Source organism: Mustela putorius, unplaced genomic scaffold, assembly GCF_011764305.1.
Source record: "Mustela putorius furo isolate JIRA1106 unplaced genomic scaffold, ASM1176430v1.1 tig00003834_pilon_pilon_pilon, whole genome shotgun sequence".
In the NCBI taxonomy this organism is placed as follows: domain Eukaryota; kingdom Metazoa; phylum Chordata; class Mammalia; order Carnivora; family Mustelidae; genus Mustela; species Mustela putorius.
Window position 1 is genome coordinate 22,998,148 of NW_025421987.1, and position 72,089 is coordinate 23,070,236.

A 72,089-nucleotide genomic window follows, 5' to 3' on the forward strand; every position below is an offset into this window, starting at 1 on the left:
CACTTGTAAGTGATGTCATACAGCATTTGTCTTTCTCTGTCTTTTAAACTCTTAAAATTTCCTTGAATTAGTGTTGCCAAGGAACACTTTTCTTCCAATTATATACACTGCTTTTAAGATCACTATTTGTTATATAAGTACAAAGAAAAGCTAGTTTCATATAACTCAATTGAAACATGAAAATTCATAAAAATAAAATACCACTAAAAGCTCTATTTTAGACCTTAATTTTAGTTAATTCAAAACCTACTATATAATATCGGTAATTTAATAATTCTTTTCTATTACTAAAATACTCATAGCAACATGCTGTGAATGCTATTAATACTAAAGCCTTGAAGAAAAAAAAAAAAAAGCTGTGTATTTTAACTGTTGGAAGAGGAAAATGAGAAAAAAAGAACAGCTTGAGACTCTAAATGGTCATATTTTGAAATTTTCATGTAAACAAAAAAGCTTATTATCCCCTTAAGGCTCAAAAGTCCTGTCTATTAGTTATGGTTCTAAAGTAAATATTCCCTAGTTGAACTTGATTTATCTTATTTGCATTCTCTTCCCTACTCATCAGTCAGCCTTTAGAGTCTGCTCTAGTCTTTCAGACCACCAAGTATCACTTAGTGCGCTGAAGCAGTAATACTATCCTGGTGACCTGTAACAGCTGAAGCAGTTTCCAAAGGTAGTTAGCTTCCAAATAGGCAGTATTTTACTATTTAATAAGCACTGCTTCAATAGACTAAATAATACCTTGATGGCCAAAAAGAGCTAATGCTTCTTCCAGAATTTTGGGGGTTGATAGAAATAGAGCAATAGTGTTTGTCTACCAAGGCATAATAGTATTAAGACTATACACTTCTACCCTGACTACAGAAACAACAATAGAAAATACTTTGAAATACAATTTAAACTCATTTATATGAAGTAGGAGTATGATAATATCAAAACTCTACCTTAGCTTTAGAAATAAATGTATATTTCTTTTTTTTTTAATTTTTTATTTTTTATAAACATATATTTTTATCCCCAGGGGTACAGGTCTGTGAATCACCAGGTTTACAGACTTCACAGCACTCATCAAAGCACATACCCTCCCCAATGTCCATAATCCCAACCCCTTCTCCCAAACCCCCTCCCCCCAGCAACCCTCAGTTTGTTTTGTGAGATTAAGAGTCACTTACACCACACACGAAAATAAATGTATATTTCTTGGTTAATTAAAAATGTAATGAAACCCACATCCTACCATAAAGATGAAGTTATGGAATTTCACATTTTTTTCCCAAGGAATTTATGATTTCTAAATTCTTTCTGTTTCTCATTTCTGCATTACCTAATATGTGCTTTTTAGTTTTTACTAAATGAATTTGAAGTAATAGCCTTGAAAAAGATTTTTCTCTAGTTTTGTATATTCAAACTACGGACTAATAATATAACTCAGTCAACCATGATTGACAGTAATACTTGAAGTAATTTTATAATATTTAATAAAATAACTATAGTTTCTATAACTCAAATGTAGTTAAGCTTAAGGTTAAGGGATATGCTCAAATTATTCTGGTATTCCTTGTTAATTCCTGCAACAAGATCTCATATACACAAACAGACCACCACTAGTTCCCCAGATCACCCTACTATACCTAGACCTTCAGTTTGTCTGTAAATATAGTATGAGTTGTGAAGCCCTATTATTACCAATATATTTAATATGCTTCCATTCTTCTATCTCTTATGAGTCTGCATAGGACTTTCAATCATATTTATTCAAATTAAATTAAATTCTAAAAAAATTATAAGGATTAAGTGCATAGGTATAATAAGTCTGTGGTTATTATCAAACTTTGGGGGAATATATATTTTGTATGTATGTATGACTGTCTTAGAAGCTGCCCATGAAGTGATTCAGGCCCCAAAGCAAGACATTTTGTTAATAGTTATTCTTTCAAAATTATCTCTCACGAGTTTTTCAAAGGGTCTTTATTTCTCACCACTAACTCACTCCTGTGGATTAATATTACCAATGGTTCAAAGACAATGACTAAAGTGACAGGCTAGAGAAAGATTCTGAAATAGATTTTTTTTTTTAACACCAGTGATTTTACATTAGAGGTAGACAAAAGGAAGGGTATGTTTTTGGCATTCAATTAGAAGCTGTAGACTGCCTGCCAAAATACCACACACACACACACACACACACACATTTATAAACTCTGATTAATAGACTTGTTCAAGTGATTTGTCATAGCCAAAACCCAGATATGGATTTTATAGGGGCTCTCCAAGCACAGTTTAACAAATCTGCTCTACCCTGGCCATACTCTTCAGTCTAACAAATTAAATTTGTTTGAGAGAAATGTTGATGAAATATTTCAAGTATTTCTAAAGAAGAGATCAATTTCCACTCTTTACATACATTAACAGCAGTTTACAACTGCATGCCTTGCAGCTTTTAACAATGTCTTGAAAAAAATATGAATTCAGCCACTATTTTCTGGGTGAATAAAAAATGATTAAATGAATGAACTAATTATAACATCAAATTTCTTAAGGGATTAAAGAAATATTATATTTTATATTTACCTTATTTCTTTTGCACGGTTAAATAAAAGCAGGTAAATTATAATAAAGAAAACTTTCCGGCTTGGAAGGAGTGGGAGTAACATAAAATAAATTAGTAAAACTTGATTCAGTTGGCCACCTATTAGTAACAATACTATAAAAAAATCAGGTTCTTTGGTTAAATTTTTCCCAAACTAACCATATCAAAGTCTATTAATAATAGACACAATCTTTGTTATTTAAAGTAGCATGAAATAAAAGCCATATTGCCAGAATTAAATGTATCTTAATTTATGTATTTTTAATGTGAACATTACTGATGCCCTTCCAAAATGCTATCAATAGTCTGAGGCTAAGCCATATTTTTCATATTATGCAATCAGACAGCATAAGAAATCTTGAGAATGAAGGATGGGGTTTCTGTGTGTATGTGTGTATGTGTATATATGACTATGCAATTCAATTCTGCATCTAAAATGCTGCCTCAAGTATGTAGATAGTATATACTTCAGAGCTTATCATTTAAGGATATTTTTTGTAGTATTAGAAGTTGTAGCATATCTTCTGCATATGAACTTTCAAAATAAATGGTCTGGTTTATCAACCTTAACACAGAAGCGCAACAGTTTCCGGTTATTCACTCAGGTAATGAATCTACACAATAGGTAGTCCTCCCCTGGGTAGAGCTGTGTTTGCATCTTGGCCTTTTACTTCCTTAAATTTTAAAATACATTATATCAGCTTCCATGCAGCAATATGAGCTTCTTGTATATCCATAAATGAAACCTCCAGCTCAGGCTCTCAATTGCAAATAAGGAGCCATAACATTTTGTAAATTCTCCCTCTGAAATCACAGAGAAGAAACTCAATATACTCACCAATGACCCTTATCAAATAGCAACTTTATGGAATGCTCTTTGCCTTCATAGTCTCTCTGAAGGTTCCTATCTCTAATGGGAAGGCAATGTACCATTGGCTATTATTCTTACCAGCAGTCTAAGTTGAAGAAAGATGCAAACATTACTTCTGTGTTCTCATTGCAGAGAATGAGATCCCAGTAACGCTATCTTTACTTCTCTTTGAGAATTAATTGTAGATTTGGGTATTTATTTATAGCACTGTGTTACATTCCTGCTCCTTGACCTCTTATGAATCTTAAACCATCAATATGAATGATATTTCATTGTAGTTTTTCCACAGTTAATTTCACAGTGTTCTTTGTATACCAATTTTGTGAAAAACCAAGGCCTTATCTATTTTTGCTGAAATGACAAGCTGGATTTCACGCTGTTTCTGAAATCACCATGTCTAGTAAAACAGACAATATTCTATTAAGATACAGGAAAAGAAGAATTTTACTAAAAAGTGTTTTTAGTAGTTGCAGATGATAAATATGTTAAGCTTCTTTTGCCTCCCTCATGGCAAATTAATTAATGAGGCATTATATGCAATTGTAAGTACCAAGAGACATGACTACATTGGACCAAACACAAAAGGTCTAGTTTTCTTATGTAATAAGGGGTCTGAGGTAGGCAATTGGTGATAGTGGTTTAGATGCTCAAAATTGTCAGCATGGGATCTTAGAAGTTCTTGTGATCTTTTGTTTTCATAGTGTCAAAATAACTACTACAGTTCTGCTATCACATCCTATTCTAGGCAAGCAGAAAATAGAATGATAAAGAGCAAAAGGACAAGCTGGATCTCTTTTAGGAACTTTTCCTTAATCCCCATGTAAGAACCTCTCTTTGTACTTCATTAGATATCTTAACCTGGAATGGATTTGTCACTATTAAACTGAGCACATTAATAAACCACAAAATGTACATTTGTTAAAAAGGAAATAAAATAGAATGGATAGTGGGTAGGCAATAGCAAGTTTCTTCAAAGGTATTTTTTTTAATTGGCTAGATTGCAAGACATGAAATTTAATGATTTTATTTATTTATTTGACAGAGAAAGCAAGCAGCAGGCAGAGGAAGAAGCAAGCTCCCCACTGAGCCTGAGTCCAGTGGGGTACTCGATCCCAGGACCTTGAGATCATGACCTGAGCCACACACGTGCCCAAGACATGAGATTTAAATAAATTTAGTTTTGACTATTTATAATAATGGGGATCATAGCTGGGTGGCTGGGTGGTTCAGTGGGTTGAGCCCCTGCCTTCAGCTCAGGTCATGACCTCAGGGTCCTGGAATCCAGCCCCACAGGGAGCTCTCTGCTCAGCATGGAGCCTCCTTCCCCTCTCCCTCTGTCTGCCTCTCTGCCTTCTTGTGATCTCTCTCTCTTTCTGTCATATAAATAAATAAATAAATAAATAAATAAATAAATCTTTAAAAAAATAATAAGGATCATAGTTAAAATTTATTAAACATTATCCACATGCAAGTAGATAATAATCAGGTCATAGAAACTTTCTCATTTACTGTTCATAACAGCCCTGGAGATTAGGTATTTGGCAGATACAGAACTTAGTATCTCAGATTCATAGTCCTGTAAGATAAACTTTGCCTTATTTGACAAAAAAATCTTTAACTACTAACTAAAGATTTCTGTAAGTTTCACCATTGAAAGTCCCATGCTTTAAGGACAAAATGTCATCTTATTGCTTTCACTCTATGACAATGAATAAAGGTCATAAGCCCAGTCACACCTTATCTTTGAACCAAAGCCACCACTGTTACTCCAGTGGATTTCCAGAATCACCTTTTTGGTTGAAGGAATGTTTCTCTATTCTTTAGATAATCAAGAATTTTTCTCACTCTCATTCATATTGCTTGGTATGTTTCTAAAATTGTCATGCTGAAATTGTTTCATACAAAAACTCTTCCCTATTGGTAGAGACTTACATTGTTTATCAGCTACTCAAATGTGTTCCATTATAATTGAATTGTTTTACAAGTTTCTATATAAATAGTTTATATCTTTTTATTTAATGTAACATTACATATTTACTTGTTTATAATGTACCTCTCAAACACTTCTTAATATTAAGGGGTTTAGGGGTACCTGGGTGGCTCAGTCGGTTAAGATTCTGCCTTTGGCTCAGGTCATGGTACCAGGGTTCTGGGATCCTTGCTCAAGCAGGGAGTCTGCTTCTCCCTCTCCCTCTGCCTGCTACTACCTCTGCTTGTGCATGTGCTCTTTCTCCCTCCCTATCAAATAAATAAATACTTTTTTCATAAAAGGGGTTTAACTTATAGTAAAATTTGTATACTAAAAATATACTATTTGAAATCTGGAGTTGGAATTAAAAGTTAAATTAAATGAAAACAAACTAAAAACTTCAGTTAATATTGCCACAACAAAAATTGAACTAAATGAGTCTCAAATAAAAGAAATATGATTTGTCTTGAAGAAGATTTTTTTTTAATTTTCTTAAAACAAATTTTTAAAGATGTTTTTCTTACCTATTTTTAAAGATACAGATAGAAAAATATTAGTTTTCAACAATGTTGAACAATGTTTCAACAATGAAAACAAGTTTTCAACAATGATTTGGTTGGAAATACAGATATAGATTCAAGCAAACTGTATTGTTTTCTAAAATGTTCCATTTGTCATCAACATGAATTGTGTACCTTTATTTGAATAGTGCATGACATTAAAGATGTAACTTAAAGATGAAACTTAATCAAGATTAAAAACCTTACATATGAGTTAATATATTGATTTATAATGTTAACTTATATTTATAATTTTAATGTTTTAAAGTTGTATTACTTTTTTAAATAAATAGTCCTTTTTTCAGAACTCATAATGGTAAAGAAATGCCAATTAAACTATATATTGATATGGACATTGCACAAGATTAACTATTGTTATCTTTATTGAAAGAAAGAAAGACTATGTCACAAACTACTCAAGAGTTAATTTCTAGGGCACCTGGGTAGCTCAGTGGGTTAAGCCGCTGCCTTCGGCTCAGGTCATGATCTCAGGGTCCTGGGATCGAGTCCCGCATCAGGATCTCCGCTCATCGGGGAGCCTGCTTCCTCCTCTCTCTCTCTGCCTGCCTCTCTGCCTACTTGTGATCTCTGTGTCAAATAAATAAATAAAATCTTAAAAAAAAAAAAGAGTTAATTTCCTACAAGACATCATTCTCTTATGTTGTTATTCCTTTCTAAAGTGTGTGATTTAAATCCTAGGACAGAAAAAAATAATATTCTATTATGATGGGGAAGAGGAAATTCATATCAGTTTGAATGTTGTTATTTCATTTATGTATAAGCATGTTGATATACAAATGTTATAATATCTTCAAGCATAATTTTAACTGAAAAGGATTTGTAGCTAAAATATAGATTATTTATTACTATTCTGTATCTATATCCAAAGTTATGTTTATATGTGCTGTGCTTTCTCAGAATTTATATATTCTTCCTAAAAGAATGATTTAAGAGAATGATTTATAAACTGACATATATACACTTCAGGAAAGGATTTTTTCTAATACACTGAATATACAGTAAAATGATATTTTCCAAAACACTTTGAAAATAAATCATAAGCAGAAAATATTGTTAAATAAGAAAAGATGCATACTTATGCATTACACAAGGTCTATTATCTTTCATTTTAGAAACTTATAAACAGATTTCATATTGTATCAGTACATAATGAATTATGCAGGTTGAACACTTTGTGACAGGTATTCTTAAAGTTAAATATCTTATAAAAATTGCCTAAGCTTTCTGCTATTATCCTCCATATATGGCTTCCTGAATAATTTTTTCCCATTTGTATTTATTTTTTCCAGTGTTATGAAAATAATTGATATACATCACTTTGTAAGTTTAAGGTATACAGTGTGATGGTTTGATTTACATACACTGTGAAATGATTACCACAGTAGGTTTAGCTAACATCCATCTTCTCATGTAGATACAATAAAAAGTAAAGAAAGAAGAAAAGAATAAAGGGGAGAAAATTTGCCTTGTGATGAGAATTCTTAGGATTTACTCTATTAACTCTCCTATATATCATATAACAGTATTAGCTACAGTTATTTGGGTTATTACATCCCTAGTACATACTTATAACTGGAAGATTGTACCTTTTGACCACCTTCCTCCAATTCCCATCATCCCACTTCCGATAACCACAATTCTGATCTCTTTTTCTGAGTTTGATTTTGTTTGTTTTAAACAAACAAATATGATCATATAATATTTGTCTTACTCTGACTTTTTTCACTTAGGAAAATGTCTTCAAGTTCCATCCATGTTACAAATGATAGGATTTTCTCGCTTTTCATGGCTGAATAAGATATCATTGTGTGTGTGATATATATTTTACAACTTCTTTATCCATTCATCCTTCAGTGGAAACTCAGGCTGTTTCCATGTCTTGGCTACCATAAATAATGTAATTATGAATATGGAGTGCAGATATCTTTTTGAGCTAGCATTTTCATCACCTTTGGATATATTCCCAGAAGTGGAATTACTGGATCATTTGGTGATTCTATTTTTAATATTTTTCAGGGTCCTCCATATTGTTTTCCACAGTGGCTGTACCAACTTAAAATCCCACCAACAGTGCCATGTCAGCATTTGTGAACTCCTGTCTTTTTATTATGGTCATTCTAATGGGATTGGTGTGATATCTTACTGTAGTTTAAATCCACATTTCCCTAATGGCTAGTGATCTCGAGGATATTTTCACATACCTGTTGGACTTTTGTATATCTTCTTTGGAGAAATGCTTGGTCTTTGTCCATTTTACAACTGTGTTATATGTTATTTTGCTACTAAGTGGTGTGAATTCCTTATGTATTTTGAATATTAACCCCTTTTCAGATATATGGTTAAAATATTTTCCCCATTCCATAGGTTTGCTTTATGATTAAAATATTTTCCCCATTCTATAAGTTTGCTTTTAGATTTGCTAATGGTTTCTTTTGCTGTGCAGAAGCTTTTTACTTTGATGTAGCCCCACTTCTGTATTTTTTATTTTGTTGCTTGTGCTTTAGATGTCATATTCAAAAAAATCATGAACAAGACTTGTGTCAAGGACTTCCGTTCTTATGTTTGTTTTTGTTTTTGTTTTTAGGAGTTTCATAGTTTCAGGTCCTACACTTAAATCTTTAACCTATTTTGAGTTAATTTTTGTAGGCGGTGTGACATATGGATATAGTTTTATTCTTTTACATGTCACTATCCAGTTATCCCCATCACCATTTATTGAACACATTGTCTTTTCTCTATGGAGTATTCTTGGCTCCCTTATTAAATAATAGCTGAGCATATATGCTCAGGTTTATTTCTAAGCTCTCAATTCTGTTCCTTTTTTCTATTGTCTGTTTTTATGCCAATACCATATTATTTTGATGACTATGTCTTTATAGTATGGCTTGAAATCAGGAAATGTGACACTTCCTGCTTTGTTCTTTCTCAGGATTTCTTTGGCTGTTTGGGGTTTTTTGTGATTCCGTATAAATTTTAGGAGTGTTTTTCTACTTCCATAAAAAAATACCATTGGAATCTTAACAGAGATTATGCCAAAACTATACATGGCTTTCAGGAGTTTTCACATTTTCATAATATTAATTCTTTCAATCTGTGAACATGGGATACTTTTCCATTTATTTGTGTCTTCTTTGGTTTCTTTCAGCAATATCTTATCACTTTCAGTAAAGAGATCTTTCACCTCCTTAGCTAAGCTTATTCTTAAATATTTATTGTTTTTGAGGTTATTAAAAATGGGATCAGATTCTTTATTTCTTTTTTTCATAAATGTACTGATTTTTGTGTGTTAATTTTGAAATGTGTGATTTAATGAATTCATTGATGAGATCTGACAATTTTTTGGTTGAATCTATAGGGTTTTCATGTCATATCTGCAAATAGAGACAATTTTACCTCTTCCTGCTCCAATTCTGATAAATTACATTTCTTTTTCTTTCCTAATTACTCTAGCTAGGACTTCCAATACTATGTTGAATAGGAATGATAAGAGTGAGCCTCCTTGTCTTATCCTGATCTTAGAAAAAAAGGTTTTCATCCTTTCACTATTGTTAGCTGTGAGCTTGTCATAGATAATATTTATTATGTTAAGATATGTTTCTTCTATGGCTAAATTGTTAAGAATATATTATCATGAATTAATTTGAAATTTGTCAGATTTTTTTTCTGCATCTTTTGGGATAATCAAATCATATGATTCTTTCATTCTATCAACATGATGCTTCCCATTGATTTATTTGCATATGTTCAACCATCTTTGTATCCCAGCAGTAAATCCCTCTTGCTCATGGTGAATGATTTTTTTTGAATGTGCTGCTCAATTAGATTTGCTAGTATTTTACTGAGAATTTCCACATCTTTATGTATCTGGGATATTGGCCATAGTTTTCTTTTCTAGCAGTGTCCCTCTTTCTGGTTTTGGTATCAGAATAATCCTGGCCTTAAAAAATGAGTTTGGAAGTGACTCAGATTTTTGGAAAAGTTGGAGAAGGAGTTAATTCTTTATATAATTTGTAAGCCATCTGCTCTTGGACTTTACTTTGTTGGGAGATTTTTGGTTATTGATTCAATTTCTTACTAATAATTAGTCTATCCAGATTTTGTATTTCTTCCTAATTTGGTCTTGGTAAGTTGCATGTTTCTAAGAATTTGTCCATTTATTCCAGGTTGTATAATTTTTTGCTGTACAGTTTTCATAATAACCTCATGGATCTTTTGAATTTCTGTGGTGTTAATTGCAATATCTCCTTTTTTCATTTATGATTTTTAAAATTTCACTCCTTTCTCTTTTATTTTTCCTTTTTTTTTTAATCTAGCTAAGCATTTGTCAATTTTGTTCATCTTTTTAAAGAACTGACTGTAAGCTTGGTTAATATTTTCTATTGTTTTTCTGTTCTCTGTTTCGTTTATTTCTACTCTAATCTTTATTATTTTCTTTCTTCTGCTAATTTTGGGCTTCTTTTGTTCTTTTTCTTGTTCCTTAAAGCATAGAATTAGGTTGTTTATTTGGGAACTTTACCTTCTTTATATAGGCATTTATTGCTATGAAATTCATTCTTAGAATTTCTTTAGCTGCATCCCCTAAGTTCTGGTATATTGTGTTTCCATTTTCATTTGTATCCAAGAAACTTATTGATTTTCCATTTAATTTCTTATTTGACCCAGGAGTTGTTCAGGAAAGTGTTCTGTGTGTGTGTGTGAATTTTCCCATTTACCTCCTGTTAATGACTTCTAATTCTATGTCATTGTGGTCAGAGAAGATACTTAGTGTTGGGTCCATGGTCAAAGGAATGAGACCGATACAAAGCGAAGGTCAAGCAAAGCTTTATTTCATGCCAAGCATTGAGAATCAAACCGACCATTCAGGGTAAACTCTTACAGAGAGGGTGATCCCTCCCTGCCTCACAGACTAACTTTTATAGAGCAAAGGCCATGTGGTTGACCCTGGCCACACTCGGGTGGCCAATGATATTGTTAACACACAGAGAAAGCTGCACAGTCATGCTAGGTCATACACGGGTAGCCAATTGAACTACAGTTCACCCCATAGTAACTATTTGAACTAGCCTATCACCTTAGAATTGGCACCCAAAAGGTGGGGCCCACACTCCTTGGAAGCTAGGGACAGTATGCATGCTCTACTGATTGGAAGTCTCCACCTGACCCGACTCATCCCTGCATTCAGGCTGTTATCTCCACCTGACCTGACCTGTCCTTGTATTTGGGCTCTGTTATCAAGGACTGGTTGACCATATTTTACTGGTTTCCCGGACTTGCTTTTAAGTAAGTTCCCCTGGGGCAGGACGGAGTGGGGGGCAGGGTCAGTTTAAGCTTTACTTCATAAACAACAAAATCACTGTTGAACTGGGTGGAATCGCTCTGGCTAAATAAGCCCTTACACTTAGCATGATTTTAATATTCTTAAATTTACTAAGACTTGTTTTGTGGCTTCACATATGGATTATCCTAAAATAATGTTCCATATGTACTTGAGAAGATAGTATATTCTGCTATTTTTAGATAAAATGTTCTGTATATGTCTGTTAGGTCCATTTGGTCTATTGTGTTGTTAGAACCCTTTGATTTATTCTTGGTTAAGATTGGGTATTAATGTCTCCAACCATTATTATATCATGGTCTATTCCTGTTTTTTATTTCTATTAGTTTTGCTTTATTTATTTAGGTGCTTTAAGTTGGGCACATATACTTTTATAGCTGTTGCATCTTCTTGAAGTATTGACTCTTTTATCATTCTATAATGATTTTTTCATCTTTTTTTGAACCATTTTTTAGTTGGTCTGTTTTACCTGATATAAATATAGCTACCCCAGCTGTTTTATCATTATGATTATCATTTGCTTGAACCATCTATTTCTATCTCTTCAATCTCATATATGTATGCTATCAAGACTAAAGTAAGTCTTTTGTTAACACATAGTGTTGGATCTTATCTTTTTATTCATTCAGCCACTCTATATCTTTTGATTAGAAATTATAATCTGTGTATGTTTAAAATAATTATTAGTAAGTTTGGACTTTCTGTTAATACTTTGTTAATTTAGGCATTATTTTATAGATCCATTGTTCCTTGTTTCTTCCTAGGAAGAAGTTGCTGCAGCTGAGGTTGAAGAAGTTGCTGACTGTGTTCTCCTCAAGGATTTTGAAGGATTCCTTTCTCACAATGGGGCCCTTCATCCATTTTGAGTCTGTTTTTGAGTGTGGTGCAAGGAAATGGTCCATTTTCATTTTTTTGCATGTGGCTGTCCAATTTTCCCAACACCATTTGTTGAAGAGACTCTTTTTTCCATTGGACATTCTTTCCTGCTTTGTCGAAGATTAGTTGACCATAGAGTTGAGGGTCTATTTCTGGGCTTTCTATTCTGTTCCATTAATCTATGTGTCTGTTTTTGTGTCAGTACCATACTGTCTTGATGATGACAACTTTGTAATAGAGCTTGAAGTCTGGAACTGTGATGCCACCAATGTTGGCTTTCTTTTTCAACATTCCTCTGGCTATTCGAGGTCTTTTCTGGTTCCATATAAATTTTAGGATTATTTTTTCCATTTCCTTGAAAAAAATGGATGGTATTTTGATAGGGATTGCATTAAATGTGTAGATTGCTTTAGGTAACAGACATTTTTACAATATTTCTTCTTCCAATCCATGAGCATGAAACTTTTTTCTGTTTGTTTTTGTCTTCCTCAATTTCTTTGATGAGCACTTTTTAGTTTTCTGAGTATATATCCTTTGCCTCTTTGGTTAGGTTTATCAGGAGGGAAACCAGAGCAGATTACTTAGCTGGGCCCCTGGCAAGGGTGGTGCAATTCTGCCTCAGGCAAAGACATTTGAGAATCACTACAACAGTCCCCACCCCCAGAAGATCAGCAAGAAATCCAGCTAAGAGCAAGCTCACAGATCAAGGAGAATGGCGGAATTCCAGAGGAGGAAAAAGCAAAGCATGGAATTCATGGTTTTCTCCCCATGATTCTTTAGTTTTTCAAAGTTAATTAATTTTTTTAATTTTTTTTCTTATTCTAATTTTTTAACCTTTAGTCTTTCCTCTTTAACATTTTTTAACTAGTTTATCTTAATACCTTTCATAAAAAAAACCTTTTCGAACCTTCTTTATTATAGCCATATTTTATCCTTCATTGTATCTAACTTTCTTTATTAGATACATATTACCTAGTTAGATAGATTAGAAAAACATAGGGTTTTTCTTCTAAAAACTTTTGGGATACAACTTCTTCTAATAGATCAAAATATACCCTTAATCTAGCACAGAGCTTTGTTCTAGTCTTCAGCTGGAGCAAATTCTCTCCACTTTCTTTTTCTTTATTTTCCCAAGCAACTTATCAACTCTTTTTTTAGAATTTTTTTTTTTAATTTTCATCTTTATAGTCATATTCCATTCCTTCATCATGTTTACCTTTATTTTGTGTGTGTGTGTGTATGTGTGTGTATACATGTGTGTGTGTGTATATATATATATATATACATATATATATGTATATATATATAGATATTTCTCTTTCTTTAAAATTTTGGGAGGTAGTTTCTTCTAAGTGACCAAATTACTCCAAAATTAAGTGGGTGGCTCTGTTCTATTCATCAGTCTAATATCTATATCTTCTTTTTTCTTTTCTTTTTTTTTTTTAATTTTTACCCCCTTTCTTCCCCCCACAATTTGGGGTCTCTTCTGATTTTGTTAACACACCTTTTTCTGGGATCTTTGACACCCTTTTTTAGTATTTTATTCTCTCCTCCATATATTCTTATCTGGATAAAATGACAATGCTGAAAAACTCACCACAAAAAAAAAAGAACAAGAGGTAGTACTGAATGCTAGGGACCTAATTAATATGGACATTGGTCATATGTCAGATCTAGAGTTCAGAATGACGATTCTCAAGGTGCTAACTGGGCTCAAAAAGGGCATGAAAGATATTAGAGAAACCTGTCTGGAGAAATAAAAGTCCTTTCTGGAGAAATAAAAGAACTAAAATCTAACCAAGCTGAAATCAAAAAAGCTATTAATGAGGTGCAATAAAAAATGGAGGCTTTTACTGTTCCTTGTTTCTTTTTTAAAAATTTTTAAATTTTTATTAACATATAATGTATTTGTTCCTTGTTTCTTAATCTGCTATATTTTGATGTCTTTAGTGTCAATATACTTTGATGTTTTTTTACTGTGTTTTTATATAATTACTACAAGATTTTCTCTTGTGCTTACCATGAGACTTAAACAAAATATCTTAAACTCATAATAACCCATTTTAAACTGATAACAACTTCAACAGAATTCATATTCTCATATCTTTCCTCATATTTCAGTTTATTGCTATTATAATTTATGACTTTTTATATTGTGTTAATAACAGGTTATTGTAATAATTTTTTAATTTTTAAACTACAGTTGTGAATTATGTGAATTATGCACCACTGTTACCATATTGCAGATCCTAACTTACTAAATGCCCAAGACTAGGTACTATGTTGAGTAGTAGTAAGTACTATGAATTCTCTTCTTTGCCCTGAAAGGGAAGCAGACCAGGGCCCAGCCCTTGTACAGCTTAATGTTTGGGAGCCTGAATAAGGTCCAAGTGTGCACTGATCTCACAGATCAGGGAACTAGTTTTGGTATGCAAACAGGGGAAGTTATGGGCTGTGGTTTCTATTTGAGTGTCACTGTATGTAAGGCTGCCAGTGGATTATGCAGATTCCCATAACCTTAGGTTCCTTGGTCAGATAGGCTGAAGGTTGTATTTAACAGAATAGGGCTATAAATTAGATTCCCTTCTCCTGCAGCAAGAGAAGCAGATCAAAAGCTGATAAAGCATTTTGTTCTTTTAACTCAAGTCAAACAATATCCCAAGATCCCTGGCAGAGCAAGGCCACTGGCTTCACTCTGTAAACATTAAAAAAAAAAAAAAAAAAGCCTAGATAGAACTGGTAACTCTGTCTATGCTTTTCTCAGCTCAAGCTCCACTGGGCCACAAAGCTTACAAGTATTTTCACCAGCCCTTCTTGTCAAATGGAAGCCATTCCATTTGACAGAGACAGCATGTCAGGCTGTGTCTCTGTCCCCTTTCCTGGGTGGAAGGAGGAGGAACCACTCTGGGTTCAATTTCCCAAAAGGCTTTCCAGTTGGGAGTGAGCAGGAAGTACCCTCAGGCTTGGCTGTGAATTAATTCCCCTGCCCATGCATAACACAGGAAGACTCCATACCCAAATCTGGTTTTGCCCTGGGGGCAATCTTCTCTCCACATCTACCTCTCAGCTCAAGTGACTCTTGGCAGCATGGTTTCCAGGAGTTTTCACCAGCCTTTCTGGTATATGGAGTAGGAAAATACTCTCCACTACAGGCAGGGCTATGGCTCAGCACAGTGCATGGGCATGGGCAAACCAGGCTCTAGGCTAACAAAACTCTTTGTCTGAGGATCTAAATCAGACAAAATTGCACTACGGTGAGTCCGTCCCCTTCAGAGTGCACCCCAAGTTGGGTGTGCAGATGGGTAAAGTTGCTGTGTGGGACTACTACTGGGCACTGCAATTTGGCAATTTGGTCTGCCAAGATCTGTGTGATGACTGTTACAACCCCCACCCAATTCTCTGCCACAGTCAGATTCCCAATGGTTGAACCCTGAGGATTCCACTGCAATTACTGTGGTAAGAGATAAGAGTAGATGCTCCCACAAAATAACCCACTATGCTGGGGGAAGCTGTTTGTCCAGCCTGGATGGTCTTTTTTTCCCTGGAGCAACTGGAGCCTCAGGGGCGGCCTTTCCATGTGGTGCTGTGCTGGCCTGGGAAAGAGGAAATGTCATCAAAATGTAGCCATTTCTCTTACACTTTTAATGCATTCCGTCTTGGTCTTTGAGGTGCGGGAGGGTGCTTTGATCTCACCTCATGTTCTAGGGTTCGCTCAGTGGTGTCTTGTTTTTGAATATTTGTGAGAGAGAATGAAGGAAGGAATGGCCTATGTCATCATCTTCATGATGCCTCTGTCTGTACTTATTAAGGCAAGCCATAGCATGTTTGTGGATTGAGAAATTAATATGCAAAGTACTTCAAAGTATATGATAGTTATTTGTTATATGATCTTTAAAATACATTTATCTTCCATGTATTTTGGATCCTCTATTTGTCAAACTCGATATCTTCCCACTTACAGCAAAGTTGATTTAACTGTAGAAATTTATATAGAATAATCCATTTCTTAATTCATTCAACAATTTATTAAGCATTAATATTGAACCATATAAATGTTGGTCAGTATGTGTATTTAAAAGCATCTGTCCAATGCAAAGTTCAACCTCATACATACACAACAGTCTATTAAATGGCAAAGAAATTACAAATAAGTAAAACAAATCTTTTGAAGACAGAAGACAATGACCAAATAGATAAATACTTAAGCTCATGCAATTTTTAAAGAAATTTCACCTCAGTGCTTCCTTTAGTTAAGTATGTTTATAATTTTTATATGATTATTTTAAATCTAACTTATATTATATACAAGCATTTTCAAGGATTTCAGTATATGATATCTAACTTCCAAATGCTATATTTCATCTGGCTGCTAGAAAATGCAGAAAATGACAACTGATACCTTGACAGTGAGAAAGGAGTAAAGACTGAAAAGGAATATAGGCAGAAGGTTGAAAAATAGCATTTTTGAGAGCAATTTAATGTATCAACAACTGTTACAGTTAAACAAAATCATTGCTTGAAAGAGTAAACACATATTTAGGCCTGGACTAAAACATGAGGGAAACAAGAGACCAATTGTGTGGGTCCTGATTCAAATTATATTCTATCAAAATGTGTACCCCATCTGTTTAATGGCAAAAAAATACATATGTTTTATTAAATAAAAGTTGTACACTTTTGCATATATTTTAAATAAATATTTATTCTAATATTCAATATGTAATTTCCTATGCCAAAGTTACTTCTTAAGCTGTTTAAAATTTAGATAACAGAACAAGCTATTCCCATTAACCAAACCAAACAATAATTATACATTATTTGGTTTTAGACTGAGTTCTAACGTCCGATGATTTTTGCTAGCAATTGTTCTGTATTCACTGGTCCAGTCTATATGTTCACAGGCATTCTGCCAAAAATTATCACCAGATTTTTTTTGCCGTCTGTGAAAAAAAAATTTTTTTATATACCAGCTGAATCCATAGGAGTTTGATCAATGTACATTTAGCCATTTATATAGGGGTTTCTATATGCAAACTTCAGTTAATGGACACCATAACTCCAATATGTTTAAAATATTTTAGCATCCCCTTTAAACTCATGCCCTAGACATTTGCCTTTCTGGCTAGCCCCATAAGCTAGTTCAACATAGAATGATTCATATAAGGTAATGTCTCATAATGAGAAAGTACATAAGGCTTAGTTAGATAACTTGGCAAAACTCCAGACAGAGACAAACTTAGTAACTGTGGGAAAAATATAAGTAATTTGCAACCAGAGGACTTCCAATAACTTAATTTCTTAATTGCTAAAATGGAGATAATGGTATCAGCTTTGGAGATAATTGTGAGAAATATATCAGAAATGAATGTGAAGCATATTTAAGCTCAAAAAAGATTAAACTATGTTCAGTATTTCCTATGAATGAATCTGAGTAGTTATACTACTCCAATAAGTATCCTAGAAAATAATGTAGTATTCTTTTTTTAAGATTTTATTTGTTTATTTGACAGAGATCACAAGTAGACAGAGAGGCAGGCAGAGAGAGAGAGATGGAAGCAGGCTCCCTTCTGAATAGAGAACCTGATGCAGGACTCCATCCCAGGACCCTGAGATCATGACCTGAGCCGACGGCAGCAGCTTAACCCACTGAGCCACCCAGGCGCCCAATAATGTAGTACTTAAAGACATTTTCCTATGATTTAGAAAATTTGAATTGTCCAGAATATTTCTTTGGTTATGTTAAAATGTTAAATGAACAGCTACTTTCCTCTGTCCTTAAAAATGTTAGAAATAAAAACTATGCAAGCATTAAAATAAATACAGCAATGGGACTCCGATATTTTAACTCCAACAATGGAATTTTAATATTATATTGAAAAAACACATATTATGGTGAACTTTGGTGACTGAGGGGGTTTGTGAAGGAAATGAAGGGTCTACTTCTGAAGTAGAGTCGTAAACTTTAGTTTATCAAAGAATCAACAAGGAAGCTTGACAAGAATCAGGACTTCTTTTGAGTAGGCCTGGGGTTTAGGGCAGAAATCAGAATTTTCTAAGAACATTGGAGATGATTCAGAAGCAAAAGAACTTCAGTTCACACTTTGGAAAACATCGTTCTGTAAGATAAATGAAATTTATGGAGAAAAAATTTAATGGAAGCTACGTAGGAGGCAGGTGTAAAAAATATCAAACGTTTCAAGTGTATTGGCAGTTCAAGGGGAGAAAAGGATTTTAATGAATGTTTCACAGCTTAGTCTAGATTTGGAGTGTCTGTAATGCCAAGCTAGGAACTTAAACTTAATTTTGTAGCTTATTAAGAGCTACTTTCTTTCAGTAATTTTTTATTCAAGATATACTTTTAAATTAATTTGTTAGTACTTCTCTGTTTAGGTACAGAATAAGACTGAAACCAGTTAGGAAACCAGGACAGTAATAAATTAAAGAAAGGGTTTCTGGTCTTATTCACTAGTTTAGGGTAAAGAGAAACAAACACCTTATCGTGATTGAAGAGATAACCACAATTGATAAGCCTTTTGATATAGAAGGGAAAAATAAATAAAAGAAGTAGACACTCACTTTAAGGTTTAGAGTTTACAAAATTGATTGTGTTGCTCATCAGAGGAAAATCTGGGTCCATTTGCTTGGGTCTTATGCTTTAGACATATTTTTATTTTTATTTCCAAGTGACATAATCCTTAAGAATGCATTTTTATAGGTTGGAAAGTGATCAGAATTAAAGCCAAACATTAAGAGTACTTTCCATAAAAATAAGAATCAAAACATAAAGTGCTGGTTTTAAATGCATAATTTAACTTCTACTTTTTTTTCTTTTCTGCTTCCAATTAATCTTAAATCTTCCCTATGAAAAGCAGTGTATATGTTAAAAAAAGAAAGAGAAGAGGAAAAGAAGACAAATCTTGACCTTTCTCCACCCACTTTGAAGCGCTATGATTCCACGTGTTTTTACGCCAACAGAACTACTTTGAAGCACACAGACAGCCATGTACAATATTAGAATATACTAGCCATATCTATCTGGTCTCCTGTGACATAAACATCTGCTGTTTATGTGTGCGTAGGTTCCACTGACCCAACTTCTGAAACCAGCTCCCTATTTACTCTGGAAAACCATGCCTCCTTGAATTTCAGTCCATGGTAATTTAGTTCACTTGATACTTCTGCTCAAATTGTGTACATATAACCCAGGCCAAACCAATTAATGCTATATAATGACCAATTCACTAAAATAATTGTATAAGTCGCCTGTGACTATTTTAACAAACTTCCACAAACTTAGAGTAAGATAAATTTATTCTTTCACAGTTCTAGAGGCCAGGGTGCAAAATCATCTGAAATCAAGGTCCTCTGCTTCTGCCCCAAGACTCTAGAAGAGAATCCACTGCATGCTTCTTCCAGCTTCTGATAGCTGTAAGTGCTCTGTGGCTTGTGCTGCCTCACTCCAATCTCTGCCTCCATTGTCTCACTGCCTCCTTTTCTGTCTTGTATTTCCCTCTACCTCCTTCTGAGAAAGGTATTTGTGATTGCATTCAGAACACATCTAGATAATCCATAATAATCTCCATGTCTCAAAATTCTTAATCATATAATATAAATTAACATTCACAAATTCTAGGGATTAAAATGTGCACATTTGTGGGGGGGATATTTTAAACAACCACCATGACCACTTTCCAGGATTTTACTTTTACATGTTAGATAGTTGGGTCATCAAAATACAGATTTTCTGTATGTGCTTAGAATGACTGGAAGACAAAGTAAAACCTGTACTGTTTACATACAATTTGGCACTGCTAGAAGAGAGTCTGAAAGGGAGTACAATTCATCTATTACATAAGAGAAAGGAGAGAATAAGCCTGAGACCTGGTAACATTATTTTAATACCTATACCGAGTCACGTCTGAATTAAACTCTGTAGAGTTTAAATCTCATCTTCAGGATGTGATTCCTTAATTCCTTGTATTGTATTGTTACTGTCACTGTTGTTTAAGCCAGTTTCAATGACAATTTATAGATGTCTCACTACTACTTCCCAGTTTCCAAACAAATGTTCCCGAGGTTTTATTTTCTGAGGATTAATATATTTAATCTACACTTAATGTAATACAAAAAGAATGTTATATTTGCATATGTGCTTCCAAAATATAAAAAATTGAAAAGGATGTGTTTTGTACCCAATTTCCCTCTTTGATAGACTACTGACATAATGAGGAATAAACTAAATATGGCTCAGTATACTTTCATTATCTGCTAACTCTTGAGCTCAAAGCAAAATAAACATACCAATATTTGCTTTTTATTAAATGTAGAATGCATGAACAAGTACTCCCAGTTCCAGACAAGGCAGGCTGCTTAACTTTGTAGCAGGTTCATGCTGTCAGGAAAGAAACAGTCATGTTTCCTTCTACTTTTGTACACATTGCCCTACTAATTAATTTTTGAAATTTTTGGAGATGGCATCTCTGTATGACGACAATGACTTATTTTTGATAAGTTGTTATAGTTGAGTCTTTTGGTGCCTGTAGTGTCCAGAAAAATGGCTCCCAAAGATGTTCATGTTCTAATTCCCAGAACGTGAATATTTTACCTTAAATGACAAAAGGGACTTCGCAGATATGAATAAGTTTTCTGAGATTAATAATTATTTTGTATTATCCATGTGGACCCAATATAGTCACAAAGATCCTCATAAGAAGGAAATGGGAGATTAGGCTTCATAGGAAGATTGGGATATACCAGTCTTTTAGCTATGAACTCCAAATGAACAGAATTACTTTGAGGCCCATAGGCATATATATAGGCATTGAAACCATAGACCCATTAAGATATAGGGTGTGGCCATAAGCCAGAAAATATAGGCAGCCTCCAGAAAATGGAAAAGGCAAGGAAACTGATTCTTTTTATAGTCTCCAGAAGGAATACAATACTATCAACACCTCGACTTAACTCAGTAAAACCCATTTGAACTTCTGACAGGTTGGGTAAGACTGGACTTCTGATCTATAAGAATTGTTAATAAACTGTAAGACAATAAGTTTAAGATACTGAGTTTTCAGTAGTTTGATACAACACCAGAAGAAAACTAATATACTACCACACCCCAAATCACCATGTAGATTGGTGTAGATTGGTGTTCCCACCCCTTTGTTGATCCTGGTGTAGATGCTGAGACTAATGTCTCCTGTATATAAACTTTCTGAATGCTATCCTTTGATGATTGAAGCTGCCTAGCCCTGTGGTCTTGGGATTTATGCTGCTCTCTACCACAATGGTAGGACAACTTCATAGGCAATAACTGACTTGAATAGATGTAGAAATGATCCACTCTTCTGTCTCAGGTGTGAGCAAACTCAGCAGCACAAATTACATTACACGTCCCCATGGAATCAACTGGACTTCATCTGAAAACACATTCTCACAGAGCTTCTTCACCTGCCCAAGCCTGCTTCTCTGACTCTTTTACCTGTCCTTTGGAGAAGGTGTTCTTAATAAATTGTAACAAACAATTACCTATCCCCAACTCTGCTTCTGCAGAACTACCTAAAACACAAACAAATTATTTTTTAAATAAGTTCATGTCTTTTCACGGATACTGTTTTCTTTATTCTTAAAGCACTCAGAAGGTAGGTTAAGATGAGATTATTATGCTTTCAATATTTTCACCAAATTCAAATAAGGTTAAATAAATTGGATAAATTATTTTTTTCATTTCTAATTAAGAAAGTCTTTAGCAAATTATATATCATTTGTATATTTATCTAATCATTATTTGTTCAATTATTGCTTAGAGTACTTATATACTACCCATTATATACCTTTCAAATGTGGAGACTTTCATATCAACATTATGAAAATTCATGGCTCAAATTTTCAAATCCACCTAATGACTCTGAAAGTATTTATTTTTCTTTAATACTGTGACTTTTTGTAAAACCACTTAGTAAATCTGTTTATCCTCTCCTGGCATCAAAATAGTTTTATAGAAGAAAAAATTAGCCTACACATCCAAAATTTATATTTGAACTAGTCATCTTAGCATTAATGGAAAAGCACAAATTATAGTTATCAAAGCCCAGTGAACCCACTTCCAAAAATTACATGATCCCCATCTCTAAAAAATAACTAAAAGTATAGATACTTTCATACATATTAATTAAAGTATTATATTGAAAGACAAATTTATACAATAGAAAAATATTTTAAAAGTATAAACATTAAAGAGTATTAGAAGAATATTCTCAGTTTTGGTTTTTAGTGTTGTCTGAACAACAATGTCCATGATGCCACTCAGAGTAGAAAGCAAAAGGAGTAGTAACATATATTTAATTACTGGGTCACTGACACAAATAATTTTGTGATAGTCATAGATGAAAGCCAAGTTCAATATTTGAAATCAATGAGAAAATACTAAATATAAAATGAGAGTTCACATTTCAAATATCTTGCATTGGTAAATAAAGCAGAGATGATCACTTTTATAATATTTTAATTCTGGATTACCTATTTTACTACATCTAAATTCTGAGGTAATTTTTTAAGAAACTTATTTATTTGAGAGAGAGAGAGAGAGCGCATTCGTGGGGGTAGGGGCCAAGGGAGAGAATCTCAGACTCCCCCGGAATGGGGATCTCCATGCAGGACTCCATCCCAGGAACCATGAGATCATAACCTGAACCAAAATCGTAAGTCAGATACCTGGAACCCACTGATCCACCCAGGAACCCCTAAATGCTGATTAATGTATTAAACAAAATTTTTCCATTGAAATTTTGAACCATTACACTAAATAAAATAAACCGGTATAAGGAGAGATATTTTTGCATTCTTTCACACAGAAACAACTTTTAGAGTTTGTGTATAATTATAAAAGGAATAGTAACATAGATAATGTATTCAGAAAAAAGATAGAGAGTGGAATAAAAAAGGAGGAAAGGTTTCAGTGGCTCAGAAATAAAAAACCCAACAAAACAATTGTGACTATATTAAGCCAATTTTCTTTCAAATTCCCAAAAAATTAGAATAAATGGAATTAGGGAAGTTATGTACAAATTAACCAAAGTCAGTCAGGCTTTTTTATATTTATAAATGCAAGCAATAGTAAATGCTGATAGTTCAGTTTTGGGGTTTTGTTTTCATTCTTTCCTTTTTTTCTTTTCTTTTTTTCTTTCTTTGTGTGTGTGTGTGTGTGTGTGTGTGCTTAAAATTCTCCTATCTCCATGTTTTGAAACCCCAAAGGAAAAATAAAAAATAAATCTCTCAAAGATAAAACACTTTCAAGAGTGCAAATCTTCTTTCATGAAAAAAATTTCCATTAAAAACAACACTTTATGTATATTTTAAAATATAGCAAACCAGTGCACAGAAGTTTTAAAACCTTGACCAATAGGTTCATTTGGATGGATACTGCCTAATAAATACTGAGTTGATAAAACTTGGTAACATTACTGATAATAACCATATTGATATATCCTATCTATATAATGGGAATTATAACAAGATAACAAAGGGATGGTAGTATAGTTAGATCTTTACAATAAAATTATGGCTTATATTTTGCTTGTATTTCACTTTTTTAAAAAAAAATTTTATTTATTTGACAGAGATCACAGGCAGAGAGGCAGGCAGAGAGAGAGGGGGAAGCAGTCTCTCCACTGAGCAGAGAGCCCAATGCAGGACTCGATCCAAGGACCCTGAGATCGTGACTTGAGCTGAAGGCAGAGGTTTAACTCACTGAGCCACCCAGGCGCCCAAGAATGAATATCTGAATATAATGTTAGGAAGCTGTTTAGTGCCTCCCTACTTGTTATCTACTCTGGGAAGTATTTTAATAAAGTATTTCTTAAGAGTAACTGTTATGTATGTTCTCTCTTTTCATGCTACTTACTTTCTATTTACATTAAAGACTATTTGTTGTAATTTTCTGTGACAAATAATAAAGTTAGTCTTTGGACATTGTGTATTTCTTAACAGAATATAACCCCCAAAATGGAATACCTAGTACCCATTAAATGTCTCCTATTGGTTAGCTGGTCTAGAGTCTTTAAGTAGAAACTATTCCATGGAAGATGATGAATATAATGGTAGGATAATGCAGATCCTTAAAAAAGTCTAGTGTGTCTATCTGTAGATGAACATTTACCAGATCTACACCGGTTTTTTGAAAGTCAGTTTTGAACAGAAAAGGCATTGGGAAATTTCCAACTTTGTGTACTCATATAACTTTTGGAAAAAAGAAATGAAAGAAGGCCTCACAATGTTGGTCATCACCTAGGTTACCTGAGCACATTTAAAAAGATCCCTAATGAACATGGATGCAAAAATTCTCAATAAAATACTAGCATATAGAATCCAACAGAACATTAAAAGATCATTTACCACAATCAAGTGGGATTTATTCCTGGGCTGCAAGGGTGATTCAATATTCACAAATCAATCAATGTGATATACCACACTAATAAAAGAAAGAATAAGAACCATATAATCCTCTCAATAGATTCAGAAAAAGCATTTGACAAAGTACCACATCCATTCATAATAAAAGTCCTTAACAAAGTAGGGAAAAGAGGAAACATATCTCAACATCTGAAGAACCCACAGTGAATATCATCCTCAATGTGAAAAAAAAAAAAAACTGAGAGCTTTTCCGTGTTCCAGTTAGGGATAAGACAATGATATCCATTCTCACCACTGTTATTTAACAAAGTATTGGAAGTCCTACCCACAGCAAACAGACAGCACAAAGAAACAAAAGGCATCCTAGTACATAAGGAAAAACTTTCAATATTTACAGATGACATGGTAGTTTATATAAAAAATCTAGAAGACTCACCCAAAAAACTTCTAGAACTGACTTGTGAATTCAGTAAAGTTGCAGGATACAAAATCAATGTACAGAAATCTGTTGCATTTCTATACAAAGAGATACAAGATTTGTACTCTGAAAACTATGAAACACTGATGAAAGAAATGAAAGATGACACAAAGGAATGGAAAAACATTCCACACTCATGGATTGGAAGAAGATATATTGAAATGTCTGTACTACCCAAATGAATCTACACATTTAATGCAATCTCTTTCAAAATACCACCAATCTTTCAAAAAAAATAGAACAAACAATCTTATAATTTGTATAGAACCACAGAAAGCCCCCAAATAGCCAAAGCCATCTTGAAAAAGAAAAACAAAGCTGGGGCACCACAATTCTGAGCTTCAAGCTATATTATAAATTTGTAGTGATCAAAATAGTATGATATTAACACAAAAACATACACATAGATTAATGGAACAGAATAGAAAACCCAGAAATGAACTCGCAACTATATGGTCAATTAACCTTTGACAAAGCAGGAAAGAATATTTAATGGAATAAAGACAGTTACTTCGGGACGCCTGGGTGGCTCAGTTGGTTAAGCAGCTGCCTTCGGCTCAGGTCATGATCCCAGGGTCCTGGGATCGAGTCCCACATCAGGCTCCTTGCTCGGCAGAGAGCCTGCTTCTCCCTCTGCCTCTGCCTGCCTCTCTGTCTGCCTGTGCTTGCTCACTCTCTCTCCCTCTGTCTCTGACAAATAAATAAAATCTTAAAAAAAAAAAAAAGACAGTTACTTCAACAAATGGGATTGGGAAAACTGGACAGCAACATGAAAAGAATGAAACTGGACCACTTTCTTATACCATACACAAAAATAAATTCAAAATAGATGAAAGACCCAAATGGGAGACCTTGAGCTTATGACCTGACCTGAAATCAAGAGTCAAGACGTTCAAGACTGAGCCACCCAGCACTCCAATGTTGCACATGTTAAATCTGAAATGTCTATAATATACTTACATGGACATTTAGGTAGCTGGATACATGAGTGTACAATTTAAAATAAAAGGTTTGCTAAAGATAAAAAATGAGAAGTCATCAGCACTCAAATAGTACTTAGAAATTATAGTAACCATCTGTGTTATTTTATGAAATGGCATATTATCTTCTCATTTACTTCCATGCTTTGCTTTATTAAAGAAAAAGTATAATAAATAATATAAAAGACATGCATCTGACACCTAAATTGCCATTTTAAAAAGTTATAATATTTGCTTCAATATACTTTTAATAAAATTATTAAGGTGATAGGAATAAAGTAGAATTTCCTTTGGTCCCATCCCAAATGTTATGCCTATTTCTACTCCCACAACTTTATCTCTTCTAATTGACTAGTTTTTTTTTAATTCAATCAAATATACATTCCCTGGCTAGCTCCATTGTTTACCATCACTACTTCTGAAACAAACTGAGGGTTTTGGAGGAGAGGGGGGTGAGGGTTGGGTGAGCCTGGTGGTGGGTATTATCGAAGGCACGTATTGCATGGAGCACTGAGTGTGGTGCATAAACAATGAATTCTGGAACACTGAAAAGAAATGAAATTAAAAAAATTCTAAACATGTTTTATCCAGCAATAATCCTTCTCCAGTTCCATTTTTTGTCTATAAGGAATCTGGACATATGTATTTCTTCTATACACACATTTTTATTAGTGCTGTCTTAAGAGAGATTAGAAATAAACACATGTTTTAACTATACTGTTTTAAATTTATCGTTTCTTTAAACCTATTTTCCATTTAACCACCCAATGTTATGTCCAGGTCCCAATGAAGAAAGACTACCTATAGTTATGTGGCCTTCTGTACCCTGGGAGTTTACAAACTAATGGAGAAGGAATGTATAAGACAAAAGTGAAATGCCTTCACAGTTTACCCTTGAACAACATAATGGTTGTGGCGCCGAATCTCACACAGTCAAAAATTCGTGTATACCTTTTGACTCTCCAAAAACTTTACTACTAATAGCCTACTGTTGACTAGAAGTCTTACCAATAGCATAAACAGTGGTTTAACACATGTTTTGTATATACTGTATGTTTACAATAAAGTAACCCAGAGGAAAATAAAATGTTATTAAGAAAGTCATAAGAGAAAACACATTTATAGTACTGTATTGTATTTATTGAAAAAAATCTGGGTATATGTGGACCCAGGCCATTCAAACCTATGTTGTCAAAGGGTCAACTGTACTACAAGCCAGATGTTGCAGACGAAACTAGTACCTCTCATTTTGACTTATGAGTGAAGCTTTCATTCTTATCTTATATTATAGAAAAACTATAGAGCATAATTACCTCTGATTCTTGAAATACTGCTGATTTCTGCAGGGAGAATCAGCTTCCTTCTCTTCTGAATATCTTTCTGAAAGCATTTACATTTCAAATTATTCCATACTGCCTCATCAGCCATTTCTCAGTTGTTTCTATCTTCCAAAATTGTGTTGATATCTCTTGTCTCTTTGGGTTTCTATTTTTATTCCCTTTCTTTCAATTTGGGGCTTGGAAGATTTGAAGGTGGGATAGAAATAAAAGGTTTAACTGGAAGCCTTTATTTTTTAACAAAGGGACAATTCACTAAGTATATCTGTTGGGTATATTCAGATGGGCAAATTTTGACCTTTCCGTTATCCCTCTATTTGATTTTTTTCCCTTTCTCTCATGAACTTACAATATTTAGGAAGAAGGTGGATTCACTTCTTCAAACCTGGGAAACTTGAAAACTTTTTTATTTTTATACACAAAAATGTATATAGCATAGGATATATATGCATACATATATGACATATGCTTAGTATAATTGCTTAGTTAATATTAGTTAGTATCATACTATTACTTTATATAATTATTGAAGTATTACTTTAGTTATAAAATAGGTCATTGTTACTTAGCATAATATTTGAATATTTGCATTTTTACATGTATTACATCAACCAAGTTATTAGTTTCAGAAAATAGCACCAGTTTGACATTTTATAACATTTCTTACTAAAATAACTGAAACAACAAATGCAATTGTTAAAAGATTACATTAAAGTGAAGAGACATAACAGAAAATAGTATATAACAATGCATTGGCTGTGTAGCTTTTAAGAGTGTTTATAATTCCTTAATGATATCTATTTTTAGATGTTGCTCCTCTCAACTGCAATCATTGTTGTATCCTTTCATTTTTTGGCTGAGGTAGAAGCCTTCAGGGGTTGTTCTTAAAATTAAAAAAAAAAAAGTTATTTATTTTAGACAGAGAGAGAAGGGGAGAGAGAGAGAGAGCAAGTGTAGAGAGAGAATCCTGAGGGAGATTTCCCATTGAGCAAGGAGACAGATGTGAGACTTGATACCAGGACCTGAGCTGAAATCAAGAATTGGCTACTCAAACAACTGAGCCACCCAGACGCTCCTTCAGGAGTTGCTCTTGCTTTCTTCTCAGTCCACAGAATCTTAGCTTTTCACGGAAAACACATCCCTGCTCTTACATTGGTGGCTGCTGCACTACCTGCTCATGCTTTGAACTACTGTGTTCTCACCTTCCAGGAGCTCAATGTCTCTTCAGTAGTCTGCTTTGTCTTGATTATAGTTCACTTTTTAAAATGAGGGAAAAGTAAATTATTTCAATTCTTGTTATAGCAATTTTGGTTTAATTTTCTTCTATACCTTGGCTTGCTCATAAAAAAGGTATTATAGTTTTCCACTGATCCCTTATTTCTACCCAGAAATATTCCTCATTCACTTTTTTCTCACCCTCTGGCTGCTGACATTCGAATCCCTATTACATTTTTCAGTTTAATTTCTTAAGAAGTAATCATAGTTTGCTTTCCTAACATAAACAACTAGACATACAAAACATTTTGAAAATATTTAAATATTCAAATGCATCATACTAATTAGAATTATCTAAATACTCATTTTAAAAAGTCTTAAATATTTTAAGTATATTTCATAAATAACTTCCCCACACCAATAAAAAAATACAGTAAGAAGGGACTTTTTTTTTAACTTAATGAATGGCAAATGCTTTTTTTTAAAAAAAATGCTTTTTTTAATGGAGAGCAAAAACATGTCTATCATTCATTCATCTCAAGATCTAATTTTTCTTAATGGTATTCCTACTACCTCCTCAAATCATGGAACAGGTATCAATGCCCTTGAAATATGCCATGTTTATTCTACATCATAGAGTGTAACAGTAAGTAAACAAATATGTTTGTTCTCATGAAGCTCTTATTCTCGTATCAAATAATATCAATTCAGTATTTTAATTTAAAACAACCAAGTAGCAGATTTTGTTATCACTTGGTTGGTTATGTCAAACAATTTTTGTGCATAACCATAAAGGTTATAAATCACCAAAATAGCATTTAGTAGTAATTTGTTAAACTCAAATGATTGAAAATTTAACAAAGTATATTAAAAATATATATATATCACATATATAAGAATGTGAAATAAGTAGATTAATTATAAAAATATAGTGATCACGTAACAAAAAGGAAAGCTTTGCTACTATTCCATTGTTAAAGATCTTTTGACACGGTAAAACTGAAGAAAAATTCTTTTATTATGAAGAGCTTATCATTGATTTTCTTTGTCAGCATTTTCAGTGCAGATTTTTCCCAAGCCTCCATAAAGCAATAATTGATATCCAAGGGATTCCTTTTGATGCCAAAAGTCAGCTATCAAGCATATGGCTTTCCCATGTAAATATGTAATTAACTTTTTTCCCTTAAAGCATCACAGAAACACATAGCAGTAGTTATTGAATATTTTTGAGTATTTATAAATTCTAGAATATTTTAAGGAAATGCAACTGACTAATTATGCTTCTCTTTTAGTAGGTTTTTTCATGTTCCAATTATTTGGATTATGAAGAAAAACACTTCATTGTAAGAGCTTCCAATGTACTGAAGTGGAAATATGTTGTAATGAAAAAGATAAGTCCATATGCTATGAATTGGCAACAGCTGTTCTACTTCCATCCTATGGGATGAGAGAGGAAGAGAAATTGGAACACCTTGATGAATATTAAGATGATAAGAAATAGGATACTGGCACGATAATTCTACAAGTTTCAGATTCTTTATGGTAATATCATTAAACCTAATGGCAGAGTATTAAGATACTACATCCACACATTACACTTACCTTAAAATTGAAAAATGTCAATCAATCTAATAGTGTATATGTGTAAATACCTAGGCAGTTTCAATTTCTTTGAGTTGTTTTACTGAATTAGGCAGATGTCCCAATACATTATAGATACAATCTTAGCAAAGGGCATGTGTGTAAAAAGCATTAACCAATAAAAGTCTTTTCTAAAAGCTAAAACAGACTTTAGTTAGGGTCTTTATCATGTAATGTAATAGCTAAAATTGTATTCCTAATGAAACAATGTGCTTCAAGAAGTACATAAAATTACATATTATGCTTTTATTTATGAAATAGTTTTGTGCTATAGTCCCAATACAATTTGTATCTGCCTATAACAGACTCAACAAGCTCAATGAACCTTTGGTGTTTAAGGGCATCGGATTTCAAGCCAGATGCCAAGAACCAAATTCAAATTTTACCATCAACTATCTGCGCAACTTTGTGCAAGTAATTTAAACATTCTATGCCAAAGTTTAACCATCAGCTGTAGATATGATTGGAGATTTATCATGCTAAATGGCATTAGCCGCATCTGGTACATTGTGAATACTCAAATATTAGGAGTAATACTTCCAGCTATAGGGGACATGGACTGAGTAAAAATTAAAAAGATGATATCTTTGGTATATTTTATGACAACAGATTATAAAGAACTTCAGTTGTAGATTTTGGATTTTTGGTAAGACAACTAGTAATCACACAGTATTTTAGGCTAGGCAAATGTAATTTGACTTGATCGGAAAGAAAACTCCATGAATTTATAAGAAAACTTTGGATTAAAACACAGTTAAAAGAGAATTATAATTAGACATCTGGAATTTGATTGATTGATACCAAATTAATTTAAGCCAATGTCAGTAAGGACTTGCTTTAAGAAGAAAAGAGATGAACTAGAAAGGCAGGTTAGGGCTTTGTTATGCGCCGGGGTGAACAGGATTTGATAGATATGAATAAAATAGCCAACTATAAGGCTTGCCTTAACATTTAGTAATTAGAAAAACAACAGTGCATTAACAGACTCAACAAGTATATGGAAAGAAAAAATTGGGCTAAATGGAAAGACACAAGTTAAGGGTAGATAATTTTATGCATATAGTCTTCTAATGAGAAGATTCTAAATAATATGCTTAATTTTTAGATTGAAAAATATTTCACTGTCTCCTATCTATTCATTCTAGTTAAGAAATAGTTGGATTGGGTCCAGATAAGTTAATAAATCATTTTATTTTATTTTGTTATTTTACATTATTTTATTTTATTTTATGTTATTGACAAGTCATTTAAAAAAATTCAAACTGTAATGTTAGCAAAACTTTCAAGGAGAAGATTGAACTTATAGGCATTCTTGTAGGAGGACATATTGGAGATAGACAAAAAGGGAAGAGCAATTGGATAGAAGAAATGTGTATATTTTTAAAAAAATGAGTATGTCTACTGCTATAGAACTATTACATAACAGTATTGCTGAAATAGAGTATTTAGGTAGGAAAATACTGGGGTATAAAATTAAAAAATGCACTGAGTTAAGAACCTTAAATGTTCAGAGGGGAGTTTCCCAAGGATTAGTCTAATTCTGTGATGGTCTGCATTCAGTGTAACTATTCATGCACCCAGATACATATAAGGTATCCAAAAAACCCTCATTTTGTTTTGGGAAAATTTAGAGTAATACAGGATTCTGGGCCAATGGTTTTTGAAAAATGATGACTTGGTGGATAAAGTGCAGGCAAAACTCAGAAATAAGTCATCTTCTGAATTCCTTCCATTCATCTCCTTTACTCCTCTAAAAGGGAAAACAGCTATAATTAGGTAGTATAATCCCAAAATAGTCATAAAATTATAAGATTGCAAGATAAATATTTACTGTATACCCATCTAGTCCATGGAGGTATGGGATTTAATTTAAATTTCTTAATGTTCAGATGAGCCCACAATAGTTTCCTAATTACTATCCAAATATGAATGTCTTATTATAATGTATAATCAATAAAGTGCTCCCTTAAAGGGACACTGGTTGAGTCACTTGGTAGGGCATGTTACTCTTGATATTAAGGTTGTGGTTTTGGGCCCCACCCTGGGTGCAGAGCTTACTTAAATATAAAATTTTTTAAAAAGCTACATTATAAAAATAAATCCAAAATTAACCTCAAAAATATATTTTATTTATTTATTTTTTAAAAAGATTTTATTTATTTATTTGAGAGAGGGAGAGAGATCACAAGTAGGCAGAGAGGCAAGCAGAGAGAAAGGAGGAAGCAGCTTCCCTGCCGAGCAGAGAGCCCGACGTGGGGCTCGATCCCAGGACCCTGGGATCATGACCCGAGCTGAAGGCAGAGGCTTAATCCACTGAGCCACCCAGGCACCCCTCAAAAATATATTTTAAAGGAGTATAAGTAATATAATTTATTACATAGGTAATGTCTTATTCCAATAATGTATTTATAAATGCAGGCACTATAAGGCAACATTTTTACCATATTACTTGCAAATGAAAATATAAGTATGCCTAAACTTATCCAAATATCTTAATGTATATTATTTATATTAAATCTCAAAATCAAATTTATCCTTTTCATGTTATTCATTACACTAACATTTATTACAGTCTCAGTGATTATCAAGATTCCTTTTCAAATACTTATCACATAATAACTACATAGACTCTTTTCTATCAGAAACCTTAACACCAATGCATATAATAGAGGTTGATTTTCAAACTGTTATAAAAGAAGAGTATTTAAAATAGTGGGATTGGCAGCTGGGTGGCTCAGGCCATGGTCCCAGGGTCCTGGGATTAAGCCCAGCATCAGGTTCCCTGCTCAGCAGGAATCCTTACTCTTCCTCTCACACTTCTCCCGCTTGTGTTTCCTGTCTCTCTGTCTCTATCTTTATCAAATAAATAAATAAAATTTTTAGAAGAAATAGTGGTATTACAGGTATTTAACTTTGCAAAATTAAATATGAAGTAAATCTTTGCTACTTTTAGAAGGGATATGTAAGCATTATCAGAGTGTTCATTCTGAATTGTTTTCTTTCATGAAACTCCTTAGCAATCCCCAATGCAGCTAATTCAAGCTTTCCACTAAAATTTTCTAAAAAGAAGAAGAAAATAGGATAACAAAAATAGTACTGAAAATTTCTATTGGAATATTATCTAAATTTAAGATGAGATTTCAGAATAATTTGGATTGAATACTAATTTTTTTTAATATCCAGTCTTCTCTTCACCATAAAGAAGTTAACAGTGATTTAAAAATTAAAAAAAATAAAAGCTAACAATCTAACATTTGTTTTAAAACATTAAAAAAGCATTTATAGGGGAGCCTTAGCTGGCTCATTCAGTTAAGCATCTGCCTTCAGCTCAGGTCATGATCCTTCAGTCTTGGGATGGAGTCCAACATCAGGTTCCCCGCTCAGCAGGGAGTCTGCTTCTCCCTCTGACCTCTCTCCTCTCATGCTCTCTCTCTCTCCCAAATAAACAAAACTTTGGGAAAAAAACAAAAAAAGAAATGACAATGTATATGAAGCATACAAGGATAATTTTAATATACTAGTATTTAAAACACTATACAATGATATAAGTCAATTATACCTCAAAAAAAGTCGAAGAAAAAATAGATTAAAAATTTTAAAAATTAATTGAGGCAGTATATTACCATGTTTTGGAAATGATCATCTATCACTGATGATTGCAATGCAATATATATATATGTGTGTGTGTGTATATATGTATAGATACATATATATATGAGATATAGTATTTTGGAAGGAGATGTTGTTAACATGTGTTGAAATAATTCAAATATGGATAATATTTGAACCAGCAATTCAAGTGATATAATTTATGCTTTATATTTTATTTTCATAATATCATATTTTCATAATTATAGAATTTCTCTTTCTTTTAGGTGTTTTAGTTTCTCCAGGCATGTGCATTATACAAGTACAACTCAAAGGCCCAATTTTCCTTCATCCATAACCCAATAATTTATCAAAATATTTTTCTTTTGGATGAATTCAACTAATCTTCCATTATTAATGGCAATATTTGTTTTCATCACTCTATCAGATATGCTTTGTGTTGTTTCATGTCCTTGTTCATAGGTGTACAGATTCCTTATCAAATATTGAACAAATAAAACCTCTTTACTTTTCCTGTCATCTTAACTTTTCATAATAAGAAGCTTTACCAATGAAACATCTATCAGAGTTAGAAGAATCAAGTTAATTAGAAGTTACAGAGACAATGAAATTCCAAATAGTAAGCATAATTTCTCTTCTTAACACCTCCCTCAATTTTATCCCTCTGCCATACTTGGAAAATAGTCATATAAGTAATTTTTGATAGAGAAAAGCATAAGGTACGTTGGTTATAAACACACCATACTTTCACTGAAAGCCAACCCATCACACAATACTTCAGCTGGGACATAACCTGAGAACCAGAAAAGCATAAGTCCTGGATTCACTGTAGGCTGAACCCCAGCTTTCCGCCCTTAATACAATGGTTTGTCACTTTTTTTTTTGTTTTTCTTAAGATTTTATTTATTCATTTGAGAGAGAGAGAGAGAGAGAGCATAAGCATCTGGGATAGGCAGACATAGAAGCAGACTCTCCTCTGAGGGGAGCCTGACATGGGACTCAACCCCAAGACCCAGAGATTATGACTTAAGCTGAAAGCAGATGCTCAACCATCTGAGCCACCCAGGCATCCATGTGTCACTTTTCTTGTAGGCTCTTTCAACATTGAAATTAAATGTTATTAAATAGTATCTCTGTGTGCTCTTTATTAGTAAGCTTTATTTAAGACCAATAAGCAAACTATATTAATAAAAATTGCATTAATAAAAGAGTATTAATACCTTGAGTGTATTTCTTCCATAAACTTGAAAGCTGTAAAATCAATCAAATAGAAAGAAATCTGAAGAAAACTAAGTTTCTGCATATTAGAGATGTTAAATATTATCTCATTTACAATAAAAGGACCAAAAGTGTTTCTCCACATAAAAATGGATAGATTTATTGTTGAATAATACTGTATCATAAGGAAACTACCCTTAGTTACATACATAAATATTTTCATTCATTGTGAAAACATATGGTATCTATCTCTTCAATTTAGACTCCCCCAAATTAAAGACAGGAAAGCAGTCACAGAATATCACTGCATCATTTATATTGCCTTGTTTGCTAATGAATCAATTTTGAGAATGTTCCATTTTTTAAAAAAATTCACCAAAGAAAATATACCCTTTATTCTGAGATAGAAAAAATTGCTTAGTACTCTATTTACATTCACCAATTTCTTTAATAAATTTGAAAGTAACCAATGTTTATTTAGATAATAATAAATAAAAGTACTATATGTTTTAACCATGACAGAATAAAAAATGGGTAAAAAAAATGGGTTTCAATATTACTATTGTATTTGACACTTAAGAAAGTTATATATTACTATGTTAAAAGTATATACACCCTCGTCCATCTTAGGCTTTCACAAAAGCTATAAATACAGATCTGTCACTTTTCTTGACATAGCATTGACAACAGGCCTATCCCACAGAAAGATGAAAACCTAATGCAATATGAATTTCTAATCTCCCTACAATCACATATTCTTTCCTTGAAGCTCTGCCAGGAAGTGTTTCCTCTGAGAACAATGCTCAAACTTTTCATTACAGAACTCAAAACCGCTTAAACTCATAGAATTTTAGATATCCACATTTGCATTAAACTTGAAAGATTGGAACTGAATTCATATGGGGGGGGGTCTCTAAATCTTGCTAAGAAATTATAAACACTTTTTTTCTGTCTTGAAAATTAAATGCTCCATGAATGGATATCATTGGTTTTGTATCAAGTTTGATTTAGCTTTCCCATTTCTTTTGGGATGATGTGCTTTGTGGGTTGTCATGAATACCTGAGTAAAAGGCAAGACTACAGGTGGGAAAACTTGCTTAGGGCTCATTGTTGATAGGGAAAATATGTGTCTGAATGTGTGTGTGTGTGTGTGTACTTGTCATTTTGTACCCAGTATATTATTAGGTGATAACATAAAAGATTTACTGTCTTCTTTGAGATCCCTTGAGTGCATTCAGAGACTATGTTGAACTCTTCTTTAAAAACTCTTTAAAACAGAATTGGAAAAAAGACAGCCTCTTCAATAAATGGTGCTGGGAAAATTGGACAGCCACATGCAGAAAAATGAAATTGGACCATTTCCTTACACCACACACAAAAATAGACTCAAAATGGATGAAGGACCTCAATGTGCGAAAGGAATCCATCAAAATCCTTGAGGAGAACACAGGCAGCAATCTCTTCGACCTCAGCCGCAGCAACATCTTCCTAGGAACAACGCCAAAGGCAAGGGAAGCAAGGGCAAAAATGAACTCTTGGGATTTCATCAAGATCAAAAGCTTTTGCACAGCAAAGGAAACAGTTAACAAAATCAAAAGACAACTGACAGAATGGGAGAAGATATTTGCAAACGACATATCAGATAAAGGACTAGTGTCCAGAACCTATAAAGAACTTAGCAAACTCAACACCCAAAGAACAAATAATCCAATCAAGAAATGGGCAGAGGACATGAACAGACATTTCTGCAAAGAAGACATCCAGATGGCCAACAGACACATGAAAAAGTGCTCCATATCACTGGGCATCAGGGAAATACAAATCAAAACCACAATGCGATATCACCTCACACCAGTCAGAATGGCTAAAATCAACAAGTCAGGAAATGACAGATGCTGACGAGGATGCGGAGAAAGGGGAACCCTCCTACACTGTTGGTGGGAATGCAAGCTGGTGCAACCTCTCTGGAAAACAGCATGGAGGTTCCTCAAAATGTTGAAAATAGAACTGCCCTATGACCCAGCAATTGCACTATTGGGTATTTACCCTAAAGATACAAACGTAGTGATCCAAAGGGGCACGTGCACCCAAATGTTTATAGCCGCAATGTCCACAATAGCCAAACTATGGAAAGAACCTAGATGTCCATCAACAGATGAATGGATCAAGAAGATGTGGTATATATACACAATGGAATACTATGCAGCCATCAAAAGAAATGAAATCTTGCCATTTGCAACAACATGGATGGAACTAGAGCGTATCATGCTTAGCGAAATAAGTCAAGCAGAGAAAGACAACTATCATATGATCTCCCTGATATGAGGAAGTGGTGATGCAACATGGGGGCTTAAGTGGGTAGGAGAAGAATCAATGAAACAAGATGGGATTGGGAGGGAGACAAACCATAAGTGACTCTTAATCTCACAAAACAAACTGAGGGTTGCTGGGGGGAGGGGGTTTGGGAGAACGGGGTGGGATTACGGACATTGGGGAGGGTATGTGCTTTGGTGAGTGCTGTGAAGTGTGTAAACATGGTGATTCACAGACCTGTACCCCTGGGGATAAAAATATATGTTTATAAAAAATTAAAAATTTAAAATTAAAAAAAAAAACTCTTTAAAACAAACTGAACTAAACTCATGTTTAACTTGTCTCTGCTTGCCTTGAAAATCCCAATGGAAAGTGGCTTTCAGGAAGTTTCCATATTTTTTTAAAAAAAAAAGAGCTTCTTTTGTAAAAATCCAGGATTGCAAATGAAAATCCAAAAATTATTCCCATTTCCTCAAGGAATCACTCAGATTTTTACCTTAGGTTCCAAAGCAATATTTTAGATCAAGGGTCATTACAGTTTTTCTGTAAAAAGCTAACTAAAAAATATTTACCCTTTGTGGGTTAGAGGTCTCCATTTTACCTACCCAACTGTGATGAAAGCAGAATGGTTATATAAAACTTTATTTACAAAAACAGGAGGTGAGCTATATTTGACCTGTGAGCTCTAGTTTGTCAGTCTTTGTCTTAAAGTATGAATATATGAAAATTACTGTAATTTAAGGTGTGAAATCTAAATATTTTCAATTAATAATATATTAAAGTATACATGTATAATTAAATCTATTTCTATTAATGACTATATATTCACTTTGAAGCCTAGTCTGAAGATGACTCATTAATATTTGACATTCACTGGAAATCACTATTATAACAATATTCCTATTTTATTTTTTAGAAAAGAAAAAGCAGAACAAGGGAGTTGGGGGAAATTGGGAGGGGAGGTGAACCATGAGAGACTATGGACTCTGAAAAACAATCTGAGGGGTATGAAGTGGCGGGGGGTAGGGAGGTTGGTGTACCAGGTGGTGGGTATTATAGAGGGCACGGATTGCATGAAGCACTGGGTATGATGCAAAAATAATGAATACTGTTATGCTGAAAATAAATAAAAAATAAATTTAAAAAAAAAGAAAAAAGAAAAAGCAGAACAATGCAGCTGGAGCTACAGTGTATTATGCTAAATGAAATAAGTCAGTCAGAGAAAGACAAATAACATGATTTTACTCATGTAGAATTTAAGAAACAAAATGGGTGAACATAGAGGAAAAAAGAGAGAGAGAATGTGTCAAATCATAAAATAGACACGTAACTATATAGAACAAACAGGGTTGCTGGAGAGGAAGTGGGCAAGGGGATGGGTTAAATGGATGATGGATTTTAAGAAAGGCACTTGTGATGAGCACTGTGTGTTATATGCAAGTGAGGAATCACTAAATTCTACTTCTGAAACTAATATTATACTATATGCTAACTAACTAGAATTTAAATAAAAACTTAAAAAAATAAAATAAATAAATAATATAAAAAAGAATGATTGCTTTTATTAGTTATTTGTTCTGCATTGAGGATGAAAACGAATAAATTTTATCTCTCAAGACATTATATTTTAAGTGTAATCTGAACTAGAACTGTTAAAATAGAAATGTAGACCTAGTATAACAAAAACAGAAAATATAGCAATTAAATTTATCTGTGGAGAGCATAAATGCTTATAAGACTTGTTACACCTATGGTGGGATTGTACATTCTCTTCCTATCACACAGCAGTTCAAAGGCATAAGAATATAATCATGCTTTTTGGATTTATTGAATAATAATAAATGCTTGCGCAAGGAGACCACAGAGCAAACATATTTGTTTCAGTATGTCAAATAAAATCATTACAGTTCTGATTTAATCCAATGACAAGTGAATGAAGAATAATGACCTATAAGCAAATATCCAGGTAGTAAAAATTATAGAAGTTAATGCATTATTAGATATGTATGTTGAAATGGTAAAGGAAAGCAGCTGTCAAAGAGAACTGGAAGACTGTAGTGGGGGTGACTAAATGAACTGGCTTATCATAAACTTAGATTTTAATATAAGAAGGAGGAGACATGAGTAGTTGATAATTTAGAACATCATATATCTGAGGTTCTTATAGGTATTTATGGAAAGGTCATTGGATCATTAAAATTTAGTGTTTGGGAAAGATAAGCAGCCTTTTAAATACCAGTGATGCATCCCTAATCACATAATCCAGAAAGCATCTCATTAAATAACTGAACTAGATCAGAAATGTTATATCCATATTAAAATCAAAGTCTTTGAAAGACTTATGTGAACATTTAGAATGATAGTACTTCACAATTCTATCAATTACATATTATTATTTAATTTGAATGCATATTTTGCAGTTAACTTATTCATGAATATTCTGAGATGTATAGTTATTCAAAATTTATTCAATCATAAGAGTCATATAAAGATGGAAAATAGTTTTATGGCTTTTCACATCATCTGCCCCAAGGTCAACTTTTTCATCATTTATAATTATGATTTCAGGGATTCAGTTACATAATTGCTTGAATACATCCATGAAAGAAGAATAACTTTAAAATATTTTAGTCCTTTGGAGGTATTCATCTGTCCAATACTTATGAGTAAATGGAAAAAGTTTCTTAGTAAAATGAGTATAGAAATCAGGCTTCTTGATTTTCAAAAAGCAAGATTATTTTTCTGCAACCTGTTACTCAGAAAATATAAATGTCACTTTAGTGAGTAACATTGAATATTTTTGTCTTCAATAACTTCTGGTAGCATCAAGTATGATTTATCTGCCATGAACCTATTCAGGATACTTCAGAAGATATAAAAAATTGTAATGGTAATTCAACAATTATCTCTCCACTTGTGTTGAATTGTGTAATTAAATCAATCTATATTATCAAAATGCTTCAAAATTAAGTTATTTCATCTTTTCACCTCCATCCTTGACATTCTAATCCAATGCTGCACTAGTTTTATTAATAATAAAAATTGTAAATATTTATTCAAAATTAATAATGTGCCAGATATTTGGCTCAACCTTTGCATTAACTAACTCATGACTCTCCAAAATCAGTTGTTTCATCTCTAGAGATATAGAAAGGTTTCTAAAGAAAGTGTGTCGTGCATAATTTTAAAGGATTCAACTCCAGGTACAAAACCTTCAAATATAATAGTCTCTGAAACTACTATTTCTTTAATCTTCTATGTTCATGTTCATTCCTCTATCTTTTCCGCTCTTTCACAATGGATCGTTCCCATATTATGGGGGGAATAGAGCAGAATTAGGCAGAAACAGAATATTTCAAAAAACTTGTGTTTATATTGAGAAATGAGAACATAAATAGCAAACTATCGATTAAAATAATTTCCTAAATAAGATAATGTGCATGTATTATTTTTGAAATATTTTGAAGAGAGGCCTAAAAACTATCAGATAATATTATTAAAAATAATAAGAGCACTAGAAAGAGCATTTCTCCCACTACACACAAAAGAAATTTAGTTACTCAAAAAAATCATAACTTTCCCTTGACTCATTAAAGAGTTAAATTCTTAAAAAGCAATCTATCCAAGAATTGAAATAAAGGCATATTTTGTCACGTAGAGGTGGGATGCAAGCATTTTTTCATTTGGGGCAGAGCACTGGAAGAAGAGATGCAAGGCGCCATAAAAACTGGTAAGAATAATGCAGTTAGGGGCACCTGGGTGGCTCAGTTGGGTAAGTAACTGCCTTGGGCTCAGTTTATAATCCTGAAGTCCTGAGTTGGAATCCAGCATCAGGCTCTCTGTTCAGTGGGAAGTCTGCTTCTTCCTGTGACTCTCTCCCCTTTCATCTCTCTTTCTCATTCTCTCTTTCTCTAAAATAAATAAATAAAATATTTTTTTAAAAGAATAATGCAGTTAAAATTGTTACTAAATTTCAAAAGGCTGAAAACAGGCTAGCATGAGGCTTTAGAAACCTTAGAGGCACAGACAAAAGGGAAATTCAGAGTCACTCGCAGACTCCTCTCCTCGAACCTCACTGCTTACAAGAAACATAGGGAGAGAATTCCTCCCTCTTGGTGCAGACCTGGGACACATCAGCCACTGGGCCCTGGCAGGGGGTGAGGAGAGAACAAGCTCTGTCTCTTATTTTTCACTAACATTTTCTCTACAGAGCCTTAAAGCATGAGGCAACAAATTCTGTCTCTCTAAAAACAGTATGGAAAGATTTTGACTGACAGAAAGGAGTATAAAACAAAGCACTTCTGCTCCTTGAAAGGGGCAGCAAACCTTCATTGGACAGGACAATTGGAGGTATTCAACCATCGTATAGGTGCAGGGTAAATCAGATCCCCTTTGCCAAGACTCAGAGACATAGGCTGTAAATACAGTTCAGGATGAATGAAATAGAAAATACCCTGTTCTTCTCACCTTACCCCAATATGACTAGCAAGCACCAAGAAACATGCAATTAACAGTTTACCACTAGTGGCAGGACAAGAGAAAGAAGAGAGAATCTTTCTAAAGAGCAAGATTGTAAGTAAAGCCTAAAGCAAAAACTAAAATGGGAACATTAAGTAAAACTCTCAAACAATGAGCCTCCAGCCAAACACAAAGCTAGTGGATTTGAATCTGGTGGTATACTGAGGATAATCATAGAAACAACCGAATCCATACCCGGAAAATCTCACTTGTGGCATTCTCCATCTGAAGTGTCATTTAATGGGAGCACCTGAGTACCCAGTCAACTAAGTGTCCAACTTGGTTTCAGCTCAAATCTTGATCTCAGGGTAGTGGAATCAAGCCTCATGAGGAGCTCTGTGCTCATCGTGGAGTCTGATTAAGATTCCTTCCCCCTCCATCGACCTCCCCCTCTGCTCTCTCTCTCTTAAATAAATAAATAAAATAATTTTTTTTAAATAGATAGATAAATGATAGATAGATGGATAGATAGATAGAGTGCTATTTAACAGTTGAGTCCAGATACCCAGGACATTAATGACCTATTACAGGAAACTGGAATTGAGAGAAATTTTGTGTGTCTTAAAGGAAAATGAATCAAATCCAATAGTCAGCTTGGTTATATGCTTTAGCCAGTACATGTGTGACAAGGAAAGTGTGACTAAAGAGGCAAACATGATATTAAAATAGAAGCCTTATACATAAAAAGATTTAAAATTTCCTGAAGCCATTTTTAGAGAAAACAAAATAAGAAAATAAATAACGAAGAATGCAGATCAAAACGCAATAATCCATGATCTTGTCCCAAGAACATTGGTGGAGGTGTTTTCCTTTTGAAGACCATCTGCTTTCAAGAGATGGGAGTAGGAACCTCTGCATGGGTTCTAGAAGTAGGGACAATTGTCCAGTACTTTGAATATCATTTATGCCTCTTTAATTAAAAGAGATGAATTCAAGAACCTTTAGTAGCCATAGCCTATTGCTACCAATACCTGACAGAGTCCTTCCCACTGTGAAAACTTTCACTCTGATACTTCTAAAAGGTTAGATCTGGGGTTTAGACCATTCACAATAGCTTATGAGAAGATTGAAGAAAGATTACTGATATATGTTGAAAAGAAGGTGTATTGGATGACTACAATATTTTTCTATGTCTACTTGTTATAGTGTGGAATATAGATTTAAAAGTGATGTTTCTAGATGCATAAGCCAATCTGTCACTAACTTATAAGAGAAAGGTTTAAGAACCAGAGAAGGATTGGATCTCACTGTCATTAAATCACTGACAATAACATATTAAATTAGAACTAAATAATAGAAAGATATTTAAAAGATCCCACATATTAAAAATGTATATTTCTAAATAATTCATTGATCAAAGAGTAAATAGAAAAGAATATTATATTTGAATTATATAAAAATACAAGTGCAGTGCATTAAAATTTGTGGTGTGAAGTTAAATGATAGTAGTAAATGATTGCTTAGAAGAGAGAACTCATATTAATGATCTTAGCTTATTTAAAGTCTAGAGGAAAAAAGAAGCAAATTAACACCCAAAAGAAGCACAGGGAAAGAAATATTAAAGAACAGTCTGTTAGTGAAATTGAAAAATTTTAAAAAGACCAGAAAAACCATAGAGAATCAATAAAATAAAAACAGATTCTTTGAAAAAAAACCCAAATTGATAACATTCTCATCATCCTGAATAGAAAAACGTACCGACATATATTACAAATATTAGGAAGAAAAGAGGACCAATCATATCATACTTTACCAGTATTAAAGGTTAGTAAGGAAATATTACAACTTTATGTCTATTAATTTGAATATTTAGATTACATGGCATACTTATTGAAATATCCAAACTCATAATCACCATTCAATAAAAAATAATAATCTGAATAGTTTTATATTTATTAAATATATTTTATGTATAGTTAAAAATATTCAAACTAAGAAAATCCCAGGGCTCCCTGGTAAATCTCACCAAAATTTTATTTATTTATTTATTTATTTATTTATTTATTTAGGAAAGATTTTATTTAAATTCCAAATAGTTAAAATACATAGCAAACTTCACCTCATGTGCACAGTAGAGTGATTCAACACTTTCATACAACACCCAGTGCTCATCACAACAAGTGCACTCTTAATCCTCATTACCTATTTAACCCATTCCCCTACTCACCACCACCCTGGTAACCATCAGTTTGTTCTTTATAGTTAAGAATCTTTTTCTTGGTTTGCCTCTTTCTCTGTGTCTTTTCTTACCCTTTGCTCATTTGTTTGATTTCTTCAATTTTACATATCAGGAAATCATATGGTATTTGTCTTTCTCTGACTGAACTATTTAATATAATACAATATTGACTCTCTAGCTCCATCCATGTCATTGCAAATGACAAGATTTCATTCCTTATTTATGGCTGAGAAATATTCCATTACTTCCTCCTCCTTTATCCATTCATCAGTTGATGGAGGTTTGGGCTGTTTCCATAATTTGGCTATTGTAGATAATGTTATTATAAACATTGGGGTGGATGTATCCCTTTGAATTAGTATTTTTATACTTTTTGGGTAACTATCCAGTAGTTCCATTGCTGGATAGTAGGGAAATAATAATTTTTTAAGATTTTTTTAATGTATTTCACAGAGAGAGAGAGAGAGAGAGAGAAGCAGACTCCTCCCCTGAGCTGGGGATAGGAGCTGGGACTTGATCTCAGGACCCTGGGATCAGGACCTGAGTCAAAGCCAGACACTTAATGGACTGAGCCACCCAAGCACCCTAGGAAATTCTATTTTTAACTTTTTGAGATAAACTCCTTAATGTATTCCAGAGTGGCTGCACTAATTTGCACTCCTACCAACAGTATAGGAGAGTTCCCTTTCTCCACATCTTCCCCAACACCTGTTCTTTCTTGTGTTGTTGATTTTAGCCACTCTGACAGGTGTGAGGTAAAATCTCATTGTAGTTTTGATTTATATTTCTCTGATAATGAGAGATGTTGATGTCGAGCATCTTTTCATGTGTTTGTTGGTCATCTGTATGTTTTCTTTGGGAAAATGTCTATTCATGTCTTCTGTCCATGTTTTAATTGAATTTTGCTAAAGATTTAAAGAAACAGTAGCAATTCTATACAAATTCTTCCAGAAAACAAGAGGCAAGACTTTTTTCCAAATTATTTTAGCAGACTATTTTGCCTAATACAAAAGAAAGACCTAATGAGAAAAAAAATTACAGACTAATCCTCCTCATGAAAAAACATACAAAATTCTTCACTAAAATGCAATATATAAAACAAAAGATCTAGCAATATTTAAAAAGTACAATATAATACATCATAACCAATTTTAGTTTATGCTAGGAATGTTAAGGGTGGTTCAACATTTGAAAATAATATAATGTATATTACCATATTAACAGACAAAATGAAAACCCATATCTTAATAGGTATAGCAAAGTTCTCCAACAAGATTCAACATTTATCCATGATAAAGAATCTAAACAAACTAGGAATGGAAGAAAATATCCTCAACCTGATAAACCATCAAAAACAATAAAACAGGGGCACCTGGTGGCTCAGTGGGTTAAGCCTCTGCCTTCAGCACAGGTCATGATCCCAGGATCTTGGGATCGAGCCCCGCATCAGGCTCTCCGCTCAGCAGGGAGCCTGCTTCTCCCTCTGCTGCTCCCCCTGCTTCTTCTCTCTCTCTTTCTCTCTCTCTCTCTGTCAAATGAATAAATAAAATCTTTTGAAAAAAAACAAAAACAAACAATAAAACACACACACATACTACAGTAAATGTCACAACTAAAGGTGAAAACCCAATTGAGTTTTCCCAAAACTTAGAACAAAATGAGGATATATATTCTTCAATATCATACTGGAGGTCCTAGCCTGTGCAATCAAGCAAGAAACATAAATCCAAGGAGTGGTTACCGGAAAGAAAAAAAATAAAATCCTCTACTCACAGATGACAAGCCTATCTATATAGAAAATATCACAGAATCCACCAAAAAATGTTCATTGAACTAATAAGTAAATTTAATAATGTCACAGTGTGCAAGGTTATTATGCCAAAATCAATTATATTTTAAATACTAAATGAAAATCGAAAATTTTAATATACTATTTTCCATGATACAAAAAACGTTAAATAGCTATATGTCTATTAAGATATGTACAAAGACCTGTATTGTTTGCTGGAAAGTACAAAACACTGATGAAAAAAATCAAAAGAGATTTAAATAGAGATATGTGCTATGTTCATGGAGTCCATGGAGTGGAAGTCTCCACTTTTTGTTAAAATAGAAATTTCACAAATCTGAACTATAGGTATATTACAATTCCATTAAAAACGCAAGCTGAATTTCTTTTTATAGAAATCAACAATTCCTTCTAAAGGAACTAGAACAGGCAAAATACATTGAAAAAAGTTATAGGTCTAAAACTACATTATTTCAAGACATAATTGAGAGCTATAGTAGACAGTTTGTAAAAGGGATAGACACAGAGATCAACAAAACAGAATAAGGAGTGTAGAAATATCCATACATGTGACCAACTGATCTCCAACAATTTTGCAAACTTCTGTCAAGAATGCAGAGCATCTGAAACTCTCATACATTATACGTGGGAATGCAAAATAATACTGCCACTTTGAAAATAATTTAAATGTTACTTAAAAGTGAAACATCCACTTAACATATGACCCAACAATTCCTCTTTTAAATATTAATCAAGTGAAATAAATCTTTATGATCACAAAAAACCCTGTATGATAATGTTTCTAGCAGATTTAGTAATAACTGCCAAAATTGCAAACAAACCAAATACTCTTCAACTAATTAATGGATAAACCATTAAGGTAGGTCCCTAAAATGGGATTATTTAATAATAGAAGCTGCATGTTACTGATATATGCAACATAATTGAATCTCAAATATATTGTGTTAAATGACAGAAATCAGTTAAAAAAAAGCAAAACTTTACATAAAGAAAGAGATCATGGGGCACCAATGTGGCTCAGTAGGTTAACTGACTACCTTCCGATCAGGTCATGATCCCAGGGTCCTAAGATCAAGGCCCGAATTGGGCTCCCAGCTCAGTGGAAAGCCTGCTTCTCCCTTTCCCTCTGCCTGATGATCTGTCTGCTTATATTCTCTTTGTATCTCTGTCAAGTAAATAAATAAAATCTTAACCAAAAGAACGAACGAAAGAAGGAAAGAAAGAAAGAAAGAAAGAAAGAAAGAAAGAAAGAAAGAGATCAGTACTTGTCACAGGCTGTGATTAGGGGAATGCTTTACCTAAAAAAGTGCACAAGGAAATTTGTGGGGGTGAAGGATAGAGTTGTTCTCTAGCTTGTGGTGATATAGACATGACTGTATATTTTTCAAAATCCACAGAATTGTATATTAAAAACAATAAAATGTTACAATCTCTACATCATGCTTTAATTAAAAACAAAAATAATACTCATTTATAAACTAATATGTGAGCTTGGAAGAAGTTGTGGAAGAAATTCAGAGAATTATGTGACATTGCTATAATGAAATCCCTTTCATTTCCATCGACTTATTTATTTGAATGTTTCTTAGTGTTTACATTATAAAATAAAATGTAGTAAACATAATTTTACTTAGATCCATCTCCTAGAATTAAGTGATAATTAGTTATGAATGCATGAATTGTGAGCACAAATTTTACTTCATTTATTTACTGATAGATGTTATTTCCAAATAAACTTTATTCATGTGTAATGTTTATCAAAAAAAGAAATACAGTAACAATGTGAATTAATATGTTAACATCAATGATACAAAAGAAATCATTTTATATTTGAGTTTGCTTTAAAAATAAGCTTATAGGGGCGCCTGGGTGGCTCAGTCATTAAGGGTCTGCCTTGGCTCTGGTCACAGGCCCAGGGTCCTGGGATTGAGCCCTGCATTGGGCTCCCTGCTTGGCCAGAAGCCTGCTTCTCCCTCTTACACTCCCCCTGCTTGTGTTCCCTCTCTTCCTGTGTCTTTCTCTGTCAAATAAATAAATAAAATCTTTTAAATAAATAAATAAAAATAGGCTTATATATAATTAATATTATATATGATATTAATATAGCAATATTTAAATAATATACAATGTTATACATTGCTGTGCAATATATACCATATAGAAGATAGAAGATACAACAGTCTTGATCATATTGTGGATCACTATATCATTCTTTTCAAAGTTATGATCTATTAATACATAAATGTATATATTATATAGCACATATATTAATACATAATCAATATTTATATGTGTATTAATATATAAATACTAATTATATTACTTGCCACTATATCATTAGAAAGGCATGCTATCATAATAAATAAAGGATATAATGTGACTTCTAATAAAGTTTTATTAGAAGAGTGGAATGCAAGAACAAATTCAATTTTCTCTGTTTTGAAGCAAAAGAAAAATCAGAACAAAAGCAAAGGATTACAGAATTGATTAATTTGATCATCATCACTTAGTTGGTAGTGGGCAATGTCAGGACTAGTGCAGATCTATGTAATGTTACCGTATGTTCTCATGTTCTTTTCTATATACTGGCAGAGTTTTCACAAAGAATCTATATAGAAAACATATAATTGTAGGCACTTTTTGTTTCGTTACTAAAAATGTTTTTATCAATTATATAGTTTTCAGTATCTTCCACAGCATCTTACATAAAAAGTCCTCCACTGTTAATCAGCATACAATTGAGGTTATGTAAACTTTTATTTTCATTTTTGCCTTTTCTTGTAGGAAGTTTGACATAAAACATAAGTTGCTAACAACTGCTTCAGCTTAAGTTGTGGATGCTCCTCCCTGTATAGATACTTAATACATGCATGTATGTTTTCGTGTGCTTGAAAGAGTTGTAAAAAACATATATTGTGTCTTATTTGATAGATTTTGATTAATTATTACTATAATCTACAAAGGGAATATTCTTTTATACTTTAAATGGTAAGTAATCTCGGAACTATTTTTCAATGTTCTTGTTTATAAAATGACTGTTTAATTTATCCGTATTGCTAGGTCAATTTTACATTGAAGTTTAACGATAGACTACTTCAAATTACTTTGGAAGTGGAAAACAAATAAGCAAAAAATACAAATTATAATAAGCTATTACAACAGGCTGAAATGAAAGCTGTTGGTTTATGTCAAATTTGAATTTCAAAAATAGACCACTTGCTGAATGTTGGAAGTTGATATGAAACAAATGTGGAAAGGTCTTTCTAAATGTCAAAGCTATTCTTTCCAAACTAAAATTAGATTAATTTAGCTCATTAATAAACTGATGACATTTTGCATAACAACAATTTGTGTATGATATCATAGTCTCCAGTGTGCAAAGAAGTAGAAATATAATTTTCTGTCCTTTTAAAAAATGAATCGTTAGTATTACATATTAATTGCCTCTTAAATACTTACTTGAATAATAAAGAAGTCCCAAACACAATAATTTCTTAAAGCTACATATCCCTAAACATAAACTTTGACAGAAAATAATCATTAGTGAAAGCAAAAATAATGTTTAGAGGAACTTTAGATTTTTGGTATTGATCCCATTTTGGAAAGATTCTAGAATTAGCATTTTTTATATATTCAAAAGCATTCTAAATTAATTTGTTTTTATTTCCCAGCTGCTTTTTAAAAGCATGTAAAGCAAGTTGTGAACATTAGTTAAATGAATCATGGCTTATTTTACATTTTCACACTTTTACCAAAAATTGCATATCATAGGCATCTCAATTGGAAAGTGGAAAGATTTTGAAATAAGTGTTATACAAAACATCCCTGGGATTTTCTATAATGCTACTATTTTAATTCATTTATATAAAATGCAATTGATATTTCAAACATTTTTCCTACTGAATTTATTATTTTTAGGAGAAGTCTATAATCCCAATATAACTTAGGGTTTTAGGAAGAAACAATTTTTGTCTCCATTAATCAATCTAAAAACTTTATTATTTGAAAAGCAGATGATTTTTCTAAGAAAAGCTTTTATAGAATGTAGGTAATTTCCAGGATAAAATAATGACAATAGAATCAGGAAGTAAGAAAATGACTTAAAGGTCATCCAGAACATCTCAAAGGAGCTAATGACTTTACAGGCATTTTCCCTCAAGTGAAATCAATCTCTAATTGATCCACACGTTTGTGTGTACTTGATACAAAATAATCACTCTAATCTCTATTTTTTAAATGATAATCTTGCCTTTTATGCTTCTTAACATTCCCCCAAACCTATATGTGAATCAACTATATATTTTAGACCATACTTTTCATTAGACTTCTTATTTCAATTACCTATATGTACAGTGCTTACTTATCATATACTATGATTATGAATTTTCTTACAGATAGTTGTAGCTGAATTTAGTTTATTATTTGTCTATGCCCTCTATGTAACCTAAATGCCTATCAAATGCCACCTCTACTTAATTTATCTGGAAAGATAGGAGGATCCAAATGGTGCCATCTACTAGATGTTTTCCAAATTTTCTGTCCTTTTCTAAAGGCTTATATTTTTGCTGAAAATACATGGATGACTAGATAAACTAATATTCTATCTTTCTAGTTTATTAGTGAGGATTTGATCACAGAAAGAGAATCAGGAGTAATGACACAAAATAAAGGATTGACTATGGAGATCTGACCTTATGATATGCAGCCTTACAAATCTTTACAGAGATTACAGTCATTGCTTCTTTATAAGGTGCTGGGTCTGAGGTCTGGTGAGCAAATGGTTATGAAAAAAAGGTGAATGTGAAATGGGGAAGATCAGGGACAAATGAAAGAGACAAGAAAGAATTGGAGCCTGTTTCCCACTCCATTGCCTCCCAGCCTCTTGTTGCAGGTGACCTGCAAAAGAACCTTTCATCACAGAGATAAGCACCTGTACTAGGATCCAAAGAAAATGAAGGAAGAGATCCAGCAAGTCCAGGAGAAGTTGAGAGCCTGGATACTAACTGCCCCAGATTTACGTACCCTGGCTTAGACTCAGAAAAGGAATAAATCCAGTGAGAACTGGAGGAGCTGTAAGGATGAGCTGCTGTCCCATGACAACCGAGTGAGCTAGCAGATCAGTGACAATGTACATGAACTGTAACAGCACACAGTATCTTGTACCAGCCCTTCCAAGCATAAGAAGAATATGGTATACAAATAATGCACAAAATTTGGCCCATACTACCCTGAAACTATGCATCAAAGTTTATTTCTGGAAAATGTAGTTCAGGTTCAACTAGTTGACACATTATAAAACCATCACAGCCCACACTATTTCAACATGCCATCTACATACTTATTGTTTAAAACATACTTCTAAATAAGGACAACAATGAAATCACACTTCTAGATAACATCAGTACAACTATCTCCTGCAAACCAAAAGCAAGGTAACTCTCCTCTTAAAAGAACATTCAATATTTTTTATATATCTTTGATGATGTTTATTAATTCAACCTCTGAAGGGCTTGCTATGCAGCTGGTGCTGTAACTGAGGTTTAAAATGTCATTTCATGGCTGATTCTAGGTCTGGTCAGCAAAAATACAAGATGAGCTTGGAGCATCTCATAGTATAAGAAAGAAAGAAAGTGTTAAAAATACAAAAAGGTGAGGGCATGTCAAAGAGACCTCAGTGTTAACAGGAAAGTCCTCCCAATGGCCAGAAGTGTAATAATTTAAGTGAAAATTGTAGTAGATTATAATTTATAGTATAAAATAATTATACATGAGTTCATAAGATTTTTAATAAATGGTTAATTGAATAAATAAATGGGGGAATAGAGAGAATTCTTCTGTAAAGAATAATATATGTAGATACTCTCTTCTGCAAATGGTGAATCTTATCTTGCAGAACTTTAGGATGGGCCAGATATGAGCCGGAATATAGGAAAGGCAAACAGTAAGTTTACAGGAGGGAAATTTGTCAAACATTGTCTTAACCAAAGTTCAAAGTTAACATCACCAGTGATGTCCTATAGATGTCATGTGTTCCTAATATGATGTAAGAACAGAGACACACCATTTCTGTAACAGTCTTTACTAAACCCATAACACGAGTCTAATCATGACAAGAATATCAGACAAGCCCAAACTGAGAATACTTCTACAAGATAAATGACGACTACTATTTTTGAGTGCTGAGGAAAACTTAGAAACAGTCACAGAGGAGATTGAGGAGACATGACAGCTAATTGCAATGTGGTCACCTGTGTTGGATACTGGGGGTGGGGTGGGGGGAAGGACATGAATGGAAAAACTGATGAAATCCAAATCAAGTTTGGAGTTTAGTTCATTCTAAATGTAGCAATATTGATTTCTTAGTTTTGACAAATGCACCATAGTAATGTGACACAATAAGATTAATTGAATGTTATATTAACAGGAACTGAAACTAGGTGAAGGATATACGAAAACTTTCTGAGTTATCTTTGCATCTTTTCAGTAAATCTAAAATCTACCAATAAAAATCTTATTAAAAAAGCAGCCATCCCCTGGTTTTATTAGGCTAGCTAATTCACAGTGATAAGAAACATGATAAAACCAGTAAAACCTGTGAGCAGGAGCCCATTGTCAGTTTGTTTGCTACAAAATGAGTTTTGTGGTCAGAAGTAATACTTTGAGAATACCATGATTGTAGGTAACACATTCTAGAGATCCACAGATGGTAGTTTGGGCAGAAGCACTGAGTGTCAAGATGGCAAATTCATATTGCATAAGGATCTATTCCATGGGGATGAAAGTGTTCATAGGTAATTAGTCCGCTACCAGGTTGTACCAGAATTATGCCATTCTGGGAAGTCACCCTTGGTCTCTCCGTTGACAGGCTAGACATGCAGTGATTCTAACCAGACAAACCCTAATGACTGCGAGTCTATGCTGTTAAATACATGTGCAGACTTGAGCCTTGTTGCCAGGACAGATTTACCCTTAAACTTATTGAGCACAGAATTATTGGCAGAGGGAAAAATCTTACTGATACCTACAGAATGGGTTATCCTATATACTTGATTATAAGATCCTTGTCTACTGAAATTTGTCTTTGATAAATATTACATTAGATACAAAAATCAGCATATTTCATTCCTTTTTGGAGAGTTATATCTACATACCTATTTCCCTCATTTTCTATTTATGCCCTTTCTATATAATTGACCATTCAGCCAAAACATTAGCCCTTGTATATGATGCAGGGTAAATCTATACCTCTATCTCATCATTTATGGAAAATAAACAACACCTGGTATTACTTGTTGTTCTACCCACTGAGAGGATTTTACCCCACCAGAGCCACTTAAGTGTGGTGAATAGTGCTTTAGCAGTAGACTTTCATATGTTATCAATAAGTCAGAACCATTGTTCTCTATGAAGCTATAGGGGCAGCTTATAGGGGAAAAGTAATGTAGAACGGATAAGAACCATTTGCTTCTGGGCAACATACTTGGGCATCTTGCGGCTTTAACTCTTGCTTAAAATCAGACTCATATACACAATATGCTGTTGATAATGCAGCTGATAATGCAGGGCTGTTAGCAAACTCAGCATTATGGCTTGGTGTGTTACACAAAATACAGTTCATAATGGACATCTCAAATTGCACGTTAACAAGGGGATCCATAATCTAGCATCAACTAGATACAGAACAGTAACATCACCACAAGAATTCTTCATGGAGCCCTTTGAGTATACGTTTTTAAAAAGACTCATTTCCAGTAGTGACAAAAGTTATTGTGATAAGTTAGAGTATACTTCTTGGAAGTGTAATATTTTATTGAGCAATATTAATGAAGATCTGAATAAAGGAAAATATATACCTTGAATAAAGAAATTAAGACTCATAATTTTTAATTTGACAATTTCCTCATATTAATCTAAAAATTCAATGCAAACCCAACATAAAGTCCTTCAGTGTTTGTTTTGCTTTGTACACTGAATGTGGCAAAACTGATTCCATAATTTATATTGGAAAATAAGATCTAAGAACAAATAGTGCAACTTTGAAGAAATAGAACAAGTTTGCAGGACTAGCAGTGTTAAATATTAACATCAAGGGTACTGAGCTGGTTCAATCAGTAGAACATGCAACTCTTGATCTCAGGGTTGTGAGTTCAACCCCCACAACAGGCATGGAGCCTACTTAAAAGAAAAAAAAATCAAATTTTAAAAAATGACAGAATATATTCACCATGCACAAATCCTAATCCATAATATGTAATATTTGAATTGGTATTATTTATTAAGCTGAGTTTTGTTTATATAGATGTTCATTATGTTATTTTTACACATTTGCACATCACAAATATTTCATAAGTATACTTAATATGTTAAAGCTTTATATTGGCTCTTAATTCATCAGTGTTTTCATTTCAATTTTTCCAAATATTCTATCATAAATAGTAATAGATTATATCAAGATCATTTTTGGCATCTACTAATAAGGTCATTAGATTTTTTAATTGACTTAAAGGTGTGAAATGTACAATTACATTACCTAATTTTATACCTCTTTGAATTCCTGAAGTGTTTTATTTTGTTATAATAGGAAATTATTTTTAATGCACTATTGACTAATATTTTTTAATTTGGTCAGGGTCTTTATATAATAAGCAGTACTGAACTAAATTTTTTCTACACCTGATGTTTTCTAACAGAGAAATCCTATGTTTATAAAATCTATTCAGGAGTTTTCTTTGTTTTCATATAATTTGAAAAATAATATAGCATGAAATATCTATAAACCTCAAAATCTGAAATAACACATTATTCTTTAATTATTTCTTTTTTCCTTTTTAAATCCAATTTGGAAATAAATCTTTCCTTCCAAGGCATCCATTTCATCCTGTACAATTTATAAATTATATGTATGACCCAGTTTGTAAAATTTTTCTGATACTTGAACTAGGATATATTCTTTATTTTACATTAATAAATTCCATAAGTAACTACTAATTCAGCTATACAGTAATAACAATCAAGATTTCTATATATGGGGGTGTCTTGGTGGCTCAGCCATTTATGTGTCTGTCTTTGGTTCAGGTCATGATCTAAGTATCCTGAAATCTAGCCCTACATCAGGCTCCCTGTTTAGCTGGGAGCCTGCTTCTCACTCTCCCTCTGTCCTCCAACTCATGCTCTCTCTCTCTCTCTCACTCTCTTTTTATCTCAAACAAGTAAATAAAATCTTAAAAAAAAATTTCTATGTACAAAAGTATTGGCTGTCTTTAATCTATAAAAGAAGATGAATATCATATTAAAATTTCCAACACTTTCCTTGGTTTCTACTTGGTTTTGATTTGTATATGATAGATGGTACCTAAAGAAAATAAATAATATTTACATAATTGACCTTTTTCTCAAAATAAATTGACCATATATTTCTGTTTAATGATTATTGTCCTATATTCTGGTATCACTATAACAATATTTCTTTATGTTTGTCCACTTATCTTATAAATCTTTATTCATATCATCATATTTGACCTTTCTTTTTATGATGTGTTCTCTTGTAAAGTGCACATAGATAAATTTTTTTAACTCAAGCTGACAGTCATTGATTTAAGGGTTGTTAATAGATCTATTCATTACAATAATTACATATATTCTCATGGCTTATATGTTTGATAGTCATTCATATTAGTATGTATACTCTGTTTTAGCATCTTTATTCTATGCTTGATATTACTAATAAGAAATAGCTTAGGAACAGAATAGAAATCCCAGAATAAACCCACAATTACATGGCCAATTAATCTTCAACAAAGCAAGAAAGAATAGGAGAAAAAAAAGAAATGATTTGATCTCATATACTGACTCCAATCATTTGCTTGTGCTTTCACAGATTACTGTGTTGAGAAGGATTCTGAAGAAATGAATGGATGACCTGAGTTACTACACCAGGCAAGCAATACAAACTATTTGATTTGCTGGCTAAGTGTAGGAAAGTCTAAAATGGCTGATGGAGAAGCAAGAGTACAAATATTGTTTAAGGCCACAAGACCAGTGGAAGCTATCAGCAGATAAGGTACTTGGTTTGAATATCTTTGAATATCTTATTAGATATTCCAACATGTCACTCCTTTAAGAACCCAAATTGCATCCTAACCTTTGAGAATAAAATAATGGCAGCATTTTTCTCACAGAAGATTCAGGTATAATAAGAAGATGCTATGAGATTTGAATAGTGCAGGGGTAATTATGTACTTCTCAACATTTGGTCAGGCCTACTTTCCCATTGGCCTTGGCCAATTAGAGTATTTATTGGCTAACAATCAATTCCACAGTTGAAATCTTTGTCACCATTGTCACTGGCTCTACACCTAACACCACTGCCTCTCATACTCTTTCCATGAAAAGAGTCAGGTTTCAGTACAACTGTCACTAGCATAACCAAGCTGGAAGACATAGAAACTTCAACATCAAGGTCTGACTAACCCAATTCATAGACACTGGATTTTTACAGATGTGCAGAATAACATAATCTTAAATCAGAGGATTGCTTTCTGCTAAGAGGGGCCAGACAACATGAATCAGATATGGTAAAGTTAAAGTGCTGTAAGGCAGATGTTTAAAACTGAGAGGCAGTTTTAAAAAAAGAGCCTGCAGATTATTTGCTTTCTTCTGAGGTCTCATCAAGGATGACAAGAAAATAAATTTCATGAGTCTGGGATGAACTTAATAATACAGTATACTGTGTTTTCTCTCCTTCTTATCTTACACTTTCTTTTTTCAATCACTCTTGCTTCATTGGATTGTAACCAAGAAAGATGAAACAAGTAAGCTTTGCCTTAAAGCCAGATTTTAGGGAATCGATATGAAGACAATTGAGTGTTTTGTTTAAAAAATGACCCTTTGGCTAGATATTTATTTATTTATCTATCTATTTATTTATTTATTTTAGTTTCAAAGGGAGAATTGAGTAATTCATCAGTTGCATACAACACCCAGTGCTCATGACTTCAAGTGCCCTCCTTAATGCCCATCACCCATTTACCTCATCCCCCCCACCAACCACCCTCAGTTTTTTTCCTATCATTAAGAATCTTTCATGGTCTTTTATGGTCTGTTTTCATCTTATTTTTTAATATATTTTAACTTATTTATTAATTTAATTATTTAATATATTTTTATTTATTTACTTATTTATCCATTTATTTACTTAAGATTTTATTTATTTCTTTGAGGGAAGAAAGAGAGAGCACATGCACAAGCAGAGAAGAGGGGCAGAGGGAGAGAGAAAGGGACAAGAAGACTCCCTGTTGAGCAGGGAGCCTGACACAGGGCTCAATCACAGGGTTCAATCCCAGGACCCTGAGATCATAACCTAAGCTGAAGGCAGGCATTTAATGGACAGAGTCACCCAGGCACCCTGGGTGATATTTATTCTTTAAATTCAAATATTCTTATCTCAAATTTCTAATGGTACCTCTTTATTTCTGATGGGCTTCTGTTGCATTTTGCTTGTATTTCATTATACGTCACTTTTTAAATACACTTTTTAGTTTTGCATAAATGATCTTTCCTATCATCAATGAGTATCACCACCATTGTATTTACTCCCTTATTTCTATGTTTGTTTTATTTTCTAATTGTTGCTACAATATAGTGATCCATTAAAAAAATGTAAATCTCATTGGGATTGCATGAAGCTAAATGTGATAATATATAAAGTAATATATTTAAAGCATTTAGCCCAACATGGCACACAATAAGCACTCAATAAATTTAGATACTTATTTTTTTTTTCAATTCCCACTTGTGGTAAGCTAAAAATGCCACCCCCCCTGCCAGAATATAAGGCACTAAAGCCCAGAATATGTGACTATTACATTATATAGCAAAATATGTTATTAAATTAAGGATCTTGATAAGGGAGATTATCCTGGAATATTTGAGCAAGTTGAAAATGCAATTCCATCATAAGAGAGATGCAAAGGGAAATTTCACATTGACAAGAAGACACAAACAGAAGAGGACAAGACAATGTGACAATGGAGATATAGATTAAAATGATAAGAACATATGCAAGTCAAAGAATGACAGCAACAACAAGAAGTTGCAAGTGGCAAGGAATACATTTTTCTAGAACCTTCAGAGGAAGCACAATGCTTCAGACACCTTGATTTTGGTCCAGTGATACTGATTTCAACTTCTGGCCTCTAGAACTGTGAGAGAATAAATTTATTTTGTTCTAAACCACCAGTTAAACAGCAGTTTTTTTATAGCAGCCCTAGGACAGTAACATACTATTACAATTATTACTATTTCAGGTTATAGGAAATATTCCATTTACAGTGTATTTCTGATAGAAAAACATTAAAGTATAACAATAGATGCATCTTCTATAACATGGTAATAGGACTTTTAAGACAGGTTTTCTTTCTTCTTTTAACTAAAAAAGTTTAAGTAACAATGATACTCAGTTTTCTGTGGAGTTACATGTGTGAAATTAAAGACAATTAGGTATACTCAGGTTTTGAGCCACATTTAGCAGTTACTGTAGAAATGGGAACTTCTTAAGTTTATCAGTGTAACCTCCCTTGAAAAGTTCAAGGTATAGTCTCAGAATCCTTGACAGCATTCAAGAAAACAATTATCAAGTGATAAAATTGTTATATTTTTCTGACTGGGGTTTTTATTTCAATTTTATTCTGTCTTTACTACCCTTAATTCTTATTTTTTATAATTCTCTCAGTCATTGAGTTTTAAACAGTAAAAAACAAAAACTTTTCTAGAAAGATGCATCATTGATGTACTGTTTTGTTGAATACTTGAGATTATCTTTCTGGTTTCTCATGAATGATGTGTCTTGGCTGAATAAGCATTTCCAGGGAAATTTTATCTTCTGAAATGAAGATACTATAACATTATTTCTTATGTTAAGAATTGCAGAAAGTTGACTGAATTTTATTCCTTTATATAAACTACATTTGTTTTTTTCAAAAATTTCACTTTATTGGGTTCATTTTCATGAATATTGTCTTAATTACAGAAGATGTCAAAGAAAAACTCCAAATATTCTGTGTATTGTGTCGATATTTGAACATTGTGAATCCTAACTCTATAGGCTTATATAAAACTGAATATTAACCGAAGGGAGAATTTTAAGTAAAATCTGCCATGTTTTGTTCAAAGCTATTTGGTCACAACATAATATAGTGATTAAGATTCTGAAGCTAAGTTCTCTTCATTTATATTACTCTTCTGAAACTTACTAATTATGTGTCTATTTTCTCAATATTCGTAGTAATATTTAATGCATGTGAAGCACTTAAGCAATGTTCACTAACTTTTATGGTCTTTTACTGTTATGCCAAGCTTGAATTTCTGGGAAATTACTATGGAGGGAGGGGTAGAAGCTAAAGAAGAGAGAGAGAGAATCCCAAGTCGGATCCAGGCCCAGTGTCCTTAGGGTTCGATTTCATAGCCCTGAGGTCATGACCTGAGCAGAAATCAAGAGTCAGATGCATAACTAACAAAACCACCCAGGCTCCACTCTGGGAACATTTTTGTTTTATTGATCAATGCACTACAGAATTAAGGCATGGTATGATTACTTCCAAGAGTTTGAGGGGCAGGGGAAGCAAATTTACTCAGTCATGTTATAGTATCCTTTTTCTAGCTTGTTTGGTTTGTTAATATTTTTTTTAAAGACTCTTATGCCAATAATCATCAGGATCATTGGTCTGTAATTTTATTTTTGTAATGGTTTGTCAGATTTTCATGTTAAGGTTATGTTAGTTTTCTAATTGATCAGGGAAATAGTTCCTCCTTTTCTCCTTGAAGGAAAAAAAAGTTAAGATTAACTCCATTTCTCACTTGGATGATTGGTAGAATACATCAGAGAAAGTTTGTGGGCCTGAAGTTTTCTTTTAGAAAGGTTTGTAGTAATAAATTTATTCAATAGATACAGATCTATTCATATTTTATATCTTACATAACTTCTTATAAATTATATTTTTGACAAATTTAAGCATTTGTAAAAGTTGTCTAATTGTTGACATGAGGTTTTCTTATTGTATTCTGTGATTATCATTTTAATGACTGCAAAATCTTTGCTTACAATACTTTATTTTATTCAGGCTATTGTTCATTTGGGTTGCCTGTGGGGGAAATTGTCAATTTTGTCCAAATTTTCAAAGAATCAGTTTTAGCTTTGTAACTTATTTTCAGTCTTTTATCTATTGCATTCATTTCTGCTCCTATCTTCATTATTTTCTTCCTTCTACTTGTTTTTGTAAGTTTTTTCTCTTGTGTGGTATCATAAGGTAAAATTTTAGGTTACTGATTTTAAAACAATTTCTTTCTCTAATAAAAACACCTGAAACGACAGCTTTTTCTCTAAACCCTATTTTAGCTGCATCCTAACAAATTTTCATACAGTTGTATTCTAATAGCAGTTCCTTCTTTTATGGTTGCACAATGAAATTATTATATGCAAAATTTTATGAGAACTGTCACCTCTTCCTCCCTTCTTGCCTGAAAGGAAACTTTCTTTCTTTTGCCCTGTTGCTCCATTTGGATTATGTTCCCTGCAATGTCTCCATAATGTGATATTTTGTCCTGGCACTGTTTACAGGGTTCTACTGCACTACTATACCAGTACCAGTGCCTGCACTACTGATGAAATTAATCTGGAATAACTCTCTGGTTTTCATAGCTCTTTCGGATTGCCCCAACATACTTCCCAGTAACCAGCCATTTCAGCAGAAGTCTTGTTTAGTTCCTTGTGTTTCTTTCCACAATTACTGACATAATCTAAATTTTGTGGCTACCAGTGGTTTGTCCCCACTCCCTTGTATTTATGGGTCTGCAGCAGTATATTCTGCCACCAAGTTTTGCTTCGGATATTGCCTAAGGCTCTTAGTTTTACTACTCTAGCAGCTTTGTTTCTTTGGATTTCTTTGTTTGTGTGTTTATTTTGGTTTTGGGTTTTTTTTTTTTTTTTTTTTGGAAAATTTGGAAAAAGAAAATGAAACAATAACTATAACCATGTCATTCTTATCTACTCTAAACCCTCTCTTCTTGTAATTTTTTTTAAATTTTATTTATTTATTTGAGAAAGAGAAAGAGGGAGAGAGAGAGAGAGAGGAAAAGCACAGAGGGAGAGTGAGAAGGTGAAGCCGACTCCCCACTGAACAGAGAGCCCACTGTGGCACTTGACTCCAGGACCTCGAGATCATGACCTGAGCTGAAAGCAGATGCTGAACTGACTGAGCCACCAGGTGCCTCTTCTTGTAACTCTTTTTATCCCAATTTTAATAACTGACATTTATGCATCTACAGATTATAAATTCTCTTATAATCTATGGCTATTAAAATGGATATAGATTTCAATATGCATAAGGCAAAAAATTATAATTATTACAAAGAGTAGTCATCAGATAACAGATCAATTTCTAATCTTCCCCAAGGATATGAAATACATATTTAATAAGCTTACTGCATTTCAGCTTCTTTTGAAAGTAAAACGAAGATGTCAGATATATAAAATGTTTACAGTGTAAGCTTTGTCTTTTTAATTGTTTGTTTCTTTTTTTTAATCTTTGTTTTATGTAAGTATTTCGACAAGGTTTTTTAGGGAATTTTCTAGGTAAACCGTAGCATTGATTTGGTAACAAATATATAGCAAAAATAATTTGTGAAACTAATACCTACTTATTTCAATGTAGCAGAAAATCAGTTGGGTCAGTGATGATGCAAAATAAATATACTGTGAAAACAAAACGGTTTCCCTGAATTAGGTCTTAACTGCCTTTAGGGTTTTACATGTTTTGCTAAATTGAAATTTCATACAGTAAGAATAATTCCTGATAGCTCTGTAGCTTCCTAATCCTATGCTTTTTTGATAGTGTCCTTTCTAGAATAGGGGGAAAAAAAAAAAACCCAGAAGTTAATTGCTTAAAGTCTGAAAAATGCTTTTCTTTGAACTCAATGAAGCACAAAGATAAATAGTGTATTACTAAGGGGAATTTAGCTCTATTTACTACTGCTTGTAGTATGAAATTGGCTGTTTGTGATCTCTAAAGACTTGCTTTTTTTCCAAAACATTGTATGCTTGCACTGACTACAGAAAAAGATGAAAATGTAAAAAGAATTTAGATGAAGGAACATTCGTTTAGTTAAATAGTTTTTAAACGGTTCCATTTGTTTTTTTTGGTGTTGTGGATTTATAAAAACCTTAACGGATGGCTTCTCAAATAATGATGTACTCTAGTATATTTCACCATGTCTTTTTTTTTTTTTTGGCTATTCTTTTATATATCTTCCATATACTTATTTTATTTAGTAATTATTTATTGTGCTGTATCTTCTTGGGGTTTTTTTGTCTATGTGTGTTCTGAAAATTTTTAACTAGGGACACACAATCTCTTTAAAATCAGTATTTGGGTTTATCACAACCCTCTAGCCTCTAATCATAGCTCTTGATATAGCTTACAACATAAAGTATATTTTCATATGGTTTTGTCATTGAGAAAAATAGAAAATGTGTTTTATAAATAATATAAAAAACTTATACAGCTGAAATGCATTTTGAAGTATTTATTTTATTGCAAAACAAAAATGATCTTAGAGTACTTATGTACATTTTTCTGTGAATTCCAAGTTTGTGATACATATTATGTATATGTATATATATATATATTTATATATTTAATTTACCATGGAGATAAAAAATCAGTAGATTACATCATTTTAACCATCTGTATATTGGTATTCCATCAAGCACAAGATTAAATGTTATTCCCATTAGCTAATGTTGTACTATTATGCCACTCTTCTCAGTTCCTGGAAGTAAAGAATTTGCTACATTTCTTTATTGTCCATTGTTTATTAGGAAAAAAATTAGATATATAAAAAAGCTAAAGGACGATACAAAAGTCAAACAATATTATATATATATATATATATATATATATATACATAATGATCATCAGGTTTTTATTTGTCTATAGATAGGTTGACTCATTTGAAAGTAAATTTCAGAGATAATGAGTTTGCTTCTGCTTATGATTGCATAACAGACATCTCCTACAAACAGGGCTCTATGTTAGGCATAACACAATAAAACTGCTGAAAATCAGTACACACTTAATTTAGCATATTAATTTGATAATTAACTATGAATATGTAACTTAAATTTTAACATACTTTTACAGGTATGACATATTCCTAAGAAATGGCTCCTGTTTATTATTTTTAATCTCTATGACATTTTTTATGCCTAATTATCATATCTCTTCCTTAACTATGTAAATTCTAATGTTTGATGAAAAAATTCTGTGATTCATCTATAGAATTCTGCTTCTTCTATTTCCTGTATCATATATACTTGCTAGAATTTATCTATCTCAAATATTAAAAACTTATAGTAAACAGCTTTGTTTTGTTTCATAAATTATTACCACTTTATGGTGAAAATGAACTTACAAATCAATTTATAAATAGTGGAGAAATCACATAATACTATATACTTGTAGGCACTGAAATGGGACAAGTATAGTGTATCCACCTATGCAAGTTATCAATTTGAGTACATTTCCAACTGTAAGAATTCATTATATTGGCGTTCAGAAAGAGCCATTCAAATGTCAACTTCTCTTAAACTCAGAAGCTAAGTAGCTCCTGAGAGATTTGGCAGAAGTGGGTAAAAGAGAAAAACAAAATCAAACAGATACACAAAAAAAGTCACAGTCAGGCAGTCTATAAATATTATTAGAAAAAATATCTAGGTCATTGAAGAAGTATCTTTTCTTTAGGGTACTGAGTTGTATTTCTGTTTCTCAATTGTTGTAACAAATGACAATAAGGCATACATGCATTACCCAAAGAGTACATCAATTTTCACATATAAATTTGTATTACTATACTAAATAAATTTTGAGATGTGAATTACAGATAATCAACTTAAATTTCCAACCTTGAATAAAACTGTCAAACCAAATAGAAATTCAAAATCACAACTATAAAAAAAACTAATTATAGCATCAAGTGTACTTTTGCTTATCATACAGACTATTTTTTTAAAAAAAATTATTTAAGGATAAACAGATGTGAAGGCAGAAATTCAATAAATCTAGTGGAACAAGAAACACTTAAATTTTGGTCATTACTTTTCTAGCAATTATACCAAAGCATGTTTGTTTGTTTGTTTATTTATTATATATTTATTTAAAAGATTTTACTTATTTATTTGACAGAGAGGGGAGTCACAAGTAGGCAGAGAGAGGAAGGGAAGCAAGCTCCTTGCTGAGCAGAGAGCCCAGTGCTAGGTACTGGGCTCAATCCCAGGACCCTAGGATCATGACCTGAGTGGAAGGCAGAGGCTTAACCCACGTACCCCAGCATGTTTTATTTTTAAGACAGTAGTTTTCATGTTAAACAGTGACTTCTTATTCTTTTTTTATTGGGAATTTGAAACACTGAGCTTAAATCTTCTTCCACTGAATAACAAAGTTGATTAACTGATAATTTTTTAAAGAATTTATTTATTTATTTGACAGAAAGAGATCACAAGTAGACAGAGAGGCAGGCAGAGAGAGAGGAAGAGAAGCAGGTTCCCTGCTGAGCAGAGAGCCTGATGCGGGGCTCGATCCCAGGACCCTGGGATCATAACCTGAACCAAAGGCAGAGGCTTTACCCACTGAGCCACCCAGACACCACTTAACTGATCATTTTAATAATAAATGTAAAACATGGAAATTCTTTTGATGTAATTCAGATGTGTGGAAAGAATTTCATTGTCTGAGCCAATGAATGGTACATTTTGTTTTTAAAAATTTAGGAAGCCAAAAGACTTGAATGTGTGTGGTCAAAGTTCAGGAAATGTGTGCTTTGGAAAAGCTGGTTTTAACTCAGGTAATCAGATAAATCATTCCATACTTAACCCTGAGGAATATAATTTAACTGGAAATTGGAATTAAGAAAGAAAAAATAGAATCAAACTGGATTTTGAATCTGAACCACATCTTGTTCATTTTTTTCTCTTCAAAAAGGAAAATTTTAAAGAAGAGTTATTTTAAGCTAAGAAACTATCAAATTAAAAAACCTAGCTACTGAGGAAGAACAATTTTCCCTGAACAGAGGACTGTGCTTTCCCCACCCTAGATGTTTGATCTGGCATGTGTGTATTGTGCATGTGTGTGTGTGTGTGTGTGTGTGTGTGTGTGTGTATCAAAGGCCTGCATTGTAAATATAGAGATAGGAGGCTATTGGATTTGAAGAAAGATAGAGCTACCACAAGTGCAGAGAAAAAATGCCTGTAAAACAGAATGGAAAGTAGTGTCAAAAGTCAAAAAGCGAACCATATCTGATATAATAGAAAATAACTTTGAAACCTTTGAGTTAAGTGTTCCAGTATATAAACACCCCTCTGATTTCCTGTTGTTTCTACTGAGAATCACAGACTGCAAGATCGTAAGAGGTGCAACCACCTATCAAGTGTGTATGTCTTCTTTCTGCAACATTCCTGCTTTGTATTTGAAAACCTATGGTAACACCAACTTGTCACTCCTCCATCCTTTCCTTTAGGACGGAAAACAACTCTCTTCATGACTGTCAAAATTGGTTGGTTTTTATACGGAAAATTCAAAACAAGCCAAAAGACAGTGCCATCATGGGGAGAAGTCTGAATCTTTGAGAAGACAGGTGTTTCAAATTACACATGCAAAAGCTTCTACTTCCCTCTATTTTCATGTGTGTCTGCTTTCCACCCCTATTGTTACTCACTGCATTAGGTTCTCCTGAAAAAGAACCAACAGAATGTGCATATATATATATACAGAGAGAGAGAGAGAGGTTTGTATTAAGGTGGTTCATGAGTTGCGATGGCTGGCAAGTCTATAACATATAGGGTAGACCATCCGGCTGGAGACCAGGAAAGTCAATTCAATCTGCTGGTAGAATTCCTTCTTTTTTGAGAAGAGGTCAATTTTTGTTCTATTAAGACCAGTGAATTGGATGAGGTCTACAAACATGATGGATGGTATCTGTTTACTCAAAAGTCCACAGATTTAAATGTTAATCTCATTCAGAGTACACCTTATAAAAACATCCAGAAAAATGTTTGACCATTATCTGGGCAACATGTCCCAGCCAAACTGACATAGAATTAACCATCACACTCCTCTTATTCCACCTCTTATCTTTCAGAATCATTGTTACACGGATGGGGGAATTTGATCTATTATTTAGTAGATTGGGATATAATTAAGAATTTCTATTCTAGGATAATGTATTTTGTCTTTTTCCCAATGGCTCAAACCTTCAAAGCATGTAAGTATAAAACTAAAAGTGATACCCTGATATCTGCAGTCCTATTTACTCAAGAGAATAGGAAGGATATCCCTGGTCATCTTATTTTTCTTGGGTCATACTTTGACTTACATTTGCATAACTTCCTTCATATAATTAAACTGGGGAGATAAAATTATGTATCTCAATCTTCTTACAGAGTTAGATTTTCATTTTGTTTCTTCTTCCCCTTAATATCCTTTCCAATTCTTTTCATTTTTTCCTTTAAGCTCTCTTATGCTAACTTCCATTAAAACACAACATACTGTTTTTCTTTCTTCCTTCCTGATTAATTCTTAATATTATGTGCTAGTCCTGTCTGCTCTAATTTCTAAAGATTGAAGTATCTCGGAATTTAATCATTATCCTCCTCTTCTCACTCATCACTTCCTTCATAAGGAATCTTTTATTGGGCCTCATTTAAAATTCCAACTATAGAGTAATTCTAACCTTAATAGAGCCAGAATTATCTTTGCTTCTGTGCTGCATATCCACAAAGACAATAGCATACTTGATGTCAGCACTTGGTCATCTCATGTATATCTTAAACTTAACATGTCCACATATTAAAAATGCTTCCTGGGGGTGCCTGGATGCCTCAGTGGGTTGAAGCCTCTGCCTTCAGCTTGGGTCATGATCCCGGGGTCCTGGGATCAAGCCCCATATTGGGCTCTCTGCTCAGCAGAGAGCCTGCTTCCCTCTCTCTCTCTGCCTCCCTCTCTGCCTACTTGTGATCTCTTTCTGTCAAATATATAAAAAATTTAAAAAAAAATGCTTCCTGGGGTCCTGGGTGACTCAGTCAGTTGGGCTTCTGACTCTTGGTTTCTGCTAGGGTCATGATCTCAAAGGTCATAGGATCAAGCCCTGTGTTGGGCTCCACCTTCAGTTGGGAGTCTGCTTCAAGATTCTCTCCCTCTGTCCCTCCCCCGACTCAAGCATGAGCATGTGTTCTCTCTAAAATAAATAAATAAATCTTAAAAAAAAAAAAAAAAAGAAAAAGAAAATCTTCTCCAGTCTCCCAAAGCTCAAATAGATGCTTCATTTACTAGCCAGTGAAACATATTCTTAATACCTCTTCTCCCTCGTCTTCCCATGTTCAAGCCAACACCAACTTCGCCTGAGTTTCTAGATCAGTTTATAGATAATAATAATAAATTACCATAAACTTTAGGATTTAAACAAAACAAATTTATTCTGTTATAGTTCTGGAGGTCAGAAGTCTAAATGAATGTTCTGGAGGCCAGAATTCTAAAATCAAGGTGTTGGCAAAGCTGTGCTCCCTCTGAATACTTCATTAAATTCATTTCCTTTCCTTTTACAGCTTCTAGAGGCTGCCTGCATTTCTTGGGGGGAGCCCCTTCTATATATTCAAGGCTAACAGTATAACATCTCAAATCTCTCTCACTTCTGCTTTCATCATCACATTTCCTTCTCTGACTCTGGCTCTCTTCCCTCCCTCTTTTCTTTATAAGGACTCTTCTGGCTTAATTTGATAATTGACTGAGCTGCCCAAATAATCCTAAATAATTTCCCGTCTCAAAAATCCTTAACTCAGTCAGGTCTACAAAATCTCTTTTAATATGTAAACTGTCATATTCACAAGTGCCAAGAAATAGAATGCTGATAGTTGGTGGGAAGGCATTACCCAGTCCACCAGAGTCCCTTCAAAATATTTCTCTAATCTTTCCTCTTCCCTTCCTTCTTACTTATGTTTTCTAAGTCCAAGATACCATCAACTTTTCCTGGAATGGCACCGGTTTCTGGTTACCATTATTCACTCTTCTAGCACATTTCCCACTTAGTGACCACAACTGGTCTCATTTAAGAAAAATGTTATCACCTTATCCTCTTAAAACATTTTAACAGCTTGGCATTACATTTAGGAAAACTTCAGTAATCTTTACTGTGGTTTTCCATAATCTAACTTCTACTAAAAATCTCAGACTTCATCTAATGCAACTGCTTCCTTAATCACTCTACAATGTTTACCTGCCTTCCCATTTAGCCAAATTCATTATATGTCTTTGCAAATGCTTTTACTCTCTAAAGTCTTCTTTTGACTCTTTATAATGTAATATTGTAGCACAAGATCTGTATTATAAAAACATAACATAAAATTACAAAGTCTATATTACATAGGAGATTTATACATATAACTTAAACTGTGTAGTACTTTGAAAAGAGCTCCAGATGTTTTTCAGTGTTTCTACTTTCTTTAAGTTCATTTCAGTGCAAATGTATATCTTCTATAGCAGTACTTTTTTCTATCTTCAAAGATGAGCAGTTCATCTACATTTGTTTTCAGATTCATTCTCCATTCCTTGCTTTCTGTACTGTATGGTGCTAGAAAATTATTCCCTGATTCCTTTGCAAACTACTTTCCAGCTCTATTCAGCCAATCAAATCTCCTGGTGGATGTATTGGAGGACAAGGAGAAGGAGAAGCTAAGGTTTTCTTATGTATTACATTGGATAGCGTGTTTGGCAGAGACTGTGTCATCTCCATTGTTCTAGTTTCTATATTTAACAGTTCCATTATAGGACATTTCTTCTAGGTAGGTTTCCAACTTTCTTTGTAAGACCCCAGATCCTGATTTGTTACCATTACATGCTCCTCTTGCTCTTCTAACTATAGGGATAAAGACAGTTTCATTACTGATCATATAAATTAAGGTTCTCCAGAGAAATAAAACCAATAGGATGCTTGTATACACATAATGTATATTATAATATATATAATATATATATACACACACACACACAAACACACACACCCCTATATATCCCTAACTATAGGGATAAAGACAGTTTCATTACTGATCATATAAATTAAGGTTCTCCAGAGAAATAAAACCAATAGGATGCTTGTATACACATAATGTATATTATAATATATACACACACACACACACACACACACACACCTATATGTGTGTGTGTGTGTGTGTGTGTGTGTGTGTGTATAAAATATGTATACACAATGGTATATATACATGCGGGATATATATAATCTATTCCCATAGAGGATGACAAGCTCAAGACCCACTAGAACCAATATGTAAGTCCAGTCTGTCTGATGGCCTGGAGCCATGAAACTCAGGAAGAGCCAATGTTTCAGTCCAAAGGCAGGAAAAAACTACTGTCTTATTCAAAGGCCATCAGGCAGGAAGAATTCTCTCTTACTCAGGAGAGAGTCAGTCTTTCCACGCTATCCAGGACTGCAACTGATTAGGTGATGCCCACCAATTTAGAGCAATCTCCTTTCCTATCTACCAATTTAAAGGTTAATCTCATTCAAAAACACCCTCACAGAAACACCCATTATAATGGACACTCTGTGGCTCAGTTGAAACATAAAATTAACCATCATGCAGCTATTAGTTATTTTTTGGTTTTCCTCACCTTCTACCCTTTTGTATTTATACATCTTCTTTCACATGGGGAAAAAAAAGGATTACCTGATTTGATTTCTCATTTTTACATATATATACATATAGTACTTTTAATTTTCCTGAATGGATCTTGACTGATATAAACGTTTCCTTTTAAAATGGGTAATTTCCCCTTCCTTATGTTCTAATTACCACCAACATCTATATTTATCATAATTTATTCACCCTTTTGAAAATGATCCATAATTTGTAAATAAATGTATAAACATTATTTATTCCTCTTCCCAACTACTTTCTTTGGCAAATCAAGGTATACATTGATGCATTCATTGCCCTTTTCATCAATGTCCCTTGTTTTTAAAGGAACATTTTGTATATTTTAGGTTAGGACTTCAGAAAACTTTTTTTAATAGTTTCTTCCCTTTTTTCAATAAAGTCTATTCCTCTGTTCATAAATTGTCTTATCAGGAGAATTAATTTATAAATTCATGTGTGATTGCTAAGAAAAGTAGCATAAGTTTTTCTAATAAATTGTTAAGTTCATTTATTAATTTCTAATAAATTGTTAAGTTCACACACCATAAAGACTTGCAAAACCTTAAGTGTTATTCTATGACATATTGCTTTATTGAAAGAAATATCTACAAATAAAATTCAAACATGATAAATTTAGCATACTGAAAAAAAAAAACTTTTTGAAATGACTCAGATATAGTTAAATAGAAAAAAATCACTCTTTTGTGTCTGATGAGTGGCTCAGTCAATTAAGCATCTGCCTTTTTCTCAGGTAATGACCCTGGGGTCCTGGGATAAAGTCCTGCAACAGGGTCCCTGCTTCTCCCTCTCCTCCCTGCTCATACTCTTTCTCTGTCTCTGTCTCTCAAATAAATAAAATATTTTAAAAAAGAAAAAAATTACTCCTTTAATAATATACTTTATCAAAAGAAATTTACAAATAATAAATTACTGCTATAATGTTAAATACATTTAGAATGTGAGTTAGTAAATACAATGAAGAAATATGATAAAGTTTGGGTTGGCTAGAAAGTTTCTAATTGTCAACAATCAAAACCTTAGCTTTACTAAGAAATTACCTTGTAATAGGAAGAGGTTACTCATGTCTGAAATTCAAAAAAGCAATTCTATATATAAAATGATCTGAAAAGCATGGGATCTAGAAAACAGATTCAACTAGATGTTATGTATAAACAGCAAACATCCAGAATCCTTCTCCCAATTAGTAGAAGGAAGGCCCAGCTGGAATTCTGCTAGGAAGCCTTCTAGTAAATAAAATTCTAAAGTAACCTGGTGATTCATAATTATCACACAAAGTAAACTCATTTAGAATTGTAATATCATCTTCTAAGCTTAATGTTTTTCAGATTAAGTTGTTCATTAGAGACATATCTAAGTCCGAATGAGCAGGAAAGTAGTTGCAGTTCTATAAATACCTCTCCTTATATAAAAGGCTTAAACACTCCTTAAATATGACTCTTATGATAAGAATCCAGACTTAAATCTAAAACCAAATCTATTAATATTTGAACAGAAATCATTTTCACTTTGTATAATTATAATAATATTGAAAAAAATAATATTTTAGGTAATTTAGATTATCTTAAAGACTCCCTGTAAATTTTTTATAAAATATTTTATGAGATACTAACATGATTGGAACATCTATTTTTCTAACAATTGAATGAAATTATCTGATATCAGTAAATCTGATTACTAATTAAATATATTAATATTAATCAGATTTCTTCATTTTCTTGACTAATGAAACATTTTTAATTAAGCTTTTGCTTTCTTACTGATTTGAGCACCATTTAAGCATATCCCCTGAAGATTATTTGAATATCTGCCACCATGTCTACCTTTCTAGATTCATGTTAATCTTCCTAAAATCAAGTCTTAGCAGGGAGCATCCATTGCTCCACAATTCCCATACAATAAGTACTAATACTCAGTGATTTCTATCATGGGAAATAATTCTTCCCATTTGATCTACTCTGTTTCCTCCTCAACTTTTGTTCATCCTTTATCTCTTTATCTAGTTTTGAACAAGGAGTCTCTGTGAGACACATGTTAACTAGGCTTCTCTCCATCCTTTTTCTTTCCTGCAGAGTACCTGACACCTGTTGACTATACCCCATGTTCAGATTTTATATCTCAACCCAGTTATGGTTGCAATAAAATATGAAATTGGTAAAAATAAAACTCACTCTTAACTCGACAGAACAAACTGAAGGTTGCTGGAGGGGATGTTGGCAGGCAGATAGGCTAAGTGGGTGATGGGTATTAAGGAGGGCACTTGTTATGGTGAGCCCCGGGTGTTATGTAAATGATGAATCACCAAATTCTACTCCTGAAACTGATATTACACTGTATGTTAACTGGAATTTAAATAAAAACTTGAAACAAACAAACAAAAGTGAA